This window comes from Perca flavescens, chromosome 23 (genome assembly GCF_004354835.1).
Source record: "Perca flavescens isolate YP-PL-M2 chromosome 23, PFLA_1.0, whole genome shotgun sequence".
NCBI classification, from domain to species: Eukaryota; Metazoa; Chordata; class Actinopteri; order Perciformes; family Percidae; genus Perca; species Perca flavescens.
This window is the reverse complement of record NC_041353.1, coordinates 14,611,118-14,682,373: the sequence shown is the minus strand read 5'-3', so window position 1 is coordinate 14,682,373 and position 71,256 is coordinate 14,611,118. Positions and strand designations below refer to the sequence as shown.

The window sequence follows — 71,256 nt, the reverse complement described above, 5'->3', positions numbered from 1 at the left end:
ATTAATCCAACATATTAACAGCAAAGATAAATTGGCCTATTTGTGAAAAAACATTGAATATAAGCTTAGGCTACTATGGGTAAGCTAGCCACTATGGCAGCCATACAGTTAGGTTTAAGGATTCACTGTTCCACATGTATGTTTAACATAAAAACATGATGTATAAATAATATGTTAATAAAATGTATTTAAATCCACCTGAACCAGTTAAATATGCAACTCAATGTTATACAGTATACGAAGTAGGGGGTCCCTGCTCCGTTTCGCTTTTAGCTAAGGGGTCCTTGGCCTAAAAAACGTTGAAGACCCCTGCACTAAAGTCAATATGGATCATCTTCTGGGAATCATTAATCTGCCAATTTATGCTAATCGGTTGATTAGATATTGAGATATTTTATTTGATAAGTGAGAATTTTCACCTGCAGGTAGCACTAGAGGAAAGATGTGGTGATGACCGAAGTCAGTAGGGATCATCCTCTGAGGACCATGAATATCTGTAGCAAATGACGCATGATCATGAGGAGCCATCCGATACTTTGTGTCTGTGATCACGACAATCATTAATAATAGGACATGTTTGGATGCAGGGTGTATGTAAGTGCATGAGCGACAGGTGTGTCAGATGTTTATATTGTATCATATATTTTTTATATTTTCTGTCGATTTTCTATTGATTGTTTGAAGCACGTGATGCAAGTTAAATTTCCATGTAAATGCACAAGTTCACATGTAGTTCACATGTCACAAGTAGTTTTATCTGATCGTAGTTTATTCATTTTATTTGTATTTGTATAGGGACAAGTACAGTATGTAGCATCAACCAATGCCACACACCACAGCATTTAAAGCCTAACTAATCTGCAATGCCCGTCCCTTGTGCCTTTAAAATACATCAAACTCAACAACAAATACATCTAGACAGTGAAAAACAAAACACTCAGCAATAGGTACGTACATTAAAAACAGAAGACTCAGAACTCGATAAGAAAATACAGAAAAAACAATAGAAGACATGAGATATTTTGGTCTGGACATAAGTGATGGCCCGTCCTACTTAATTTACTCATCAGATCTGCCCTTTCATGTTGTACAACAAACTCTTCATTTCACTGTGTGGACTGTCTGCAGGAATGTGGCTATGTGAATAGACTAAAGTCTCTTCAATTTTGTATTAGCACTGGAAACACGTTTAGCGCTCTCTCTCAACAACAGCGTGAAAAAAACCCTCCAGCTGAGCAGCTTATCCATACCACGCATCATCCTTGCATTTTATGTTTGTTATTTTACAAACAGTTTATCATAAGCAATTTCATAGACTTGAGAAGTGAAAGTTTACTTCCATTAAAACTGCATTTCTGTGTGACCACTCTAACTTAAACCTCCAGTCAAAAGAGGACGCAGCACCCTGTACTCACCCTCCAATGAGAATCCTTTTGACAAGTTGATTATGTTGATGTAGGAGATTAATCCATTTAAAATAAATTGGCTGTGACTGATGTTCTCATGTCTATATTTGAATGTATTGAGCTCCCATTGTGGATAAGTTAAACATGCAGGTGTTGTGCTCCTCCAAAGAACCATATCAGTGAATAAAAAAAGAGGGCATGGCAGCCCATTGAGCCTGTGTATTTACACAAATCATAGCAAGGAGCTGATAACAGAGGGAAAATGGCTGTGGTGTTTTAGTCAGTCATGGCATGATTGTGTATTGTATAGTGTGTATTATGTAGCTATGAGTAGTTAGACTTTATCATTTTGAACATCTAGAAAAAGCATTATTTATGTCTGTTTCTCCCTGTGTGGCCTGAACTGTTTTATCCCAAAACCATCCAAATATCAACCCATCTGTTGTGCCCAGTTTGTGTTTCTACTCCACAGAATTCTGTGTTTTCATGTTCGTTTATGATGAATGATTTTTTCGTTGTCTTTTTTTCTCCTCCTAACTGCACCAAATCCATTTCCTCTGCAGAACAACGGGTTTAAAAGGAACCACACGCACCGATGCATGTCAGGGTTTTCCAGTTGCCCTGAAACAATGGCTGCATTCTAGGCAATATTCCCCTCATACTAAATTTAATTATTGAACTGTTGCATACTCCGTACTTTATGTTCTTGCTTCTCAACCCCTTTTGTTTTTTGTCTTCTCTCCCTCTGCCTCCGCCCTATTCACCAGCAGTTAGTGTCATTTGGGTTTAAAGACCAGCCGAGTGATGCTCAGTTTCTCTGGAGTAAGCAGACGTTTGGCTATAAGACAAAGGCTAATTGTGAATTTGACAGACGTGAGGGCTGCCAATGAAGAAAAGTATGGAGGATTAAATGGAGTTTTATTTAGTTGTGGGGCGAGTCTGGTGGAGCATCTCTGTACTGTGTTACATTATATGTCACATCAAATTCAAAGGTTTGGATGGAGTGCAGCGTCCATTTTACTGACTCTTGAAGAAAAATGCTGATGGCATGTTCACTTTGAATTTATGCAAACCATTCACTCGCATAGAACAGACATCCATCACACTAAATGTATTTGTCATGTACTAATGCACTTGCTAGCATTGACTAGTTGTAAGCAAGCCTGCATCTCCGAACCCGTCTTTATTGTGCATTCAAGTGCTTGAGGAAAGGTTAGATATCTGAGATTTAACATTGTTTCACTTTTAATAAAGATTTATGTTTCTTTTTTTAAGAGCCTGCTTGATAAATGAAAATATTTTATGTAAGTTCTGATACACTCCATCTAGAACTCTTGCTGAAAACAGACTTTGATGTGTAAAGCAGGTGGAGTCCCCTTTCAATTTCATTATCATTTTTCATTAACATAGCAAGTGAATACAAAGATTTGTGGCACCTAAACCTTTTAATCAAAGCTTACTTGGAAGAGCTGCCAACAGCCCCAGCTTGCATCTTGATTACCATGGCTTAAACAAAAAATAAATATGATTTAATGCTTATTGTGATGGATTTCTGATCTCAAGCTAGTTTCGACTTTCTGCTTTTTCTCAAATTAACTTTAAAACAATGGTTGCCTGGAAGGTAGGAAATCAATGTCAAAACCTGGTATGCTTTGGCAGTCATAAATGCTATACATGCCTTGTGGTTTATTGGTTAAATTCATGGTACTTATGGTCAGGTATTAAAATGACCCTTTTCTTAAAAACAATGGAAAAAAACGACAATAGAGTTCTGATGTAATTTTGGGAAACCAAGTTACAAACTATGCCTTGACAAAGGCAACTCTTTCAACTACTTTTGCAGATGATGGCACAATTTTCAATGAAGTGAGAGGGAGTCTCTCAATACAGACTTTTCCCTTATTTCAAGAGCGTACGAGTTTAAATTGTTTGTTAAAGGAAAAGTTGAGCTTAGTTGCTTTATGGTGAAAGTTAACCTTTTTTTTTTAAAGCTATTGTTAAAGGGTTGGTATAAAGCAGAAAGAACTTATTTAAAAAGTAGGCTGAGAAAGAAAGCGAGAGAGGAAAAGCAAAGATCTACAAAGTAGACTGTAGTAAAAAAAGAGGGAGTGGACAAACACAGACCAGATATATGTGCCATAGACCCTGATGTCTGACTGTTTGTATAGACACAGAGAGAGTAAACCAGCATTAACCGAATGCCATATCCAGTTGTGGTTGGCTATAATGTGTGTCCACTTAAATCTCTGATAAATAGTGCTTTTACTTTCCTCAACATATTATCTAATGGTCTAAGCATGGCTGCATGTGCGATACTGTGCAGATTACTTGGTGTATGGAGATATCAGCCGGCCATATGTAAACAATATCTGTCATTCCGTTGTAAAACAAGAGGGAGAGTGAGGGGGCATGGGGCTTCGTAGAGACGATGGTTAAGGACTGAGAAAGTAAAGAGGGGGTAGGGTGGATTGGAGCGGGATATTTAAGAGTATCAGGAAATAACGGTGGTCCCTCAGAGCTCCTAAATAACCTCCACCAGGACAGGAAGCTGCTCCATCAATCACCATAAGGACAGCTCGCTCTTTCTCCTCCTCGGGCACTGAACCCAGCAGACGCACCGGTGCAGCTGCTCCAAAGCAGCCTGCCTCCTATTTTCATTCCTATCGGTCTATGAACACACACACACACACACACACACACACACACAGACATATTTTGCAAATGCACACACACAGCTGGGATTTAGTCAACAAGTAATTACAGGACTACAGTCAGCCTCCAAACCAGCTACACCACTGAGACACTGATTGATGTAAAGGAGAAAGATTGATGCAAACTTCAACTGTGTGCATGGGAGTGTGCATGTGCGTGTGCACGTGTGTGTGTGACCTCTAAAAAATACCTTTTGACATACAAGACAGTGATGTTTTTCCTTAAAGGAGTAGTTTGACATTTTGAGATACACACTTATTTGCTTTCTTGTTGATACCACTTTCATGCCTGTAGTGAATTGGCTGTTTGGGACTAATTCAAACCATGGATGTATAATAATAACTGGATACCAAAACCCAAAATGGCGCCTATTCAATAGAGTTGCTTGCCTGGCGCATACTGTAAAACAGTTTCTAAGCTTCTGGGTTTACATCAGTGTAGTCTCGCTTTGGGAGACCTTTCTCCACAGCGCTGCAAAGGAGGGTCTGGCTAGTCTACACAGCCTTCTGATTTATTGGCATTTCTTTAAACCCATCACAATCGTCATGGGTCATGGTGCACTGCAAAATAGACTCGGGAAGGAATTTGTTTTGGTTGAACATGTGTACGTTCAAAGGTTGTTTTAGTTGTGCAACAGAAAACTCAGATTGGACAGATAGTCTAGCTAGCTGTCTGGATTTACCCTGCAGAGATCTGAGGAGCAGTTAACCATAGTCCTCATAAATCCACCGGAGTTTAAAATTCCAACACAAAGAAAGCAGAAGGTAACGGACATCCGGCCGAAAAGAGTTACATCTGGCGGAATTTCCGGCGGCAACGGAGCAATCCCGGAAGTGGAATGTCATGGATATAGACTAACTTCGGTGATATGCAATAGTTTTTTTCCCGCTCCTGAGTTCTCGCTCGGCCAATAATTTATATTCTGGTGACACCACGGGTTTTTAAATCTCTTTTCTCAGCTCGAGGGAAGTTTTTCAAATATAAAATGTCCATGGATTCCAAAAATCCTATTAGGGCCACAGGGGGATTTTTTGTTGCAATACCGCGAGTGGCCACTGGAAAAATTGACTGTAAGGCCAAGCGCACTTCCTGGGGGACTGATTTACACCAAGGGGGTAAGTGAGCGTCTGGAATGCGTAGCTCCTATGGCGCCATTTTGATGCTAACGAGTGATCACCCGTCGTTAGCATTCCATTGACTGCCATTCATTTTGACGTCACTTTGACAGCGAATAACTTTACATCTGAAGCGTTTAAAGACTCTATTTGTCCATTGTTTATTTCTAAAGAAACACGACAATGTATAAAAGGCTCCATTACCTTGTACCTCACGTTATGGCTCCGTAGCAGATGTTTTTGTAAAAATAGGCTTACGATTGTGTCAAAACCATCCAAATTACTGTCGCATAGTAGAGGAATTACTGTAAAGTACAGCAGAAGCTCGCAGGCAGTTTGGACTTACATGAGCTGTTTAGGTTTAATTACTGATCTTAACTAGCATTTTAGTTAGCAATAATTAGCCTGTGCCTATGTTATCTCCTTACATATACCTACGCTCTCCGTCTCTGTAAGATTGGGAATGATTGAGATTTCTCTTGGCACAGCTACCAGAAGACTTACAACTTTCAGACAGGTTGCTCACGTCACATTTACATTGTCACTCTCAGTTGGAGGCTGCGCAGTAAAGCAAGTGATCGCCGGAAAAGTGCTTCTAATAGCCTTCACTGGTCTCCGTCCAGAGCAATGGGATCTGTTGGTCCACTCTTATATACTGTCTATGATTTACACAGACTGCACAAAGATTCAGCAATTGTCACCATGAAGTTGCTAGGCAACCAGCAAGCTCCAGGAAGTCACTGCTCTTGGCCAAGAAATAGGCTAATTGTAGCACGTACCTGCCCATAAAACCACAACTTGTCATTTTTACATTACTGCTTGTGTACAGATTAAACAAAAAAGAAAAATTTAAATGATAGCCTGACTATGATGCTGATTTTCTCATCTGACTTTAACTCACAAATAAGTGTATTTTCCAAAATGTTAAACTATTCCTTTAACTGCATATTGAAAAAAATTATTGCAGAAGGTCCAAACAATAGAGTTTATTTAGTGTACATAACATGTTCCTGTTTCCATCAAAACTGTTTGTGTAATGTGTTGAATTCATAAAAAAAATTATTGGAAATTAAGATTAATTTCGTCAGTTGAGAAACAATGGCAATGGATAAACATTGCAGGTCCATGTTTTCCGTTTATACATCACAGCATGGGGAACATGCTTGCATGCATTTTGACAAGGTCTCGTCAAGGTGATGCAGTCTGGAGCTAGCAAAGATAGTATTATGGTCTGGTCCCAACAAGTGGAGAGATGCCATTAAAAATAATGAGCTTTCCTTCACCTCCCTGTGCTTTGCAGCCATTCAACAGATTCTTACACTGCACAGAGTGCTCACTGTACCCAGGCAGAGGTTTAACAGTTTTTTTTCCTTCTAACATTTTAAAGTGTGAGAAACACTCCCAGATGTAGCGAGTAACCCAATAATGGCTCATGTGCAGGCAGTTTACCACGATTGGTATTGTGCCTAAGTGTGTTAAAACTTGGGTTGTTCGTTGGGTCACAAACAGGGCAGGAAATTAGGTTTTTCCAGAGTGGACACAGTGAGTGGTCCAATCCAAAAGTCAACAGCCACTTTTTATATTTTAGCAGCCAGATGTTTTATGGCTTTTTTATTTATTTTTTATTTTACTAAAACTGTGCTGAATCTGTGCTTTATTTGCTGACAGCGATAGAATTTGCCAGCATTTGGTTTCTAGTTTTAACATTAATTTTCCACCCTAATTGCAACCTCACTGTGCCACAGTTGCTGTTGGGCATTACCTTGTAAGTCCAAATTTGGGGTATCCTTGAAACATTAATTGGGCTCAAGCACATGGCATGAACCAAATCATTTCCAGGGAAGGCTGACTGAGCATGCATGATGTTTTTCACCAGTGTCAGATTTACACTCATGCAGTTAGACACACTCACACCTGGGGGCTTTCAAGTACAACTGTGGTTTTCTAACGCTGGCATCAGTAATGGTCTATACATCTGCTGTCATTGTTTATACTTCAATCTTTGTTTCTGAATGGGTTGAATTTAAATGACATTGTATCACTGTTGATACACATTGTGGATAGACATCATGGGAATGTCTCATCCAACTTTCACACGCTGTCTTTTTGTCCTATGGATCGAACTACTCTACACGTGCAGAAACCAATGATGCTCCCAAAGCACTGCAGCATTACTTTCCCCATTAATCAATCTCGTTTGACATAGTCATGTTTTTTCCTCTTTCCGCTCATCAATAGCTCAGCTGCAGTTATCAGGTCAGTGTATTTTCCACATGCAGGCCTCTCACATGTGGGACACTGACTGGAGTGCACTAAATGGGTGACAGAGCAGCCTCTGGGCAGCACAGAGGTCCAGTGGTTTTACTGTTGAAAAACACTGTACACTGGTGCACACAGGCCAAGTCTTGCACATCGCTCATGTGTTCAGCAAGCTTTACTTGTGTTCTAATTAGATGCATTTTTCCATGAAAGTAAGGTGCAATATGAGTTGCAATTTGTTACACTACTGGTTTTAAGAAGGCTTACTGTAATGTAGGCTACCTCTGTGTTAGACGTGAATTGCATGTGGTAAAACCATATCCAAATTATTTCAAGGGCTGGTTTTTCTTTCCAACAACTGCACTCTTGTTAGCTTTAATCCTTGCAATCAAAGCACCGGAATCTAATCCAAGAGTCTTTGTGCACCTACTCCAGCTCTAAGTTAAATAAATCACTTAAATAAATGCTTTCAATGTAAGTGTAGGAGGTCTAAAGAAAACACTGGAAATCCTAAATACAGCTTAAAAATCAAGGCACATACTGTAAAAATAAGTTCACAGCGTTGCTTATGCTTCCATCTAACCTCTCCTGACTGTGCTCAGCCACCTTGTGTACACAGGCTGTCACGTCTGGACAATACGCAATATGGTTGACAGGGGCCCAGAAAAAACACACACTCACTCTTTTGCTTTCTCTTTCGCAGGCACAGACAAGATTACAAACACATACACACATGCACATTTTATTTTTATTTTATATATTTATTTTATAAATTCCCATATGCAGAGTCCCGTATCAGCGTCTGCTCTTATGAAAACACGGGAAACCAGTTGCCAATCAACTGACTGGAGGACAGGCCGGTCAAAGGTCGCTGGAATGTTTATGTGTCTGATCATGAACGGGGAACTGTGTGTGTGTCTGTGTGTGTGTGTGTGTGCGTGTGTGTGCGTGTGTGTATGCGTGTGTGCAGGAGGGCAGTCAGGCGTGCGTGCGTGTGTTTGTATGAGTAGGCTGATCAAATTTAGAACATATGGCAGAAATAGTCATATCTAAATCACTCTTTAACTGGTTTACAGTGAGTGACAAGATATATAACTCTCTCCTTTCATTGTTTTATTGTTCCTATATTCTCTATCCTTCTTCCTCTCAGTATGACAGGTGTTTCCAAGACCGCTAGCAGCTAGAAATCCGCTTATATGGCTCCCACACTTTAAGCCACTTGGTTTCAAATCTTTATTTTTTTATTACGTTAAATAGTCATGACTAAATAGGCAGCAATACAAGTTAATGTTTTGGTAAAATCCCCTTAGATGAAAAGATCCTTAGATATTTATTAGCATAGAAAAACTCTAATAGCTTTTATTTGATTAGCTTTGAGTGGGGTTTGATCACCGTAGATTGACAGTGCTCTCAAAATCAGTAAGCAAGATGCCAAAACAAACAACTCATCAGCTTTTGATTCAGATATTGTTATGACTATTCATATTGGTGCACAGAAGTATGTGACATAATTTGTTTTCCAACTATGCCTCACCCACTTTAAACCAGTGAAAAACACACAGAAAAGTAATCTCTCAATTGATACTTTGTATTCATAGGACCTCTTGCTCATAGTAAGAAGCTGATTGAGAAATGTGTTTTCCAAGCCTTTAAAGAGCTGCAAAAAAAAAAACTTGGCTAAAGAAAGCCATACTGCTCTGTGTCTTTCATAACCCTTGGCTTCCTCCTCCTCCATCTCTCTTTGCGAGGAGAAATAGATCTCTGTACGTCCATGGTAAATGTCTTTCATAACCCTTGACTTCCTTCTCATTCTTAAGCCTTTCCTCTGCCTTTCAACTAAGTGAGACGAGTAGTAAAGTTGTCATCTTTGCTGCTGAAGTGGGTCAACATTTATCTATAGCCGGCTGGAACGGGATTCAGCCCGAGGATGCAGAGAAGTCACTTGTCCATTTCTGTCTGCATAGAGGAATCATAGCTGAGCAAGATATAGTCCTGTTCTCTATAATAAGACCAATTATACTTTTTAACTGCAAGTGTACTGGGCCTTACCCTCTTAAGCACAATGTGTTTTTTGTGTGCAGAGTACATAATAATCAAAGTGGGCCAGTAAAGCATACATTAACCTTAATGTTAGCTATGTAATTTACTGTAATGTATAATATGTTTTCAAGATTGTTCTCCATTTGCTTTTTTATTTTTTTTTTATTTAGTTCTGTGTGCAGATATTGTTGTATTTATTTTATTTTATTATGAAGACTAGTTGGTCGTCTAGGTGTCAGCTAATGGGGATCCTTATAATAAATACAAATACAAATTTGGTGACAGATTATTTTCATCTTTTGGAGGCAAGGACTTCTTAATTGAATTCCTCTATTCAAAGAGACTTTGTCCATGTGAGCAAGTCATTTTCTGTCTTAATTTCTTTTTAAGCAAAACAGTCTTGATACTTGGTGGTTGAAAAGTTTCCGACATACTGTAGTTCCACTTGCTTTAGTCATTTTCTAGAAACTACCATCATCAAAGAAAACTCCTCACATGGAAATGATGTGACCAGTTGGCCAAATGTTTTCACATTTCTTGTGGACACACCGACAGTTTTGTTGTCATTACTTAGAATTCCTCATGAAGGCGACAGAAACTACGCACTATAGCTTTAACAGCCAGCAGTTGGTTAGCTTAGCTTAGCATAAAGATGGTAATGGGGTGGGGAACAGCAAGCCTGACTCTGCCAAAATGTAACAAAATGTGCATATCGGTACCTCTAAAGCGATTTCCCAAAATGTTAAACTATTCCTTTAATGGAGGAGCTTTTCCCAAATGCTTTCATATTTAACTTAAAATTATGTTTTTCTGTGATAAAAGTTATGTATTGATACATTCTGGAAATTGCCTGTTTCACTGAAGATATCTGCAGGCAAGGTTACATGAAATGATTCAATGAGACTGTAGAGAGGTCAAGGAGTTTCACACTTAAATATGCAACCCTTATGCCACCTGGAGGGACACCGGGATTCACCCAGCACACAACTCCTATGAATTCTCATTTAATGTCATTATGTAACTCTTTAAAACAAAACAACAATCACCATATTATTATAAGTATAAGAAAAAGTTTAACTCCCATGGCAAGAACCCTTAAAATTTTCGATACGCAGCATAGGATTCAAGTGGTACTGCGAGGATTTCAATTATCCCCTCTCCTTTCTGGTGGATAGAATGTCATTTTGTAACCAAACTCCTGAAACGGTGAAGAAACTCATTACTGCTAATGCGTCTCCTTGGCAGACAGTTTAGCTTACAGCCAGGCACTTTATCAAGCAGCGCTATGGGTTGATGACAGACTGCATGTCAGAACCCACCTCCAACTAAACTGTCCATATAGTCACGTTTCACATTGCTCACAGTAACGAGTGTTATAAACAGCCCGGAGGTATATCCAACGTGAGTTACTCATGAGGGTTTTAAATGCTGCTATCTTTAAACATTCTCATCAAAATTGCATAAATTAGTCACAGGAGGCAACGCTGCAGATCGTATGCTTCCCCTAAGCATCATAATTACACCAGAGTGTAATGCTTCATTATTTTTAAATTGGTTCTGAAATGCATCTCCTGCTACTTTTTTTAAGAGTGGATCTTATGAACTGGCACAATGGATTTATTCCCAGATTAGGAGTGTGATGAACTCATTAACACCATTAACCTTTTTAGTCATGTGGTGCAGGTGCTACTTTCTCGCAGATAAGGAACTCAATATCATGCCAACATGGCTGAAGCTTGTTTGGTGGACACTTAGGAAATTAAAACGGTTACTCACTTTTACAAACACGTTTAAACTATCTTTTTACATTACACTTAGAGGAGGAGTGAAGTTATGTGATTAACTATGATTGTATGTTGTTTCCATCTAGTGGCGATAAGTGGACATTACAATAACCAAACAGTAAAAGTGAGAAGTGTCCGATTCCAAGTCATTTTAATTGTTAGTATGCAGCATGTTCACAATGTAAAGTGACCATGTTAAGTATACTGAAAGCACTCTCTATGCACACTACAGCTTCTGCATTATAGCCTTTATAAAGGTAGGATTTATTGCAGGACTTTTTGACTGCATTAGTTTTAGATAGGTGTATCTAATAAACAACTGAGTGTAAATCCACTGACTTTTTGAGATTGCTGACAGATGGACACTATTGTCCCACAATGCAATGCACAAAAGACATGGTCACAGCTGAAGAAAAGTAAAACAAATTGTGGATGGTAGTGAAAAACACTTTCAGAAAGCTACCAGAAAGCCAAAAACACAGCATTAAATATTTCTTTAAAAACATATTTTTTGCCAGATAACAGAAGAATGTAAGATACTAATTACGATTACTTATTTAGCCAAATGTATTTTGTTATCTAAAAGTTATATTTTGGCAAATTACCACACATATTTAGTTATTCATTCTGAAGATTTATGGGTCTATGTTTTCAGATATGTAAAACTTTTAGTTGTGAGGAATTGTAGATTTATCCAAATGTAGAAGGGGATGCAAATTGTGAGTGTATGAGTGGGAATACTTAAAACCTCAAAATTAAAGTGCAGAGATTTGTTTTAAAAAAAAGTGGGGAAAAAAGAAAAAGAAAAGCATATTTATTTCTAAAGGTTTTATTCATGGCACAAAACACAGACACTGTTTACACGCTTTTACATTTAGATTTGTTCGTTTGTTTTATCAATTGCACATGATGCATATTTGTTCCATTTATAAACACAGTCTTATGCTCATTACTTCAACAAAAAAACCAAAAGGCTACTAATACTGTATCACAATGATGGGTTACAAAAACTAAAAACAAGAAAACTCCTTCTCTTCTGCAAAGTATGTAGAAACACAACAGGACCAACGTCCCTTGCCCTTAAGGGTCACACTTCATGATCTCTCTAAGACAAATAGTAGCGTAGCAGGAGGAGTCCAGGTCCAAGTTTAAGGTGAGAGTGAGCAAGTCCTGCTTCCCTTCTACTGTTGTGCCATTAAGCTGCCTGTCACTATTTCTACTGCAGTTTCCTGTCCCCTCTCCTCCTCCCTCCCCACAGGCTGCTCTCTGCAGCTGGTAGCTGAGGTTGCGTGGTAAAGCCAGCAGGGGGCGGTAGCAGCCAGGCAGATTTAGTTTGAGGTTGCTGACTCTGAAGCGACAGGCGTCCAGTCCGTCCCTGGCCAGTCTCTCCTGGAACCAAGTCCCCATGGCGTTTTCTGGATACTTGACAGTGTTTCCTGGCATCGGTAGTAACACCTGACATGATAGTAACACAGCAGCAACAGTGGTGAGAAAAGTAGAAACAGTAGTTTAAAGTAGACGTATTTCCCTAAATTACATACATGTCCCAGTGTGTACACTTCCTCTTGCTCCTCTTGGTCCGTCACCACATGGATCTGAAAAATCAAAGAAGGAAAGGTCGGTAGCACTGGCATGGTGTTGGCAAAATGTTTCCCTATTGAACAGGACGATTTATGAGCCTTCGGACAATGTCCCCTGGAACTTTTTATATTTAAACTTTGCGGCTTGTGAACTTCAACTCTTTTACAAGACTGTAAAATACAAAATTGGTCATATTGGACTTCTGAAATTCAACCTTTTAGTCTGTTTTATTTGTTTTTATTTTACAATTTTCTCCTTTCGTGATGATGTTACTAAGTACTCATTCACTCTGCTTAATAAACCAGCACACATGCTGATTTAAACCCAGACACTTGAGTTGTTTCCATTTGTGTTTGATATATTTCTAAGGTTTAATTATTATTATATTATATATATTAGAGCCATATTAGCACCTAGTTTAATGTCACAGGTGCGTGTAGTCACATACTTATTCTGGCTCAAAGCAAGACTTTGCTCTAGAGTAGCAAAAAGATACCAGCATTACATCCTACATATTAAATCATCTTTTCTCCTCTACTCTGATCTTTTCTATAGTCTACTATCCTAAAAACAGATCATCCTCTCTTACCTGAGCCGAGCTGGTCTCTCCTGTGCCTTCCTTCACCCACACCAGGTCTCCTTGCCTGGCACTGTGGCCCAGAGTAGTCAGCCTGTGTGCCACTGCCTCGTTCCACACTCTGACAAGCATAAACATATTTGCAGAATTATCACTATTAAATTATTAAAGCAGTGTGAGCTGGATTTTATTCCCCAAACTGATTATTTCTAGAACTCTTAAAGTTTCTTCTAAGCATCTGGATGAAGAACAATTTAAAAACTTCCCAAATTGTGTCTTTATTTTCTAATCCAAACTAAAATGCTACCCGGACATGACATATCTCCTTGCTCAAATTGTGCAATGTCAACCACAATTAAATTTTTTTTTATATCAGTTGTATTTGTGTATGTTGATGTTACTTTACAATATGTTATACGTTCATACAAAAAAGTGCGTGTGCATTTTTGCTTGTGTTTTACAAAAATAGCAAGGACATACTGTATGTCATTTTCCAGCTCCCTGGATACAAAATACAATCTCAACATGTTCAATACTGGAAATGCCTTGAGAACAACAATAGTGTTGTTAAAAGACCTTCTAGGTTTTAAATAGTTTTTTTTTCTGTATATAATAATAATAATGCAAAGAAAGGCACAAACTGGGGCTAGGTCAAATCCTGAAACTGAACGGGGCAGTATAGCTGCGGAATGTAATTTTGCCTTCTTTTTTTTAATAATCTCTGTCAAAGTGCAAATAAGCAATGTCTTTTTCTCCCAGTTGCTGCAATGGAGCTTTGTAAAATAGTTTTGTGTTTGAACTGGGCAGGAATGCCATGAAAAAAATGGTGTTTCAGGGTATTTCCCTTGCAGCTAACCTGCTGCAGTAGGCGTGTGGGTAGAAGACTCTCATACTGTGGGGCAGGCTGAGCCAAGCTTGGGTACAACCATCCGGACCTGTACCGTAGCGGTTCAGGGCCCGAAGCATCAGCCGCTCCCTGGCTTTCGACAATGGCATCAGCGCCAAAGACTCCTTAGCGTTATCTGTGATGAAGAGTGATAAAGAGAGTGACACACTTGCCACGTGTTTAATTCTAAGGTGCAAAAAAAAAAAAAAAAGATCCACATTAAGGTAAATTACAAATTTGCTACATTAGTTGTCACTAGAAAAACATGATTTCTACAGAATCACAGATTTCAGAAGATTCTTTGAAATGAAGAACTGGGTAGTTAGTGTGGTATTACAGCAATATGGCAGCATTGAAAAGTCATTGGGAAGCAACTTTCACATCATCTTTAGTTGTTTTTTTAAGAAAACGGAAACTCAGTGTTGCTTCAGCTCTAACCTGTTTGGAGGAAGTGTCTCTTCGCATGGCTCTGAGGATCATTGCTGTCCTCTGGAGTGAAGAAGAGACGCACAGCACTCACCTGACACACACACACAAACAATCACAACATACACTAACACCACAGTACAGTGCAGTCTGATAGGGCTTAAATGTGAATTATTTTTCTGAGATGACACTATTCTTCCCTCTGGAAGTGTTTCAGGCTTCTGGCCAGGTAACATCTGGCCACGTACGTAATAATTGTCTGCAACACTTACCATGTCTTCTTTGAGTAAAGCTAGTCCTACACAGTCGGACTGAACGCTCTGCACGTTCCCAAACCTCTGTGGTCCATAGTAGTTGACAAAACCTCTGGCCTGCAAAGAGTTTGAAATATCACTAGCATATTTTAAGGACTACTCAACAGCAGGAGTGATACAGAAACAACAGGCGTCCACCATTTAAGCATAAGGCTAGTAATGTTCTATATTTTGCTTATCAACAAAGCTCATAAAGAGACTAACAGCACTAATCTGTGGCTCTTAGCGCCAAGTCCATAGGTTCCTACTCAAGATGTAAATCTTCATAAACGTGTTAAAAAAAATGTTCAATCGTTTCCTAAAACAGCTGGGCACTATAGTTTTCAGGAAATATGACTTAAAACAGGAGGCAATAGTGTATTTGTTGGGGACTATTTTCAGGCGTGGATTATTAAACATTTGGTGCTCTAGTATTTCCAGCAGCAGGATTGTGTATGTGAGTTTGACTCAAAATAAAATTAAAATAAAAAATAAGTCTCATAAATCTTGTATCATTATAAAGCGTAAATGGCGCCTCGTTTTGAATCTAAACTTGTGAAGGCTGCTGTACCAATGGCCTCATTACTCCTTCAATCGAAGAAATGTAAAGGAAGTAAGTAACACATGCTGTAATATCCCTTTAAGTGTAAATCACCATTATAAATGTATTCGATTTTAGAAAATGTGGGTATACATTTGACACAGACACCATGTGGGATCATAAGCATACATTGTGCTAAAAAAAATACATAGATCGACAATGTTTGATGTCACAAACTAAAAGACAAATCAATTAAAATAATTTTAATAAAAAATTGTAAATAATCTTTTTTTTTAATGATACCTTGACATTCTCCACTGCTTCCTTTACCAGCACTGCCAGGCGAGTGTGTTTGTCTGCTCCAGAGGAGTGTGCGTCACTGTGTGGTCTCAGGTCGCGGACCACCAGGTCAAAGTGGTTCCCCTGCAGTCGTCCAAGCCTGAGAGGCTCGCTGACGGAGCGGATCTGAGACAGACGCATTCCTCTCTTCTCAAACTCAGCTGTCTTCTCTTTCAACCTAGTGATATAAAACATCCAATAAACCAATAAGTGGTTGCTTTTTGGCATTGATTTTGAGGCTTCAAAGGGAACTCACACAATAATAAAAGAACCTTAACAGCTTAGAATTGTTGCAGCTGTTTATCTCTGCAATGTGCGGATAGGGAAAAAGTGATTCGGAAACCAAAATCCATGAAAGAAACGCAGAACTACCGTTGAGTTGTGACCTTCTTGACCACCATAGACTGGTAGGTGATGGCTCTCTTATCCTTGATCCCAGCGTAAGTGAAATCTGACGGTAGGACCCCGAGAGCGGCTGCCATGTAGCTGATGGCCTCCAGAGTCTCCAGGTTCTCCTTTCTCAGAGTGAAAGCTGAAAGAGATGACACACACAACACAGCTGTATTATTTTTTTTAAATTGAAGAGTTATGAAAAATCGGATTAGAAAATTATTTATTATTTAATTCAAATCTTTTGACTACACCTTGAAATAGAAAACTACATTATTTCAATTTTTTTATGTCCTTACTTTCCTTCCCCATGATCCCATTTGATAAAAACATTTAAAGATATCAATTGGTGCATGATTGGTGATGAGGTATGCTGATACATCTTGTGAGAGTCAGTTGACTCAGGCCCTACAAATAACAGAAAATGTATTGTCCGATTGTTTACCTGCTTTTTTTTTTTTCAACTTGGCACATTCACAAACATCACAAAACGCAAATTGATATGGTTCAGAATCTGAACAGATAGGCAGGTGTTATTTCTGACATTTTAAGTATTGAGAACATACAGGAGTCAGTGATTAAAAGGTTGCAATTCTACACCTTACCTGTGTAAACTTCTTCTTCTTTACGTTCCTCTGCGGTTCTTTTCTTTGGCCTCCCTTGCTCTCTCAGCCTAACCGAGATGGCTGTTGTCCCCTGGTCTGTGAAGCTTTTAGTCTCCACCAGTTTGCCAAACCTTCGGCTCAGGAAGTGGTGGACCGCCGTCCTGTGCTCCTTATCGTTATCAGGTCCAAACATATAGGACGAGCCTCGCACTTTGGCATCTATGAACCTGAAGAAGTCCTCTGCTTCGTCCTCTGTAACCAGCTGGGAGAGCTCTCTGTAGTCTGGGTCTTCCCTCACCCTGATCTCAGGCTGAATAGTGACAGTCATGAGGAAGGGAAAGCGGTGTCTGACGGCCCGGTGGACGTTAGCTCTGTGGTGTTTGTCAGCAAAGGATCCCAGAGAGAGCTCCTGCTTGGTGGGCTTTTCTTTGAGAGTCAACACAAACTGCTCAAGCTCTTCGCTGACTGGCTGACCTAAAATCACACTTAAATCAAAACTGCCTGGACTGGGTATAGTGACATCTAACCCACAATCAGCTGAAACATCAGTGTCCTGTGAGACTAAGGAATAATTATTCCACTTACATTCTGCACTGCTTTCATTGTTTTTATCTGAGGAGGCCCAGTCTGGTGTCTGTGTGGCGGCTGCTGCTGCTGCTGCTGCTGCTGCTGCTGCTGCTGTGTTAACTCGCTGTCCAGTGATGTCTATCTCAGTCACCACAAAGTCTTTGATAAAGTTTTTTATGCTTCCAAGAAAACCTTCATGGTTTGATATGAAGCACGCAGGGACGTTCACAGCATCACTGTCCTGCTTCATGGTCACTTCATCCAAACACTGCAGAGTTCTCACGTGTTCTTGTTGCTGAAAAGGACAAAGATAAAAATGTAATCACAAAATGTTTAAGCTGACAAAAACAAGTCATAGCCTATGTATTTATATGGCACAATGTATACACTTAATGCAATGTTACAGCGATGTACATGTATTTAAGAGAGAAATAGACTTTAAAAGAGAGAATCCAAAAGAGAATGTAAACATTTATACCAAATCAGATAAATACAAGGCGATAATTTCATTAGACGGCAGCAGAGAATAATAGGGTTTTAAGCCTTTAAAAGCAGTCAGAGTTAGGGCACACCTTAAAAAAAAAAAGACGTCTGGAGGTTAAGAAAGATCATAGGTGTTTTTTATTATGCTTAATTCTAGGTTATACATGCGAAATAACCCGTCTATTACAGTACTATCCGTATCTTACACACAAATCCTACCTCGACTGTGCTGACAGAGAGCTCTACCTGCTACAACAAAGAAAGCAAAGCACATGCCTGTTTTTACACGATAATATACATTTATTGTGAAGAAATAATAATTACTGAACTGTTTGTTTACTCAACGAACCTGCACGCGGTATGTAAACGAGGAGCTGTTGATGTAAACACAACAACGCTGAAACAATTCAATCTAGTTCCGCGTCATGTGACCGTCATGTGACCTTTCTTAAAGGGACCGACCATAAAAAAAACAAGGCTGTGTTAAACTTATAACTGTTCTCCGTAAACAACACTGCTGGTAGGAACTAAAATTACCCTGAGAGGGGTATGAATAACTAACCTTAATGTTAAAATAATATTAATGTTAATTTTAACATCAACAACCATTTTAGATTAATTCAAATAGTGGCGTAAGTGCTCATGAAATCATATTATTGGGATAACACTACCCTAATGAACTCAGCAACAGTCCAAAATATTAAAATGGAATTATGCCTACTAAAATATATAATTTACCACAATGATATACTGTCTCCTTGTTACACAACATACATGAGTAAAATTAACTTAATGTTAAAGGTCCAGTGTGTAATGTGTTATTCATTATCAAAATCTGTGTTGCCCTTTTTCATGAATATTTACCACCACCATCAATTCCAAGTATTCCTTTTGGCTTGAAATTTTACATTTGCATTCGCATGAACTGAGGTAGACGCTCCATATTCATGCGGCATCTTGAAATATGTTAGCTAGTAAGGGACGTACAGGACATACTGCTGTGCCTTTCGCGTTTTCGCTGTCACATGATAAACTCACAGGTGCTGCTAACAGAGATGGGGACTCGACTTCAGATTTGACTTGCGACTCGACCCAAAAGACTCCAGACTTGACTCGAGCTTCGAGACTCATCAACAACCTGTTTTCATGCCATTATTGCTTTTTAAATCTAAATTTGTTCATATTTCTATTTTCTTTTATTGCCGCATATACGTTATTGTACTTTTAACATTTTATAATTATACATCTGTAATAAACAATAGGCCTTATGTCTTATAATACAAATTTACAGTACACAGAAAAGTGTATTGCCTTAACAGTTTATTATATTATTATTATTATTATTATTATTATTATTATTATTATTATTATTATTATTGTTATTATAATCTATCAAATCAATAAAACAAATACGTTGTTTTTTCATACCCTGTGGATATTTAGGCATTGTGTTACTAACTGTTCAGTGGTAACAGTTATGCAAGAGGGAAGGTTTGTCATCCAGTGGGTGTGTTTAATGGAGCTGGGCTGTACACCCCACACCATACACCACCACTCATTCCTGGAAATGATTCATGTTGTACCGCTGATGCCAGAAAACACTACACACACAATTTCTTCTTATTCCTGAATTATTAATATGTATCCTACAAATTGTGTTGTTGGCATTATGTTTGATAGTCATTTAGGGAGTTCTGGATAAAGGGAATAAAAGGAACACTTCACTCTTTTAAAAAAACAAACTTAAATATCTGATTTTGTTATAAAATTTGCCTACTTTGAGTGAGACTTTTGTGATCACAGACTCCCCAAAAAAGTCTGATTAGTACAGTAATCTGTGAATTAGACTTTGCCTTTGCTCAGGACTTCCTAAGAAGGCAAAAGGTCATCTCCCAACATGTACAAAAAATCTTCAGCCAGAGTCCTGAGTGGATTGAAAAAGATTGAGAGCATATTTCTCCGTAGTGAGGGTCTTTTTCCCGACTGTTCTCTAGGCTTCATTAAAAGGTTGTAGGTTATAGATTTGTAACATAACTTCCTGCAAACATTGGACCATTCAATCCAAACAGCACAATGATCATATTCATAGTAATATGTTTCTAATACTAGTGCTGCTTTGGACCAAGGCCCTGAAAATGTTCTGGGAGTCGGGGAGGAACTACATCTGCTGAGAAATGTTTAAAGCAGATGATATTTGTTTCACAAACTTGTGCTGTTTTTGTTGGTATTGTAAGTGTGATTCTGTATAAGACCTTACCTACCAGCACCTCTGAAGCTCACTAATAGTTGTTGGAGCATTACAGTAATCCAACCTTGAATTAATTAAAGGTCCCATGGCATGAAAATGTCACTTTATGAGGTTTTTTAACATTAATATGCGATCCCCCAGCCTGCCCATGGTTCTCCAGTGGCTAGAAATGGAGAGAGGTGTAAACCAAGCCCTGGGTATCCTGCTCTGCCTTTGAGAAAATGAAAGCTCAGATGGGCCGATGTGGAGCCAGGTTACCTCCCCTTTCTCTGATTTGCCCGCCCAGAGAATTTGGCCCACCCATGAGAGAGAGACATCATGGCTTTCAAACAAGCAAATTGGCAGTTGGTCAAGGCTGCAAGGTCCACTGTATCAAAAGCCACTGTTAGGTTCAAAAGAACTAAAGCTGCTGGATTCCCAGCAAGGCAAGAAGTAGTAACTATTAATAGAAACTTTGGGTATAAAGAGAAGTAAAAAACCACGGAAAGTCACTGTGAGACCTTGTGTATGCATATAAGGGTTCATTTTCAGTGATCAATATATTTAGAACTTTAAACACATAATTCACACATGGAAGGATCAACGTTTTAGTTTTTACTCAGTCAAACACACAGTAAAGATTTTTCTAGAAAACAGTGCAGAGAGGTCAGTGTTCACATCTATGATGTTTTGAAGTCAAGAGACGATATCATGAGTGTGCCAAGAAACACAAGTGTTAAACATTACACAATCGCAGATCATTGTTATGTCAGTTGTATGTTATGAGTGTGGATATTACTGTAATTTAAACATTCAATTCTGTAGAAGACATCTCGTAACATAATGTTGCTCCACGAGAATCAAACTATGCAACAAGTATCTCCCGAGAACAGAATTGGTCCAAGCATTTCCAAGAAATAAAGGCATTTTTTGGCCCTCGGCGTCCTTCCGCCCACCAACATCCTTTGCGCCACAGAATGTGCATTCATGTCCTACAGATGTGTGAGTGGGTGCCAATGATTTTGTGTAAGCGCTGATTAAGTTGACTGAAACATTTGTAAGCATGGGACAGCTTTACATATGCGTGGATGTAAATGCCTGCATTAGTGTGTGTGTCTGTTCACCATGCTCTCCAGATGTGTCTGTGCTCCATCAGGAAATGCTCCACTCTGGATCTGCTTTAACAATTGACTTTTTTTCAGTTTGAACTCCAGGGACCATTAATGTTACAGCAATGTGCATCTGAATCTGTGCCTGAGTGAGTTGCAGATAGATAGATAGATAGATAGATAGATAGATAGTGGGACTCTGATGGGAAGTCATGTGATGCAGCCTCTCACTAGTTTCTTTGTTCGTCCAAGACAACAGCAGACAAAAAGAGCTTTATGGGGGATTTTTGACTTTCTCTCAGCTCCATTTGAGAGTTTTCTCTGTCATTGGATCAGTCTTGTTCTCTTTCTGGTCTTTCACTGGTAACATAATCACATTTTTGGTAAACTTCCTGTCATTACTTTCCTTTTCACTGTACCTATAGGTACACTGTCAATCTCTGTCTCTCTGCCCCTGCACCACGGCGCATACAATAAAGTCAGCCATCACAATAAACTAATATTGCTCATCCAAACTGATCTGTTCCTGTTAATTCGGGCGGGAAAAAAACACTTGGGTGTCTGAGGTAAATGGCCCAGAAAGCCGTTATTGTTATTGTCGATACATACTGTTTATTGATAAGTGTTGTAATAGTATGCGTACAGTGTGTCTTTAAAACAAAACTTTACTTAAATACACTGAGCAGTTAATTCTGGGCTACAGACCAATCACAATGTGCCTTCAAAACAAAACAAACCTTTTTTCCCCATTCCTGAACAACCTGTAATACTGTTTCCCCACAAATGATGATGAAATTAATTCCACCACCACCCCCCCCCCACACACACACACACACACACACACACACACACACACACACACACACAGGGCTGGGCCGTTCACCCAATATCATCGGACTTCCTCCCACATACGCCCATGCACAAACACCAAGGGGCTGTGCGCGCAATAAGATGAGAAGTTTCTCTCAGAAATCTCCACAGCATGCGCACTTCTACTTAGGAAACCTTTAAACGGTATTACAAATATTGACGGCGAGTTTAAGCGCAACATCATGGGGAGAGTGAACGTCTGTTTGAAGCGAAGTTACATTATAGTGTCAAGTTTGATCGCGGTAAGTGTTTGTTTTTTTCTTTCTGCTGCTTCTGCAGAAACAGTTCATAGGCTACTCAAATGAAACCGGTACCACTTTGTAAGTGTAGATTATTATTATTATTATTATTATTATTATTATTATTATTATTATTATTATTATTATTATTATTATCCGTCAAACTGTGGCTGTATCAGATGCTTACATCTACAAGTCGATTATTTCAATTCAATTGTTTTCAGAGCAACTTATTAAATCAGTGTGATATCTTATTTGGCCTTATATTGGTGCAGCAGTTGTAGCCTATCAAACGAGAGGAAGTGTAGCTTGTTTTAATAAAATAGCGGGTAGCTATAAGTTAGCAGCAGGTTTGATATTCGCAGGATATTCGTTGTCGACCTACCCCCATTCAGTGTCTTCAATAAAATTCTACTACATTACTAGTGTAGTATGTTGAGGACAGTTTAGCACACTAAATCCCAAAAAAATCACAATGGTATTTTTTGTCGCTACCAATTTACGAGCGAAAACAGCACTTCAATCTACGTTCTGGGTGTGGGCTGAGTTAGGGACCGTCTACAAATTACATTGCTCAGGTTGGTGACATAGACTACTGGGATTTTTCAGGAAAGAAATCACCAAAATTCTATAAAAAGACATTTTCTCATTCTGATTGCTGTAGTAGTTGCCAATGGCAGGTTACTACTTACTACAGGTCATATTTTTCTCATACGTCACATTATAGTGAAACAGTATGCAATTAAAAGATTATAGAAGTCATCTTGAAAACGAAAAAAGTTATTAGAACTATATTAGCCAAGTCTAATATGCAGTCAATACTGGGTTTTGGCTCAGCCCGATTTAAAGAAAGAAAATACTGGACTGCTTCATGCCACCATCTTGTGGAATATTTGTGTACAAACTGTGAACATCAAAAGTAGCTAACAGCAAGTTGTCAGAGGTAACATCAAAGGTTTTCAGTGAATTGATAAAATCAATAGAGTCACGTATATAAGAGGGAAGGGTGACCACTTCTGATTTAATGAAGTATTCAACATAAGCAGATATATTTTCTGTTAGGCTTCCAATCCCACTAACAATAGATCTTCCCTTCAGAGGGATATCTAAACCCTTATGTATTTTAGGGTGTAAATAACAGGGATCACTGGATTTACATTCACTACACAATGGGACCTTCTTAACATGATGTGTGAGCTACTCTTTGTTAATTATTTCAACTGTTGGTTGGATAAGTTGTTTGAAGACGTCCCTTTTGGGCTGTGGAAACAATTTTCTGGCAATTCATTTTGTACTACACAATGAACGATGTTGCTCTGCATTGGACCTATACTGTATGGCCCTGAACGTGATGCTGATGAAGATGATGAGGAAGTGTGTTGCTGCTGTTGCAGGTTGGCAGTGCTTTGCTGTTGGGAGCTGCTCTGTTCAACCACGGATACTACTACCAAAATGAAGAGGTAACACTTAGTTCTCGTACAACTTCTCATAAAAGGGATCATATTATAGTTTTCCATGTTTTAGCCTGCCACAATGTATTTTTTAATAGTATGAAGGGCCATTTTAAAATGTTCTTGTTAATCAGTGTGCCGTATCAGCATTAAGCCAACCCTAACCCAAAAAAAGTCAATCAAGCTACTGTAAATAACCAATAACAGGCTGTGATCCTGCCAATGGATGAGGTCATTTGGCATGTGGATTGAAACATTTAAAAAAAAAAACTCTCTAATTGCTAGTATGCAATTGAGCTAGTGCCTTAAGTTGCTGACCCCACAACATAGTTAATCAGCGTCAACTATTTTGCAAACAATTCTAGGCCTATTTAAAAGGTATGCATTTGTATGCCGTTTCAGCCATCCCTTAGCAGACTATTGACAAAACATGTAAGCAAGTTTTAAGTGTTTTCTACAGAAATGAACTTGCAAATCTAAAGCTCTACAGCCTGCATTTGAAAATTGTAATTAATTGTAAATTATGCATAATTCAAAACTTGAAAAAACACTGGTATGGTCCTTTTTTACTAAATGTGTTGTATGCCTAAAGTTAGCTCCTCAGTTTATTTCTAATTTGTATTGCTGTTTTTTAGCGCTGTATGCATACACAGTAATAGCATACTCAGTGACTGAGTGGTGATCTGTCAAACTTCATTCAAAAAGTCACTCCAGCTGAAATCTTTTTTCCATTGAAAGCTTTATACGTGTATTTTCCTCAAGAACAACACACAACTCAAATATTAGTACTGGAATAACTGTGTAGATATTTGCCTAAACTTACCTTGACATTCATAATGTTTTTACATAGTTGCAATCTGTGTAGAAACTGCCAAGATTGACCTTAGGAACTAAAAGCAACAATTCAGACACTCCAGCAGCATGCATGCATGCTGTTGTCCATGTTCACCAAGCCTGCTGACCTGGTTCTCTGTTGGTTTTCTCCACAGATGGAAGATTCGGCTCTTACAGGCATTCATGCCATGTATATTATTTCCACCATAATTCTGGCCTTGACCATCATTGGTGTGTATGGTGCCTGCAAAGAGAAGAAGTGGGCGCTTATAGCGGTGGGCAAAGAAAAACACTTAGTTAGTAGTAGTAGTAGTAGTAGTAGTAGTAATAATCAAGTATAAATGACGTAAGTGTGTGTGTGTGTGTGTGTGTGTGTGTGTGTGTGTGTGTGTGTGTGTGTGTGTGTGTGTGTGTGTGTCTCTCAGTTTGCAGTTGGAATGATCCTGGGCAGTCTGTTCATGATTTTCATAGAAATTGGTGGACTGGCTGTGCGACCAGAGGTATTACAAAGTTAACTTTGAAATATTAAAATGTGTTGTCCCATGTGACATTTCTTTTAGACCCAGTACAATATGGACTATATACAGACTATTGCTAGCATCAAAAATGTATTCCTGATTAAGTAATACACCAACGGGAAAAGGCTCTAGTTATTTATTTTATAGTGGTCACAACGCCACCCCACTTAGTTATTATTGCTACGCCTGTCCATTTTAGCTTATCATTCTTGCATAGCACATATGCGGTTCACAGTTATAATGGTGGCAGAGTTACCCCTCGAAATTCGTGGTAATATTTGAAACAATGGGTATAAGTTAAGTAAACAAAAGTAGCCCTCTTATTTCTAGCTGACAACGTGAATTTTGTTGGCTAAAATTGCAAATAAAACAGGTTAATGATAAGTCGCTATACACATTGGCAAATCTCAGGCCTAGTAGGAGTGTAGCAAAAGTCACGTGTAATGAGACATATTTTTTTATTTTAAAAAGAAGAAAAAAAAGTGTTTAACATTTTTCACAATTAATGTTCAAAACTTACAGAAGTGTACTTTGACCACTCAAGTCTACAATGTGTCACGTAATAGAAACAAAAATGTAATAGACAAACAGGAACAGCAAACATAAGTCAAAAGAAATTAAATAAAAAATATTTTTTTTATAAACGGACATTTCATATCAAATGACTGCTTCATCAATTCAATTTAAGATAGTCTCATTGTATTACAGTTTTAGCTCACATTACGAGGTTTACATTAGTCAGCATTCAACCTTCCTCTTCATTAGTTAGCTCCATACCTTTCACGAACAAATTAAATGCTCCCCAAATCCTCTCAAATAATTCTTGCTTCCCTTTCTGTACATGTTATTTTTTCCAGAGGAAAGGTTATTAACATTTGCCGAACCCAATATGTAACAGTCCGTCTGCTTGTCTTTTTCCAAAATAATGCAATCGATTTTTTTTTAGCGTGCAAAAGACACAAATCTATCATTATTTGTTCACTTTTTGTGTACTTGTGATCTTTGGGAGAGAGACCTAAAATAAAAAAAAAACTGGGTTCATCAAAACATCTTTTAAGATAATCTTTTCTATCTTTTTTTTTAATTTCCTCCAAAAAGCTTTGACCTTACTGTATTGCCACACACAGTGAAATAGTGTACCCTTTTCCGTCATGCATTTTATACATAGATCTGTAATGTTACCGTTATATTTATTTAATTTAACTGGCGTGATATAGGTTCTCATAGTCCATTTATACTGTAACAGTTTAAACCTTGTGTTGACACTGCCTTTGTGCATATTGATCCCCAGTCCCCTGAAAAGATCTCTTTTCCCATGTCTTTACTCCATAAATTCCTTTAATTAGAGTTTTGTGGTGAATTGGACACTAATAAATCATACAGCTCTGATATAGCACCTTTACTTAAACTGTCATTTGACATCATTTTTTTCTCCAAGTTGGATGTTATAAGTGTGGTTATAAGACTATTTTGACTCCTTCTTATGAAACTTCTGAGTTTGAAGAAATTAAAAAATATATGTTTTATCTATGTCATACTTGCGTTTGATTTCTTCAAATTACATCATATTATCTGACTTGGGCAGGTACAAGTCCTGAACCTTTTCTAATCCGAGACATAGACTTTTTACTTATTTAAAAGGCCGTTAACATTGAGTTTTTTGAGTACATATTTTCAGATTATTTAACACGTATAAATATAATGCACATTTACAGATTAGTTCACCACAATACACTTTCACAACTCTCTACACACATTTGCAAATGATATTGCTACAATAATACCCCTGATATAGGTTACCAGTAGGTAAAATGCTACAGGCCTTGTGCAATTGACTTATGTTAGGGCTGATAAACCCACTGTTTAATCCATTCCTTACGTTTTGCTTTTGTGTTTTTGGTTTTGGAAAAGCAATAAAAAAAGACACTCCCTCCAACTCTGTAGATAACGAGTATTGGTCTACCGGTAGATACCGTTTTGCCAATGGCAGAATCTAGAGCTTGACAGACCTGCCGTGCCTAGTTGTGGTTGAAAAACATACAGTAATATTTTCAAATTGCTAGTTGTCAAATTTTTTTAATTACTTTGTTTTGTTGCAGATGGCTGAAGGACTAAAGAAGCATTACCTACATATGCTGCCCCTGAATAATGCTAGTGAGAGCTTTATAGACAACATGAATGACATACAGATGCATGTAGGTAAACTTGTGTGGGTGTGTGAGTTTCTGTATGTGTTCAAGTTCAAGAATATTTTTGTCTAATCATTATTTTCAATCTCATACAGAAGCATTTCCAATTGCTTTTTAAAGTGATAAACCGATTTAAAACACAGACAGCACACATACACACACTACCACCAACAAAAACATCTTGCAGTTGAACAGAGAAAAGACTACATTTCTAATGCAATCCAGTAATCTTGTCTGTGGATGACAAAGGCATGGACAAGTGTTTCTGAGGGCATTATTTGTCTAAATATGGATGCAAAAATAAATGCATGTGTATCTTCCTTCTCAGTTGCAGTGTTGTGGACTGGATCAGGGCTACCTGGATTGGGGCTACCAAATCCCAGAATCCTGCCTATGTAATGAAGAGTCCACTAATCCATGTGTAAGTATGAAAGATCAATTTCTGAACCTCTTGTGTACGAAGACCCACTGATATCTAGTACGCATTGGTAAAACTCAAAGAATATTGTTTATCATTGTGGATCAATTAACATGGCGAAAAAGTCAGAGCCACTATGAGGTTGACATTTGTGGTTCAGAGTGGAATGTCTCATCTCATCATCATCTTTGGATGAATTGTCATGAAAGCTAGTACACACGTTAATGTTTCCCTCAGGATGAATTGTAATGACTCTGGTGATCCCCGATTCATGTCTGTGTATTCTAGGTGGCAGCTCCTAGAGACAGCGGTCTGTTTGAGCACATGGTCAATGATCAGCCCATCATGATTTATAATGAGGTAATAAAAACATTCAAATTAAAATGTTAATTTCTACAGTTGCAGGTTAATGTGCAAACTGGAGACGGTCCTTCCCCCGATAAACGCCCACATAAGTCATTGCTCAAGCAGCAATTACGACTTATATTTACGTTAAAAATGGCGGTGCCCTCTAAGAAATGTAGTAATTATGACGGGAACAAAGCAGAAGTAAGCTGACGAAGTATAAGAGCGCCAAGGTAGTTTAGGATGCTGGATGGGTCAAACAAACAGAGGACTTTCACCCAGGAGACCAGGGTTTGTGTCCCGTTTGCGAACTTGCATTGGCGAAGGAATGTCCTGCCTACTCTGATTCTGGTTGGCTTACCCTGGTATTCTTACCCTTAACAATCTCATTCCTTATGCCTAAACCTACCCAATCCAACCAACAAGGCAACGAGGGCTAGCCAATCAGAGTCAGAGTAAGGCGGGACATTCCTCCACCATCCTAGAAAATGCTAATTTGAGTCCCGTCTGGAAATAAAAGTAGACAGGGTTTTTTTTTTTTTTTTTTTTTACTTTACAGAACAAACGGAGCTACATCACGTTTAGCGTCGCATGCGTAACCGTAAGTGAAGTAACGTTTGATTTGAACCCATACCACAATCTTTTTCTAAACTTAACCAAGTAGTTTTTGTGCCTAAACTCAACCAAACTGTGACTGTTTAATGTTAGCATGCTTAAAACCGTAACCGTTACGTTCTCTGGTTTAGATTTTAGAACGGAAAAAGGTCTTATGTTAGCCTAGAAATCTAGACTCCCCCTAGTGGCAGCAAATTTATTTGGCAGCCAGGGGGGGTCTAGGCACTCTCCGTTGATTTTCAAGCTGCAAAAACCAAATTTTGGTCAGGCCAATCACATTGTGTATAGAGTCGGTGGGCGGGGCTTATGGCTGCTGCTGCTGGGAACAGCGGTCTTCTGGAAGACTTGGAGTTAAGCTTTTCTTTGATAAAAGAACAAAGAACGGCACTGAAATCATTCTTAAAAAAGGAAGATGTGTTCGGAGTTTTGCCAACCGGATACGGCAAAAGTTTAATCTATCAACTAGCTCCGCTACCTTCTTCGTTGCTCTGCCTGGTTGTAGCGCTATCCTATTACTTGCAGAGGGAATTTGAAAGACAACCGTTTATCCCGCCCCTCGGATCGAGCTCCCAGATTGGTGAGTTCCCAGACCCTACATCTGGATGTGGGTCTGGCTTGTCAGGCTAGTCTTATGTGTCATTTTTCCTGACATCGCTAGGGCCACTAATTAATGAAACGCTGCGGGTCTAGTGAACACTGTTGTGCATTTCTACATGGGGCTGTTTTTACAAAGCCTACTGATGAGAAGGGAAGGTAATATATCCTAATCATTTTCTATAAAATATTCTGTTGTCTAAAACTGTGATTTCCTGCCTTTTTGGCTTCTAACCCCTTAAAATTAAGCAATGTTGATTGATCTGCTCTCCTGTTTCAGCCATGCATTCCATTCTTGATTGCACATGAGATAAAGAACCTACATACTGCATGTGGCATATTTCTGGGAATCACATTATTCTGGGTATGTACTGTCAGTCTATGTTTTTGCCTCTATATTTATCTACTCTACTTTATCTACACAATCCCTTGGTCTTCTTTTACACTTTTACAGCTCTCTCCACACATTAACCATTATTCACAGCTATTGATATCATTTCATCTGGACTGTATCTGGATTATATCGAGGAGTCATGACACTGTAGAATCTACAGTGTAGATGTTCAATTTGCCTTATTTTTCTGAGCACTTCAAAAATTCTCTTCCATTAGGGCTTAAAAGTGGAGGTTCAAAGTTCATTTTTGATCTCAGAAACAGCAACTGACAAAACAATCTCACCTCAAGGTCCATTTAGCAGCTGTTGTGGAGCTTTGGGATATTTTGATTCAGTCCTTTTCCCTTAAGGGAATTGCCAGTATTATTGAGGTGGGAAGTGTGGCTGAACCTTATTCACTTTTAAAAAAAATGCATGGCCCTCCCCAACTTATTCAACATTTTCAATGGACCAACTCCTTGACTTAGAAAAACGCAATATCCTCCCGACTAATATCTTCAAACAATGTAACAGTGGTGAAGATTACAAAGTAAAAACAGGGTTTCCACGGGGTCTCAAAAAGTTTTAAAAAAGTCAAAAATTTCAAAATCAACATTTTAGGCCTTAAAAAGTCTTGTGTTCTAGGTCTTAAATTCTTTTAAACAGGTCTTAATTTCCTTGTGTCACTGTAACGCTACCTCTAATGCTCATTGAAATGTTCCAGCAGCACTTTACAATGTTTCTTTATATTACATGGTGTTGTAGTTCTTTTGTCGCTAGTCCAGATATAATTCGCTGTATTACGACTACAAACGATACCAACATGCAACTTATATTGCAGCCAATCTAGACACCAGTCCTATAATGCCAATAAGCAAATCGGGGAATTGTTTCAGACAATGTTTCCGTACTCTGACTTTGTTTTTGATGTTGTGATATAGGCCTTAAATTGCATTCATAATGGTTTTAAAAAGGTCTTAAAATGTCTTAATTTTGACTTGGTGAAACCTGCAGAAACCCTGAAAAAACTGTGTTTTCTGTCCTTTTAGATTTTGTCAGTGGTGTTGTGCATCTTCATCTTATGTCAGTTGAGTAAGAAGGAAGATATCCCTGTAGTGGTCTACAGTCCAGAGGCTAAAGCAGGCAACTACACCACTCTAACAGACGCTGCAGAGTACACCTGATTGGGATTGGTACAATACATAATGTTTTTATGATGTTTGAATATATCAGAAGTTACCTCCAACAACTGAAGTTGCATATTTTGTTTCTTAAATGTATTTGTTTGGGTAGTATGTATTGGTTTTGGTTTTGCCATTTAAACCATTAAACCTTTATTCATTTTTGTATACCGGAAGAAGCATGTTTTTACAATGGTAAAGTTATGGGCTATGGTCAGAAACAGCACATACTGTACTGTGAATAAGTATTTTCTTTGTTTTAAATAAAGAAGATGAAAACTAAGATACATGCATGGCATATTAAGTCTGAGATCTACACCTTTCTGCTACATAAGATATACAGTAATACTGTAGCGCATCTCTTTCCACTGTTTTTAATGGGCATCAAATGTGTGTGCTAAGCAATAAATACATACACTTTTTAGAGTGGTATTTTCATCCCAAATTAGAATCTATAATTTAACACCTTTAAGCCAAGAAGTAAGCAGGAAACTGAAGCATATTGTAAGAGGCGGAAATAGAGTAAATTAAATTGAGATGGTTAAAGAAATATATATATATATATATATATATATTTTTTTTTTTTTTTTTTTTAATAGCACTGATGAAGATATGACTGCAGAAATATTTAGGTTATGGAAAACTTAAATATTCCAAATGTTCCATCTCTGCAGGGTAAATCCAGACAGCTAGCTAGATTATCTGTCCAATCTGACAGCTGGTGCTGGTGCTTCACCCAGCACCAGCATGAGTTCACCTTTGTTTAGCTTTAGATCCCGGATAAGCCCCCAACATGTTGTGGACGGCGCACAGGCCACAGCAAAAGAGGGAGATGCACAGCAAACTCAATATTAACAAACTGCCATTTAATAAATGAAAGTGCAAACATAAAGACAATGAGGTGTGGAAGTCAGGATCAGTGGTGTGTGGGGGTGTGTGGATGCAGTGAGTCATCACAACAAAAGGTTCCTTCATCATTGCTTAGACCAAGACAGTCAAAATGCAAACATCTTGTCAAATGACAGTTTACTCTGACACTGTGATAGTAGTTACCCACTATGTCATATTATCCAATTGCTAACATTGTATATTTAGGCAGCTGACTAGTATTGATGTAAACCATGGCACACACTATACTTTCAACAAAACTTGCGTGTGCACACCAGCCTGCAAATGTATAAGGAGGATTGTACAGAAAAAAACATCAAACAGCAAAATTATCAGGAACTACTGTACAATATGTGCAAGAAAGTATGCAGCAAATGTATCAACCTTTATGGGTCATCCAATCTCCTCTCCTCTCTGTCTGGCCACAACGTTGCATCGACATCACACCTGATTGCAATCTTTGGGCATGACGCAGCCACCCCCTACAACAATCTGCTGTGATATCATCACCTGTCACCTGTTTGTTTTTGGTTGCTCTATATTGTCAGGAAATTACAGTAAATTATTCCCAATCTAGCCTAAACCTATCTATCTGACAACTTTTACAGTAATACATAACTATTATGTATCTAATGTATGTGTGACAGGTTATTGTGAGTGCTCTATTTTGCACGTAGGGATTTACACAATGAACGTGAGTATAATTGCATTTGAGAGTAATAGGATTTAATAGCAAATAAATGCAAATACATTTTGATCTGCAAGGCTTACTCAGTGCATTTTGTGCCAAAGCAATTAAAAATGACGATAGTCATGTGAACAACTGACCAAATGTTCATATAAATAGTCATAAAGTTTGACAAAGTTTAATAGTCATTCGACAATTGTGCCAAATGATTAAGAAGAACAGAAAGTAGACAGGGAGGACTGGCCAGGTGCTCCCAGTTACGTCATTAGCACCGCAGCCACAGACCTGCATGTTCACAAGCAAACATCATTGCAAGGACACAAGGCAACAGCCAGTATTTCCAGGATCAGATGCTTCAGTTTATGGTAGAAGACGGAAGTACAGATAGCAGGGAAGCAACTAATAAACTGTATTTTACGTTTTGGGTGCCAAAGAAGCAAATCCAAAGTCCTATAAAACACCTCTGTGACACCGCCTGCATTAAAAAAAGGGAAAATGTACTGGAAAGTACAAGCGCTTGTGCCTGTCCCTCCACCTCCCAATGAGATGTCAAGTGTGTAACATTATTGGCATCATGACAAAAAAAATTAACAGCTGCAGTGTTTATATCGTTTTTTGTCAGTTTCCTTGTTTGCATTCGTGGAGACTGATGCAAGTTTGTAATGTCGGACTGTTTTTTTGAAGTACATCAGGAAAAAAAATTTAAATCAGCAATAGGACATGTTGAGTGAAACAATATTCATTGTCTGTTTTAAGAAGAAAGGATGTGTAACTTAAAGTAATGCTGAAATGTCTTTTTTTTGTATATAAACTAAGCAGTGGTGAAAGAAGTAGCAATACTTCAATGTCAAAATAATTCATACTTCATTACGAAAAGTGGAGTGGAGTAAAGTAAGTACAATATTTCCCTCTAAAATGTAGTGGAGTGGAAGTCTAGTGTAGCATAAAATGGAAACACCTAGGTACAAGTACCACTAAATTGTACAGTATGTTACTTGAGTAAATGTAAGTTTTTCAGCTCTAAGAAACAATTTCAAAATAAAACATCAAAGGAACAAGAATCACATATTTTATTCCTGCTATTTACAAAATATTACATCAGTTCATTCCATAAATAAATAAAAACAGTGTATAACAGAAATAACAATACCATACTTGGCAAGAGTATATTGTATATTAGGCATTAATGGTTAAAGTGCACAGGTAGACATTGGATCTGCTGTGTCAGATGAAATTCATATGACAATATATCAGTCAAGGATGACATTTCAACCGCAGGCAGCTCATGCAGCAAGTCATTTTAGGAGTGATGTGGCGTAAAGGCTTCTTCGGTGAGAGTGGCATCAGTCGGGACATTACAGTCTCTGCAAGAATATTGTTGACGCGTTTTCCTACAGGAGCCTCTCACAACCTGTCTGCAGTGGCCTTGCCAAAATGTCTCAAAACCTTGAAATCAAACTTTTGCAGGCGAAATAGTTGAGGATTTACTGCATGTCTACTTAATGTGCAACCAAACAGAATCCCCTCTCCTCCTAGTGGGTATCATTTACCCACTAAATATGCCTTAACAAAAACTTAATGGAGTGATGAAGTTTCAAATATACATTGTGCATAACAAGGCATCAAGACATTCTGTTGTCCCAATGAGAGCTGTGGCTCATTCCGTCGTCCAACCTGATTATTTATCCAAGGAAATACATTGCTCAATAATAAATACATGGTTATATTTCAATCAAAGCACTTTGTAAACACTGTTTATGAAATGTGCTACATACGGGTTATTCATATTATTATTTGTTCAAAGATTATTGGTTGCTCTAATGCTGAAAATTTAATGAGTGAGTTTTAGACAAGTATGAATATTTAAATGTGTGCTTAAAAGAAGTTGGTCCAGTTGACAAGAGTTAAATTAAACCCATTAATTGATAAAGTTGTAGGTACAGTAGATGCAATTAGATTCATATCTGTCTTTCCAAAGACAGGTGATGTATCCAGGTATAAAGGAAATGGACTTAATAATATCTGAATATTATCCAGATAAGACAACACTTACTGTAAATAACAAAATGCTGGGAATCGGGTCTAGCTACTCAAAGAAAACAGATGGCTGGTTAATGCTTGGTAAGATATAATAATTTCGAACATAATTTCAGATATATGACAAAAGCATTTTAAAATGTGCTGATTATTAAACATAGTTAATTTCAATAAATTGCAATGTTTTTACAGCAGTAGGATAAAGGAAATTGATCTATGCATGTATATACTTTTCAATATCAGTTACATGCATTGACAGGAAATTATGATGCCAACATATGTTGCTATAGCACAAAAATAGCCAGGTTATGGTATACAGCATAATGTGCAAATACAAATCAGGTATGCTTGATAATAATTTGAAGTGTCTATCAAAACATATGAGGTGACTAGAAGGCACCAGGAACATATCTGTTTGTTAGGAGAAGAGCCATGAACTCCTGTTTCCTTTTTATCTGGCCCATCAGCTTGATGCTCATGACCAGTAGAACCACCTGGGGAAGGGAAGCACAAGAGTTACAAGCATGATGATTTTCTGCTGATCTGGGATCAAATCTGAACAGAACCCTTGTGTAATATGTCTACTTTATGACAAGAAGTATGTATGTATTGTTATAATGCAAATTATAAAGCATGTAAAGTCCTACCAAACATATTAATGTGTGAAAAGAACACATACCCAAAATACTCCACTTCCAAACTGAACAGCCATCGTCAATGAGAATGCAAGCTTCAGTTCAGAAACATACACATGTAGGCAAGGCTGTGAAAATAAAGTGCAGGTTTATTGTTAAGGTGGTGGCGAAAGCAGTTAACAATGTGAATGTAGAAATAACTTATCTGGCTATACTGCGATTCATTTGGCTTTTCTGTCTTCCACTGTGTCTGATTACACCTACTGAAGTGTACTGTGAAACTGTACTGTTTTTCCCAACATGGGGGTCGGGACCCCGACAAGCAGACACTGCTTCAATGTGAGAGGTCACCACCAGCCGAAAAGTGTCGGGAACCACTGTAGTAATTTCAAATTAATATAGAGAACCATTTTTTTCAAACCAATCTTTAAGATCATTTACCTCTTGATAAACATACTGGTTCTTTGGAGCCCCGAGTGTGGCGCTGCCCCGTAGTCGAATCTGGTGAGGAATACAAAAATACCAGGGGGAAAATTAGCTTCACTCAAAACTGGTGAAAGGTGGGTGCAACATAAATAAAATCAGGGCAAATTAAAATGTAAACAAGAATTCTGTTCTTTTTCCATCCTGAGTCTTTTTTTACATTAGTTTGGATCATCACTCCTATCAGTTATCATAACATGTTACTTCCAAAAATGTGATCTGCAGCCGCACTGTAAACATTTATTTGAATTTGTAGAGCTACTTCAAGGTTCAGCTTTCATTCACTGAATGGGTAGTTTAAATACACATAGACTGGGGAGTTTTTTAAAATGTTGCAACATGCCTGTTGCTACACCTATATTTCTTTGTTTCCATACAGTATTATTGATATGCAGAACAAACACGTCGTCATGCCGCTCAGTTGAAGCCAGATTACATTGCAGTGTTTGTTTTCATGAGGAAAGCTATAGGAAAGCATTTTTTTGTTTTTTAGCAATAGCAGAATATATTTCAGTAGTACCCCAGTCAAACACATACTCAAGAAAATGTTTCCCTCAAATGTCTTACTTGACTGAAAGGCAATGTGAGGCTACAGGACCAGAAATCCTAACAAGTGATCTTCGCTGCTTATATTCTGCTTGTACAGTATAAAGGAAGATACTCACGCATTTTCCTGGATACTGACAGTTACAGGAGGCAGGGATGGAAGCGCCCCAGTCTTTATAGCCTTCAATAAGACCACAGCACTCAAACTGGAAGTGAAAAACACACACACACACACACACACACACACACACACACACACACACAGGCTAAGTAAGAAGTAAATTCAAAACAGATAAACCAGAACAAAATGCATTAAACAATATAACATACAACAAGAACATAGACATGTTTAAGGTAGAAATTATGACCTTTAAATGTATTGGCTGGATTTGTACAGGAAATGATTCCCCCAAGGCAGGGTAGGTAGATACGTACCTCTTAAAGATAAGACACACCTGCTTTCCCGGCCACGCCCCAAAGACTACATATACTGCTGTTGTGGCTTCACTCATGTTTGATTGCCACCTGGGGGCTGTGTGTGATTTGTATGTCTGTGTATGGGGGTTAAAGTTTTTACTAAATTCTACCAAATGTGTGTGTGCCTGTCTTCTTTAGGCAGCCTTTCTAGATTTATTTTTCTTTGAATCTTCTATTTAACATGGAATGTGGGAGCTAGTATCTTTCTGCCTCAGATGGCCAAGAAAATGCCCTATAAACACTCCTAAGCTAGCCGTAGTCCGCGGTGAGCACAAGTTGGCTAACTAGAGGTATTTATAAGCTATGAGGTGTACCTCCCCAGTCCAGGCATTCACTGAATCAAACTGAAGACATTTTATTTAAAATTTAGTGTGACTTGCACTTTCGGAGGATATTATCTCTGATGTCCCTCGCAAATACACAGCCATAATGCTTAGAAATGATAGAAAATACACTCTAGAACTTGCCTAAGAATAATCACATTTTCAAGTTTTCTTATCAAAGCAATCCAGTGATGGTTTTCTGTACCCATGGGTTCACTGCAAAAAGGGACTGCTAATAGCTAAATCTGAATCATTTTAATGGTGCCAATTTCACAAATTGGCACAACATGTGGGACTTAAATCTTAGGCCACAGCTAACTGACTCTATAGCTCAACATACTACTTCCTTTTTACATGCATGCATGGTTACATGCTAAATTTAAGAAAGACAAGAATAATATTAGCAGAAATAATAAAAGACATGGCTTACATATTCTTTGAGATATATACGCTTCTTACAGATGGACAAATGGGACACACCATTTAATTGTGTGGTGGACAAAAATAGCATTAAAAGTTCTATCTATCGGGCTCCTGGATAGTTCAGTTGGTAGAGCAGGTGCCCATATAGAGGTTTACTATTCAATGCAGCGGGCCCTGTTTGACTCTGACCTGCGGCCCTTTGCTGCATGTTGTTCTCTCCCCTTTCATTTCTTCAGCTGTCCTGTTAATAAAGGCCTAAAAATGGCCAAAAAATAATCTATCTATCTTCACTGCACCTTATAAGGAGGAGGAATGTATTATCTGGAATGTATGGGCAATTATAACATCAAGTTATATAAATATAATAAATACATTTATATTTATAAATATAAATGATCTCCTTACTTCTTTTTGAATACTATACAACAGGGTCCTGTTGGCTTTGCTGGTTCCAGTAAGTGGCATCATGGACAGCAACTTAGTCTCCTCACGGACCACACGTTTCTGAGGAGGGAGAAATCACATTGAACACATTTGTTCTTTGTATATCAAGACATACTAGTTGCTTTTTAATTCCTCAGCATTACATTATGTTAAAAATCTGAATTTGCTCAAAAAAGCAGAGCATTCAAGTACTATACCTCATAAACATCTTGGTAACTTAGTGCTGTTCTCACAATTATTGTTTGACTGGCTGCTGCCATCCCAGTTGCATACTGCACACACACATAAAGCAACAATAGTACATGAAAGAGAAACATCATTTGCAGAAAAAACATTTAAACACACACTGTCTTACACTGGCAAAAATAAAATATTACAAGGACACACACACAGTGGTAGTCCAAACACCTGAAGCAGTTTTTTTTTTTACCAGAATCAAACACCATCTCTTTCCTGTACAGGCTCCAACCACACCGATCACTGAGAGCAGCAGGCAGCCGATCTCTACCAAGTACATTATCACTACAGAAACAGTGGACACCAGCTGAGGAGAAAAATAACACTGGCGTTAAAGGGATACATTGATTGGCAAATGCCCTGATCAACAATTATCATTTTATGTATGTTACTTCATATTATATCGTTATCACAGATGTATTTCCAAGATAGCAGGGCTACAAAAGAGGTCAAAGGTCAGGGTCAGCACCTGAAGATAATTCATTGTCTTGCCCAAGGACACTTCAACTAGCAGATGCTTGCCAACATGAAGGCTTAAACTCAGATTGTCCGGAGTAAAGACAATATAAAAAGGTACAGCTGTTGTGTGTTCAGGCAATATCGATGAAAGTAAAGCCATGTCTATATAATCCCCCAATTTTCCTTGGATGACCCAGCAACTGTTTTGCTCCTTTTTATTTATTTATTTATTTTTTTTTAAATCTGATGAGATGGAAGTCATTTTTGCCTCTGATAAATAATATCTGCTTAGGAAATAATTTTCATCTGCTCAGAAGAACATCTGAAGTCAGTCTTACTTTGCCAGTTTGTATGAGGTCTCTATGCCAAGCTACTGTCATCGTCAACATGAAGGAGCACAGAGCCTTTGGAGAAAGGAAACATAAACATATGTTACGATGTTGCAAGTGAAGAAGACATGAAAAATGTAGATGGCCACACAAAAAAAGAAGGAAAAAAATGTTTTAGTTTTACAATGTCAGTGTCTCGAACGTTGTTTCCAATCTGTATATGGTATTTTGTAAGAGTATCCCCTTAAATGTTTTAATGTTTTTTATGGTTTATTTAAGTGCTAATGGATGGCAGTAGCACAGCTATCCAGGTTTAAGATATAACCTTTACAGGACAGTAATATCACAGCCAAATCGAGACGTATACTGCACATGACTCTAAACTCCCAGCTGAGAAACACAAACACATTGTCAACAGTAGCATTATGAGGACATTAAATGCATTCTTTGGGGGCGGGGGGAGGCGTGAGGAGGGATAGAAGAAAATCGTTATGGTATCCTTTTGTAAAAGCAAATTATTACCACCACTGGCGTCTTTTGATTTTTCCTCATCACTTTCTTAGTATATAACCTTAAAACATTTCGCAATGAAATGTGCTGCAGGAATGGCCACAATTGTATCATTTTGATGGAGGGGATTCGCTGCAGCATGTTTGTATGTTAGACAGATATAACGTTAGCACTAGCATAGTCTTTTTTGGGGGCAATCATAGGCATTTATTGGGTCAAAATAACAGCAATCAAATCAGACATTTCATCAGAGAAATATCCTATAAAAGGCAATCAAATAGGCCTCTGGGCTTAATCTGCATTCTAAAACTGTGAAATATAGCCTACCTACCATATGCACAGCGTTTGCAAAAATAAACGGCCTTTTCAGGCTCGTTTTATCCGCCACCACGACCACTGCGCTCCGATGCATGCTGCTGCTTATCTCCCAGGCTTTAAAACTACCTTTTACATAAAGCAAATATAAAGACTATAAACCTATGATTATGACTGTAAGGGCATCTACAGTATCTCTCTGCACAGGACGTCACTGTGATGCACTGGGTGAGGGGTATGTGCTGCTTTCACGTGCAGTCGGAAATGTTGGAAGCGAGGGGATTAGCGCACAGGAGTGATGTTGTTCAGCCATGACCAAAGGGATTCAGGTGCAATGGGTGTGTGCATTATGAGCAGGGCCGTAGAAATACTGAGCTAATAAAACACACCCATTAGCAGCAAAAACACTATTTTATTTATTCAGTTCCACAGACTTGCTAGTTAGTCAAATTGTAAACATGTTGAGTCTAAAAAATACTTGACTCACTAACTTTAGAATGTAAGCTCCACTCAAGTTTGCAAAACTCACACATTTATATAGCCTATAAAAAATACAGAGGACATGACCTCAGTGACCTCATACAGCCCTTAATGTGAAGCTATTGTGTCTTTCTCATTGTATGCATCTCTTTTGGAGGCCCACTACTTTAATCCATTGCTATTATTTTGAACATCAGTTATAGTGGACGAGAAACATAACTCCCCTCATATTTGTCTCTACTGTCTAGTCCACCATGACAGCTGAGAGTGTGCAAAGTAACTCTCCTGAGTGTGACTAGTCATTGTTGAAATTGGCAGAACTTCATTTTGAATCCTAGCGTCAAAATGAGTTTCCACTCCTTAGTTTGACTGTTGCATTTTTACTGGCACAATGACTGCATTTCCCAGGATCCCACAGCCATAATAGGGCTGGGCTACTTCCCTATAACAGGTAGGGCGGGTTTCTATTGTTTCCACAGGTGCTATTAAGAGAGGGAGGGAGAGAGAGAGAGAGAGAGAGAGACGCATGAGGCTATAAATCAGTAAAAACAGGAAAAGTGATAACAGAAGGAGGCAGAGATAAAGGAAGGCAGAGAAGCTGGTGTGGGAAAAAAGAAACGGACACGTGTGTGAAAGAACAGCAGGTGTATTGGAGAGGAGCCTGGATTACAGACAAGGATCTTTTAAATTACATTTTATTTAAAGGAAGTTGCTTTCTTCCTTTCGACAGACGGCTTACCAGAACCTGCGCAGGAGGACAAAAAGGATGGGATGTGCTTTATTTTGCTCTGGGCCACAAAGTGGGTCAACACCTGAGAAGGAGCTGAAAGGAGCAGCAGAAACTGAGGCAGTTTTGTCCTACTGAAAGAGCACAAGAGGGGGGAGAGACAAAATGAGAAACTAGAGAGCATGGAGAGAATTATAAAGAAAACACCTTTTATTTTTTAAGCCACTGAAAACAGACACAGTTAATTCTTCCAAGTTGCTGCTTGTGGGCCGTGTACTTCACAATGTGTTCAATTTCAGACTATTTTAAATTTTATTTGGAAACTATTGGTGAGGTAAATGGACTATCAGGTGCTTTCTAACATTTGAACAGCATAATTTTATATCTTGACAAACAAACTTTCTAAACCCTAAACTGGTTTTACAGGCTACATGTGGCCCATTGTAAGGAAATGTACCGTGCTTCTGGAAATCTAGTCTCGTGACCAACTGTAGCTTTCACTGGGAGGAGAAACAGTGGAGTCATTTATTTTTTTTTTTAAATGAAACTTCTCAACATAAATGCATTTTGGGATCTGTTTTCTTTTCTTTATTTAAGCGTAAAGATAACAAATCATCTCTTGGCCTTAAAGTCCATACATTCCAAGTGATCTACAGTACAACGGGAGGTCATCTCCTTCATTCCTACACATTCACATCCACAGTAAAAGACTCTACTGTACCTCCACCATGCAGACCTCAGGACCTGAGCATGATGACTCTTTTGATTTGCTGTTTAAGATCATCCTGATTGGAGACTCTAACGTAGGAAAGACCTGCTTGGTTCAGAATTTTAAGTCAGGGATTTTCTCAGAGAAACAGCAAAACACCATCGGAGTGGATTTCACTGTACGGACCGTGGATATCGATGGGAAGAAAGTTAAGGTTGGCACTGCATGTGGTGTGTTTGAGTGTGTTGAGGGATGTTGAGGGACATACAGCCTTAATTGTGAAGTATTTAAGGTCATGTGTGTGTTGAGGAGGTGGTGATAAGAATATGAAGAACAAAAAATCTTCCATATGCAGACCTTTCTGCATATGGTCATTTTCAAAATAAGTAAATGTTGTAGTCAGTGAAGCCATACTGTCAAAATTGGGCAAACCAGCATGTGACTGTAGATACAAGGCAAAGTAAGAAGGACTTTTAGATGTGACTAGAGCAAATGATCAGCCTATCTTCAGGTCTTGAAAATCCCTAAAAGCATTGAATTCAGTTTCCTCAAAGTCCTTATACGGTATTTAAAGGTCTCAAATGATAAAGGCAGCAATGTTAAGGTATAAAACACTTACATGTTAATCCATGCATCTGTTTTATGTGGCTTATCTGGGTCAAGGTCCCTATTCAATTATATCATTAGGAATTATTGTTGTCTGCTTCTAGGAAGTATAACATAATGTGATGCAGTCATGCAATAATGCTAACAGCTTAGCTAAGCAATAGCTAGTGAAGACACCACACTAGCTAATGTTACTTTCATACTTTGGCCCCAATCTGAAACAGGTATTAAATGGCAATCCATGTGGGATCAAAATGTCTTAAATTTAACAAGGTCAACCCTGCAGAAACCGTGATATGTGCCAGTAATGCCTGCTAAATGCCTGGATCCTATCAATGCTGTTGTAGAGCCAGCTGGCTCTGACAGTGACAGGCTGCAGAACACGGGTTTTTTGGTAAAATATTATGAATATTAACAAAGTACGGCATAATTTATAAAATGCAACTGCTGTCCGATGTGACTTTGTACAACTTTGTGGACTTGCCTTGGGATAAATTACACTACACAGTGAGAGGTGTCATTGGATTACAGTGTCAGTTAGACTCAGTCCAAAACCAGTCAGACAAGCTGCTCACATGAAAGACCGGTCCTTCAGGTTGCTCTGCTTGAGCTTTTGTGCAGACAAAAATAAACCTGGAATGACTTCCTGTGCCATCATTAAGATAGAAAAGGAACTAAATGATTTAGGTGGACAGTGATAAATGTGAGAAATCACATTGAACAAATGGTACTTTGTATATCAAGACATACTAGTTGCTTTTTAATTCCTTAGCATTAGATTATGTTAAAAATCAGAACTTACCAAGTACATTATCACTACAGAAACTTGAGTTTTTGTAGGGAGTACTAACTAACACTAAAAAACCCATCAATTCATCATTCATGTGCAATTGATAATCTAATTGAAAATCACACACACACACACACACACACACACACACACACACACACACACACACACACACACACACACAAACATACCTACACCAACTGTATTATTCTGTTGACAATCCTAAATAGATAAAAATAAAGAATAAAAAAGCATTGCATGCTATCTCATCTCAACAAACAAGTCATCAACTGAACTTTAAATCAGGAGGAATTATTTACTCTATCTACATCATAAACCTAACTGTGATGACCTCTTTCCGCACTTCTTCCTCTTCCTTTTAATTCCAGAGTATCATTGAGAGTTTTTGCATGTAGAAAGTTAGCATTTGATAGCCTAGAAGCATTTTCCCCCGTTTAAACCGTCTGTTTTTATGAATCCGTGAATCACAATGCTGTATAAGGTCACCATAAGGTTGTAAAAGTAACAAATACATTTTAATTGCTTTGGAATCATAAAGAGTTCAGGGTTCAAATGAGTGCAAGCAATGACACCATGGCTCCTGTTTATGTGTTTATCTTAACCCCCAACTAACCATTCAAGCCTGAGACTATATGTAATGGTGCCACTCGATATTGAGGACAATTCACTTTAGTATTTCTCGGTATCATGGGCACCTACAGCTATAATAAATAATAGCCGTGCTTTTTTTATGTCACATTCTGTATCCTTGAATTCTCTGCCAAGTTCTTGTAACAATTTGTTTTTCTGTTTGGCTTTGGATGCTGTTAGTTAACTGACAACATGAGTCAGGTTACTAAATGCTTTTATTTAATTTTTCCACATAAAGAGGGAGTCATTTAGTCTTTTTTAAAGGCATGTTGCAAACAATAGGCCAGCGTTATTTTTTTTTACAGTTCTATAATAAAAAAATTGAAGTTGTAAGTTTTAATTTAATTAATACAATTAAAACTTACAACTAATACAGTTTTTAAGCTTGTCTAGATGAATAAAAGTTGACAGTAGAAGGTTCACAATCTTCAACATTGGCATAGAAAACAATGGTCTTGTTTGATGAGTTCAGATTGGTTGCCATGACGGCTGTTACCACGTGAACATGGTCTGTCAGATGCCCAGGGAATATTCTGCAGAGGGACACAAGGAATTTCCCATAAGTGTGTGCGGATGCATGTGGTGAACTGTCATATTCTATTGTCATTGTCATTTTGTTATTTATGTGCATATACGCCATACATCCAGCCATGTTTATTGAATCCATACAGCTGTTAAAGCTGATTCCTTGTTCTTGTCTGTGTGGGTAACAGATGCAGGTGTGGGACACGGCAGGTCAGGAGAGGTTCCGTACGATCACCCAGAGCTACTACCGCAGCGCTCACGGCGCCATCATCACCTATGACATCACGCGACGCCCAACCTTTGACTCAGTGGCTCACTGGATCAAAGAGGTGGAGCTCTATGGAGCAACCAGTGTAGTGCTGGTTCTCATAGGTGTGTGGATGTTAACATGTAAACATGTGGGGTGCATGAATACAGTATGACTGCATTTGAAGTGATTTGTATAAGAGGGTGGACAACAGTTTTGAAAAAAAAGTCAAATTAATTTTCCTTCTTAAGGTCAACATGTGTGGAAAATTCAAGTTTTAAATTCACTGGATCATTTCTATTACATTCCACTTTAAAAACTTGTGTTTGCAGTAGCCTACTGTGTGTGTAATGTTGGCCTTAGCATGTAAATTGGGTACAATGATAAAATTATTAACAGGACTTTAGCAACACAGACTCCTATTTTCAGGTATTGTTTGCATCTCTCAGCTCCCTGATTGTTTCCATGTAGGTAACAAATGTGACCTGGAGCAGGAACGTCAGGTTCGGTTTGAGGAAGCCTGCAATCTGGCAAAGGAGAGAGATGCACTAGCTGCTCTAGAAACATCTGCAAAGGTAATGAGTATACTCGCTTGTGTAAAACACAGAGGAGTTGGTAAAAAAAGCTTATCTTAAATCCTCTGTCTCCTCCTCTTGTGTGTCCTTCTCTGTGTCTAGGAGAGTCAGAATGTGGAAGAAGCTTTCACCTTGATGGCCAGAGAGCTGATGTCTCGTAATGGCCTCAATGTCCAGCAGGGGGACTCAGAGAGCCACAGCACACCTCGAGTTCTTCTCCGGGCCAACTCTCGGCCGGTTAACGACATAGCTGCCTACACATCACCAGAGAAGAAGACATGTTGTTGATTTGATTGGATAGGACAGGGAAGAGGGTGAAGGACGCTTCTCTTCATAAATGTTGGAGAAGGGGATGTCACTACCCGATCCGTACCGGAAACCCAATTTGTTCAGGTCCTATGCGCCCTGACCAATTGACTATCTTGACCCAAACCAATCGAGGTCATTGCCTATCTCAACCATCTACGCATGTCCGTATAACAATTCAGGTTTCCGGTACGCATCAGGCTGCCACTGGGAAATGGAAGCAGATCCAAAGATGCATGGATGTGGAATAAGGCTGGAGTATTGAAAAATCAACTCTGTGTACTTTTTGTAGCTTATACCTGACCCGAGAGAATTGTTAAGCTGGTACTACAAGGACAAAGACCAAGCATGTTTAAATGGGGGGGAGAGACAGTGGTGATGGTTGTGATCAGCTTTAGGTAAAGTTAGTAAACCAATCTCATTTATATCAACTAATCCTGGATTGTTTGACTGTTTTTATTTTTTAATATATATTTAAGTAATTTATTTTTAAGTTTTCACTACCAAAAGTAATCAAAATCTGAATGTAAAGACCAAGGCATTGATGCGGTGGTTACTTAGTTATATAAACATTCCAAGCATCCTCAACTCCTGCTGCCCTCAACCACGTTATCCTTAACACAACGTTCTTTGCGTGGTATTTTTTTGTCAAAATAATGTCTTCATGCTTCACTCTGCCGGTAAAACTTTGGAAAATCTGGCAGACTTTGATTCTATTTTAACATATAAGACTCTGAGTATTTCACCCACCTCTTGTGGTTCCACTATGATGAGCTGTGATCCTCTGCTGCTGCTGTTTGACTACACACACAATAAAGGTACAGAGCAGTCAAAAGAAAAGGTACAAATGCTCGTCGCTGGGGCAGTACCCCCAAGGGGAACAACATTGTACCATATTAATGGGTACAAAGAAGTACCCCAACAGTTTGTGCCTTTTATGTACAAATATGTACCCTTGAATATGTTCCTTCAAGGGTACAAATGGCTCATCGCTGGGGTGGTACCCCTGAGGTATACCAATGGTACCCTTACCGTAGGTACAGAGTTGTACCCTTTTATACTGTACAATTTTGTGCCTTAGCAATACATTTGTACCTTAAGCCGCTGATACAAAATGGTACCCCATTAGATGGTACAAACCCTTTTCTTTGGAAAGGTACTTATTTGTACTCAGCTGGAGACATGTTTGTACCTTTGATGGTAAATTTGTGAAATTTGTACCTTAAAGAACTTAATTGTACCCTCACTGTACCTTTTTATTTCTGAGAGTGCATAATAAAGTCTTACATGGTCACAAATGTACATATAAGATGTGAATGTCTTCCTTAAATCATCCTGTGGACTACCCAATTGTGAACACTAGAGGGTACTGTGCTGCTACACATGACCTAAACTGTAGCTGCAGGTTGGTTTCTCATCAAGGTGATTTAAAACATCTGATTGCACCAAGAAACAATTACCCACGTTCACGTGCAACCCGGTAAACAGGAAATCACTTTTCAAATCACCTGTAAGGCTGAAATCCCTGCCAAGACAATAGTCAGACTTAAGTAACTGGGCTGACAATGTTTACATCCAGGATATAAATCTCTTTGTTTCTCATGCCAAGTTGGCAGGCCTAATTTAAACACCAATCTGGAAGTCATGTAGTGAGACCTGTACTGATTGTTATTTTCTTACACTGATACAGTTAATCTGCTTTAAAGTGTATTGGTTTAGTGAGTGGAACAATCCAAGAGTAGCCTTGTCCTTTATCCAACATCTGACAAGCAATACATTATCAATATGACTTTAACAACAAGTTCTGCTAAATTGTAATCTGGTCTGTGTTTGAGTCCTTTAGTGACAGCAGGAAAATGAATAATCCTGGTTTTAAATGGTGTTGGGGCCCAAAACATGACATAACTAGGAATACGTATCTGCATGGTAAGAGTTCAAGATTCAAAAAGAAGGAAGTTGGCTGGTGTGTGTGTGTGCGTGTGTGTGGTGAACACTGCCTGGTGTTAGTGGACGATCAGTGAAGACTGTGTTTTCCACCTTTGGCTTCCAAATTCCTTTCTTGACGGCATGTTAAATCTTTTGAATGATGAAATGTAACCCGTAGGCAGTTACATGAGTAAGTTAATCGATTCAGATGCCAAATGTCACTGTTAAGGTTTGAAATCAGGCCTTTTATCTGGAAATTGCAAGACCTCCTTAAAACAGTGAGTTACTGTATGATGCTTCCATTTCTCGTCATATTTGGTGGTTAATTGGTGGCAGTGTGGGTCAACAAGTTCAGTGTGTCCACCCACATTTTTGCCGTTCATCATGTCTGTCTAAATAAATCTTCAGAGCAAATAAAACCAATTTTATTTCTAGAAAACAGGTAAACAAAGTTGTACATATATTAATACAAAAAAGCCCCAAACTACTTTTTAGAAAAAAAAAAAAAGTATATCCTGAACTCAATATCAAAATGGCTGTAACAGAAAAAAATAAGAGCACCTGCAGTTGATTGTTTGGGAAATTCAACGAGACGTGGGTTGCAAAACAAAGAAACAAAAGCTCAAATGGCATCTCCAAAACATGTCCAAACAATATGAAATTCAAATGAATAATGAAAATGACAGAAAATGTCCCAAAATGAGTTTTTTTTCCTGTTACCCACACAAGATGGAAAATGTTGATTACTAAAAAGACAAACAATTTTTTCCCCCAAAATTGTACTTTTATGCATATCACATTTTTTATTTAAACATGAAATCACTGAGTCTACCTTTATTAATCCATTCTTCAGCCTCTCCACAGACCTGCATACTAAACCACACCAGTCTGATCTGATCCACCTCCGTTCTAACTCAGCCTGATGATCTCAAACCTGTTGGGCTTCTTCTCTTTCAGGGGCCGAGGCAAACGCTCACCCTGCCTATCACCCATATCCGCCAACAACTCCAGTGCCTCATTGTCTGTCCCCCCTTGTCCCCCCTGTCCTGTATCCATCTCTCCAGTTTGTTTATCCATGGGACATTCCCCATTGTAGGTCTTGACATAATCCTCGACGCGCCAGCCCCTGAACTCCTGTGGCTCGGAGCAGATCAGGCCAGTGTAGAAGACGCCGGGGTGGTGCTTGAGCCAGTAGATCAGGTAGTGGATGTTGTAGTCGCAGATCCAGGGGTTGTTCTCCAGCGAGAGCTTCCGTAGGAAGTAGAGGTCCTCGAGTACGCCGTACTGGAAGTAATGGAGGCTGTTGTTGGACAGGTCAAGCTCACGGAGGTACAGCAGGCCTGCGAATGCACCTGGGTGAGGAAGAAAAGTGGATCATAATAAGATGGCATCTCATACTGCTGCCTGAATAATAAAACGTTTATCCTGTCTCCCTGGACACTTCCTGTTTTTAGCAAACAGTTGCATATTTACACATGCTGCAGACACAGAGCAACATTAGTATTCACTTAAAATTGTGTTTTTCTGTCCGCCTGGCAAATGCAAGCCCAATATTCACTCTCCTTTTCACTCTTTATTTGGCCTCCACCAACTCCTGAGGGAAATGAGCTGCTAAATGCTGAGCTGTTCTACTTTCTTCACGAGCTAGTCGCTAACTTTGTCAGTCTGCCGTTTTGTGCTTGTCAGGTAGCGTACAGTGGGTGTTGGCGCACATTTGTTCCTTTGTTTGGTCTGTAATTTACGCGTGGCATCGGTGTAGATGCGTGGTTTTAAACAAACAATTGCCAATGAATAACTTGTCCAAGAGTTCAAACTTAAAGTTGGATATGGCAATCCGTTTATTTTTAGTAAACAGCAAAATAATAAAACAAAATAATAATTCTTCTTTTAATCTTACCACGTTATCATACACGTAACCACGGTCAAAAAAAAAACTGTGACCTTGCTGTGCGCAACACAGCTGAAGCAATTAGGCCATTTTAAATCAACTTTTCCACCCCCAGCGTCACACGCTGCTTGCCAATTAAATGGCTCCAACAGTGGGTTTATCAGAGCATTTCTGGACAGTGTAGTCTTTCATATAAATGGAGAAGATGACAATCACCAACATTGCAGTTTCAGGGTCAGGACAGCAGCAGATCATGGTCATAGCATGTGTTTTTGGGTTTATACTGTATGTCTTTTGTTGTATGAACTATGTTGAAAATCACACACTTATTGAACTTAAAGATTATGGGGCAACTGCATTGGCATATTGTATTACTGTAAATAAAAATGATTCAAGTGGCTTTAACAGGAGAACTCAACTCAAGACCACTTGACCTGAATTATCATCGTTTTGATAATAAGACATGATCATTATTTCTGTCTGTCTGCTTTCTAGCTGTCATGTTGACTGTTGACATCCAGACATTGATAGTCTGTGTAATGGGACAGTGAGGACTGTTTCACGCTGTCCACAAGCCTTGGGCCTAGCTTTGATATTAACAGAGCGGAAGAGAGGAGGGGAGGAAAATGGGAGGAGGAAGAAGAGAAGGAGGAGAGTGTGGAACACATTAAGGTAGAAAAATATGGTGAGGATAAAGACATCACTGAGACAGAGACATGAAAGCTAAAAGAAAAACAGACGCTGGGGACTATGATCCTTCTGAAATCCATTTTCACTGTAACATAAGTTACTGTCACTGCAGTCTCATCATTCAACCATAAAGATGACATAGATAGAGGAAGGAAGAGGGAGGCCCCTGTTATCTCTCAACTCATGAGATTCATGATCTCCCAAAAGGGCTACTCTGCGTTTGCCTTTATAAGCCACTATGGCCACAGGAAGCCCAGTGTGCTCTACTTCCATGGTATTTTCCCAGGCACTGAAATAAACTGAAGCAATATTCTTTGTGAATTATATTCAGTTTGCAGGTTTCATCAGATTATTCAGCACATTATTCTACTCTTGGCATGAGATGATACCTGCTTATATTCTTGCAACTTAAGGTATTTTATCCTCCCTTTAGTTACTCCTCCGGCCGTGAAAAAAAATTCCTTTAATGACCACATCACCATCCTTTAAGACTGCTGTCAACTTTTTGTCATGGAAAGAAAGCAAGCAAAGAGCTTTATATAATATCTCATCATTTTTCCAGCTTTAGTGCAAATGCATTCACATTCTCTGAGATAAAGAAACCGACAGAATGGCATGAAAACACAACCCTTGTCCAATTTTAGCTGAGGTGATAAATTAGGGATTTACCCCCCAGGCTTGCCCAACTCTGGGCTGATCTTGGAAACAAGTCTACATAAAAATGAAATGCAATTTCAAAGTCTCTGGTTACCATAACTACAGATATCCCTGTTGCGTAAGTCACACCATTACATACTTGTCTGCTGCTTCAATTACAGTAACACAAATGAGAGGCAGGCAAGGATGATCTTCTACAGGTACTTGAAGAGCATTAAGAAATATTTTTTTTCTAGAGTTCAGAGTTCCAGATGGTTGTGGCCCCACATTGCGACGATTCCTAAAATGTCAAGTTATTAGTTACAGGAAAGTGCACTAAATTGACCTTTAAATATATTGTACTCTCCTCTGACTGTTTAAATTATGGTTTTGTTAACTTGGGGTATGTGCTACATGGAAAAACCACAGCAATCTGGCACAAACATCTGCCAAAATCAACAACGAAAGACCAATACAAATAATTGTGCATCTATTAGTAATAACCCTAGTGTGCCAGAGCCTTTTGTTAATGCTTTTCATGTGGAGGGTAACCACAGCGAGAGAGAAACATGAACGAAAAGGCAAGACAAAAGGATTCTGAACAAGTTCAAATTTACTCTAAATATGAACATGACAGATAGGAGCAACCATGATTGAGACCATATGTCAGTGGCTATCACAAGTTCTCAGAATTACACAAAAATTATTTTATTCTCCAAATAGCCTTGGACACACTGGGCCAAGCTGCAGTAGATTGTTTACATGTGTTACAGGTTAATGAAGAAAACCACCAGGTTTTTTATAAAGGATTTCCCTTCTGGGCAGGAAGACATGAGCCCAAACATCATTAGCATGGAGAGGGTAATGAGTCTACCCTTTTTTAATGGCGCTATGGCTAATTCTGCTGAGGCAGAATAATTGTTTAGAGTAGATAATCTGCTTCAGTATAATTAATCTTTTGAACACTAAATTATCTTGTGTTTCCCTGATGAATTTTCCTAAACCTTTCCTTGATCTCTATCTAGTAATGAGAGTCGCATATTTGGTTATTTGTGTTGTTAAAGGGGCCATTTTTGTTGTTTGTGCCAGTATTTTCATTATTTATCATTTTCGTCATCCATGTTTAAAGCTTATTTGTAGTTTAACCTAGTGGTTCCCAAGAAGGCTATTTGCAACCCCTCATCACAAGTAGCATATGTCAAAATGTTGTGAACAGTTAAACAAAAGTTTGTTCTATTTGGCCAACTTTTAGAGGCATGACAATGTAAACCTATGGAAAAAAAGCGTGTGTTGATCATCTCAAATCTCAGATTTATCTTGCAACCCCTTGTAGGGGGCCTCGACCCCCAGGTTAGGAACCACTAGTTTAACCCATGGTTAGGTTGCTTTCATCAGTAATTGTTAACTGTAATGTAGCAGACGCAAAAGGACTGTTAAAAGAGTAGTTTAACTTTTGAAACTATGTCTGTTGATGCTGTTATGATTTTAATGAACACCTGCCAGTTAGAGACAAGGATCTACTGTATGTGGCCATGGCATAATGCATTGAAGTGTCTAGGTGTGTGTGTGTGTGTGTGTGTGTGTGTGTGTGTGTGTGTGTGTGTGTGTGTGTGTGTGTGTGTGTGTGTGTGTGTGTGTGTGTGTGTGTGTGGAGGATTAGGGGGGGGTTACCTGTGTCTATATGTTGCAGGCTGTTGCCGCTAAGGTTGAGCATTTTGAGGTCTTTGGACAGCAGAAACTGTTTGGGCCTGAGATGTTTGATGGTGTTCCAGGACAGATCCATCTTTACTATGTCAGATGGCAGGTCAGACGGCATGTCATTCAAATCTGCAAAGAAAGACAGACAGACAAAGAAACATTAGTTCTTTAACTGTGAAAGGGGCCGGAACAACGGAGTTTGTAAAGATTTTAAATGGTGAGAATGATACACTGCAAGAATTTACATGAACTTTAACACAACAAATAAATATCCATTCTTGTATCCCTGCTGATAGGTATGTATACAGCATTGAGGCAGATGTGCACAATAATTGAAATCAGAATACAAAGTGCAATGCTCCAGAATCAGCAGGAGAGCTGGAAATCCAATCTGTCTGCATCTTTATACATTTTCAAGATGTTGTGTGGGCTGTAGTCAACATTTAACCTTTCCAAGATGGAGGCGAGTGTGACGGCATGTATAACATTATTTCACTTTTTTGCCAGAAATGAGTGTTTCCAGTGTTTTCAGCCTCACACAAACATATTCCCCAACCTAGGAAGAGGGTCTTTGAAGACTCTAATGTATGAAACAGTGATAGCCACGTATTCCCAGTTCGATACCAGATCCTCTCTGGAGTTTTAAATCTAAGTCCCACGCTTAGGACATTTCATAAATGCTATATCATCCCACAACGTTGGAATGGTTAGAATCAAGATTGATCACTGTCGACACATTTTATCCCAAAGCTAGAACAGACCTAGAGTCTCATTTATAAAACTGTGCTTAGGATCCTTACTATAAGTGTACGTACTGCGAAAAAAAGTCAGATTTATAAAACCGTGTGCACATCTGTAAGCAATGTTCCCTTTATAATTCAGAGATTACCTACAAGTGTGCGTGCTTGAAAACGCCTCTTATCACGCCCTGTGCACGCCCATTTTTAACCATAAATAGTCAATGCAAAGCACCTCATGAATGCTGATCAGTATATGAATGACACTGGCAGTTGTTACACCGAATGATGATGACTGGCGGAGAAAAAGCAAAAAACTTCTCAGACGTTCAGGAATTGCTGCAAATTGAATTATAATTTCAGCCTGTTCTTGCACAGTGTATGGAACCCTGATCTATAGACTATCTATATTAATAATACGTCCAAAACGGCAGGCATTACGGCACTTGTGGACAGCTTCAATATACCAGACCTATATGATAAGATTTAACAGAACTATATATTATATCCAAACAAGCCTTAGTGATAAAGTTGAAGATTATATATAATATTTATTTTAAAAAAAACGCTTATCTGTCTGACATTTCCCTCTGTATACAGATGGTTTCCCGCAGAAGTGGCGTACGCACATTTTCAGCCCCGTTTTTGCGTACGCCACGTTTATAAATGAGACCCCTGAAGAATCTAGATTCTTTGGAGTTTCTCCACTGACAATAATTGCATCCAGGTTCTTGTCTAGACCCCTGTTATTAAGTTCCACTTTTGGGAGTTGCTTTCCAAGTAAAAGAAATATTTTGAGAGGATAAATTGTTAGTCACATCTGCCTTGCCAATCATGGTGCAGTTCTGTTTAAAACTGAGTAGGTGGCCCTGGCAATCTGTATCATCAAAATGAACATGGGTGATTGTTTTTGGAACAGTTTGCAAAGAGGTTGCAGATGGGAGGAAATAAGTATGCTTAGGCATCGAATACTGACGGAGATATAATCAATCTATGCTTATTTTTATGTGAAATCACTGTTTTATTGTGTATCTAAAAAACAAAAGATTGTGTATGATATGTGTGTGGTTGAGCATTCACGCGTACATGCATTTGGACTAGTTTCCTGCATGTATTTATTTACACGGACAGCATAGTTTGCTCAGAAGTATCCTTTGGACGCTTTTATAGAGCAGATGTCACAGTCTTTATGCACTTTACTGCCACAGATGTTGCAGTTAGTTATCATGGAGGCATGTTGCCATAAATCATCACTGACTCTAAGGAAATAATATATAATCACACACAGGACACGCATATACAGCATGCACAGATGTAGCCAGTGCAGTAAGGAAATGTAATTATTGTTCAATGATGTGATGCAGTGATGGCTGTTAAGTGTGCAGCAGGCAGACACATTTACAGAGAACAGACTTTGGAGACTCTTCCACGTTATTAGTCCTCCACAGTGAGAACTGGAGGTCTAAAGATAATCCCATTCTGCAATGTGTCTGCAACTTTGTCCAAGTTTAGGAAAAAGTTGAAATACATCAGAATCAAATTTCCAGGCTCACTTGTGAGAAACCACACGCCAACCTTTAGAGCCAAAAACAGATCCTCTTTGTTCTAGAGAAATACATCTGTGGTTTTCTGTGTTTTTACAGTGAATGAGGAAAATCTCCTATATTATGTATTCAGTAGTGACAATAGGCTAAGTGGTGCCTGTGATCAGTAGGACCTATTTTCTTAAAGCTGAGCCAAAGATTATCTATTCATTATGTTGATTTGCTGTTTTTTTTTTTTTTTTAGCCCTCGCATTTTTCTATCATTGCTTCCTGGAGCAAAATGTGTGTTCAGGAAGTCAGACATTTTATCCAGAGCCTTCATGGCATCTTGTGATTTTTCAAAGAGCAAATATTTGATATAAAGTGTTCTTTCTTTAAAAGTGTGCTCTTTCCTACTTTAACATCTGTGCCTCCTTAGAGCGCACTTCTGAATGAATAAACACACAAGAAGAAGTCATTATGTCAGTGCACATATGAACATCTGTCCCTCCTGGACATTTCTGTCAAAAAAAGAAGTGCTGTGTGATTTGCTACTACCTGAGAAACACTGTTTTGTCTGATAACACCTCTGCTATAAATTTACTTTGGACCGTTGGCTATTACATTTCTGAGTGATATCATCATTTATTTAACTATAGCACCTGCTTTATGTCAAAATGCCAGGTTTGAATTACTTTTTGCTGCAATTTAGTCAGTCATTTGCCATGTAGGCAGTGCATTAGAATAACAAATGGATTACACATTGCAGTAAATGTACAGCAGTATTTGCATAGTTTGAATAGAGCTAAACTATTTTCACGATTTAGCAGAAGTGCAGAACATTAATATGGACTTATATCTACATATCCTTCTACAGAGGTTGTGGGTTAGCACTGGTGATGAATTATATGTACACGTAGTGTAAAGAAAAAAGCAGGTGGTGGAGCAGGTGGTGCAATATGTTTTGTACTGTTTAGACAGTAGAAAAGGAAGCAGTTCATTTTATACAGTGCTGGTATGATTACTCTGGGGTCAACTGTGCGTAGTGCAGTGAATGTTTGTGGTTTGGACACACGCCTGACGGGAAATGATTTCTTGATGTGTTTTCTTAATAGTTTTAGGCACTAGATGGGCTGCATGGTAGCATTAGCTAGCAGGGAATATTTAATATATAATATTAACTTTTGAACGTTTTTCAAGTGAAGTCACTTGCACCTCAGCTGCTTAACTGTATAGAGCTATAAGGGATTGCAAAGCAAATATATATACTGTAGTACAGTTATTTGTCTAACATGAAGGTGTGTATCGGAAAGCTATAGTGCGTAGTTTCTGCCGCCCCCATGTGTAATTCTAAGTAATGACAACAAAACTGTCGGCGCGTCCACATGATACAAGCCTTACGTGACCCCAAAAGACCTGTAAGCAGACTTGGTTGGCTGTAAAATAAGTTACATCTTTGTTAATAGAGTTACACACAAGTAAAAACTCTAAACTACCCTTTTTTCTGCTAATCATGAACTGAGTACAAATGCCTTTTTGCACATGTCATAATGGCAACAGTTAAATGGGAGTATAAAAATAAAGAAAATAATCAAAACATAATCAACAAATTTGCATCCAAAGTACATAGATCCAAATGTTGAGCATTAAATAGTGGAGGTAACTGCTGACTTGCCTACAATAATATAACAATTGGTTTCAGTGTAATTTTTATCCCATGGTCTGTTCTCACAATGTTTCAGTGACCCTTTTACCTCATTGTGAAAAACGTCTTTGGGAAACTCTGAACTCTAGAAGTCAAACATCAGTTGAGTTTCATAACAGCTGTACAATTCCCAGGGTTGATAGGACCGTCATACTACTGCAGGAAAGCCTCTTGGCGCCAGGCGGTGTTTGCAGCTAAATCCTGCTGTTATTAAAGAGTGATGTTTGATACTGTCCTCTTTCTCATTCATGCGCTCTGACTCTTTGCCTAATTGACATTATGGAAGATTATTGTTTTCTGCTGGCTGACTAACTGCCTGCTTGCTGAGCCAGGAGGTCCAGGGAGAGCTTGACATAATATCATATCAAGCGTGTGGGCGTTTGTGGTAAGGTAAGGTACTTTATTTGTCACATACACGTACATGTAACGAAATTCATTCTCTGCATTTAACCCATCCCTCAAGGGAGCAGTGGGCAGCCAATGACAGCGCCCGGGGACCAACTCCGGAAGTACTGCGTACTCCGGTGTAACTGGGAAGCAGCCAACTAACCATTTACATGAGTCACTTTACTGACGTTCATACGGAGGATTTGTTACTTCTGAAACCAATGATTTCTTGACCTCATGAGCACAGTCGTGAAGAGTATAGAACTAGACCAAAACAATCAACACCACCCTGTAGATGGGTGTTTGAGCAACCTCATGAGATATGTACAGAAAAACCCAAACTGGAATGACTTCAAGGTCAAAGGGAGAACAATATGAAAAGCTGTTTTTTGTACTAATGTAATACACCGGCACCATGTTCTTTTATGCTAACATTACTTTTTGAATGCTAATGTTACTTTGTTTATGGTAACATAACTTTTTATGCTAACGTTACGTTTTGTTATGCTAACATTAGTTTTTGAATGCTAATGTTAACTTTGTTATGCTAATGTAACTTTCTTTAAGCTATAACATTAATTCTGTTTTAATGTAAGTTATCTCCTACGTAAGAGAATGGGTCCCTTTTTGTTTGTGTTGTGCACACGCACAAGATCACTCATTACATGTGTGAGCATGTGGGCAACTGATACATATTCCTGCCGATGGTATCACGCTATTCCAGTAATCGACAGTTAGTGTAGTAATGCGACAACAAAGGCAAAGGCAAAGAAGAAGAAGATGAGCACAAGCTAGTAAAAATGTATGTAATCAATTTAAATTTAAAAAAATGTGTTTGTTAGAACTCAAGCATAAACACAATTCGTTTCGGTAGGATGCACTGAATGCAAACATACATTTTGTTTGTTTACCATAAAACTCCAGTGGGCACTTGTACAAGTAACATTAAACCCTACAGTCTATGATTGCACCACAGGAGCATTGGTTTCACTTGATTTAATAGTAACAGGGTACATATAACCTGAGAGAGACAGCCTTGAGAAATATGAAAATGAGTAAGTTAACTAAAATAATGCAACTTATTTACATTTGGATATCATTAGTTAACCCAAAGTTTTTAAGGCTATATCATACCACAGCATACCAAACTCTGCCACCATCTGTAAGTATTCAGATTGTTGAAGAGACAAAAAAGGGAGGAAAAAACATAATGTGTAATGATATAATCCACCTGTGATTGGATTTCACATTGATTGACAGCCAATATAACCAGTGCAACTAGTGAAACCATTGTGCTGGAATGCAGCGCAGTGAAAACTACAAAATGAAAAGACTGCAAACCTCAACTGGCATCAGCCTACAGTACAACTATATGTGCCTCCTTGCAAATTAAAAGCACAGAAACCACGTATTGAATGTCATGCACAACATCTGTAGTATATTAAGCAACATTCACACATCACATATCGCTTTCATGGTGGGGCATGGTTTAGGAGGCAGGATGTAGAGAGTTATTATCAAGCATTGACAACAGAGGAACCTTATAGTGGTTCAGATAAAGGAGCGATTTAAAATTTTACTGTAGAAAAAAAATTGGGAAAATATGTAAAAAGCTTCCTCGTGCATTCACACAACACAGACGTTGCATTGTGTGGTTTGGGCTTGTCTGTGCTCTGTGAAAGATTTATTTCTGTGAAAGGCTTAAGCTCTCCATTTATAAATGCATTCAATTGCTCATTTAAATCTGGGGGCCCACTTGGTCTGAAACATGGACACAGACAATCTTTAATTTCAGTGTGTTGACAGGGGATGCTATTAGGGCATCAGAGGAAGCAGAAGAAGGCGGAGAGAAAATCGATAAAAGGGAGAATATGAGAGGGCAACTAAGAATAAAGAGCCCACATAAAAGTAACAAAAAGTGATCTGTCTGCACAAATTCAGAAATTGTCATCCCTACCTCCAGTCTGTCTTTGAAAAGCAACACAGACAAATTATTAGTTATAACCTCTATGATGGCAGCCTCATAGTGGCATTTGTATGCACAGAGAGAACCAGATGTGAAAACTGGAAGAGCTGAAAGAAGCCCTCCCTATCCCTTCTGATGCCAGACTATTTCCATATTTTCTGCCACTTTCTAGCTATGCTGACTCAGTGTTAAAACTGAAAACACAAACCGGTTGAGATGCTGGTGGAAATTACTGCCTTCTAAAATGTTTTGGAACACAAATCGGCAGAAAATTAATGAATGCATGATTCAAATTAGAATACAATACGGATACATCTATTTGCAAAAATACTGTGATGAACCACCACAAAAGACCAACCACATAAAAACCCTCCACAATGCAACTCATCAAAAGGCCAAACAATGCAACACAATCACAGCAGGTAGCCAATTGATGTCAAACAAGTAATATTAAAATTCTAAATTATGCTCCATGCATGAAAATGCCTAACCTGACACAGATGGTTTGTTACATAGAATCATTTGAGAAGCCGTGACTGGAAACCGTTTGGAACTTGATGAATTATCGATCATGTCCGCCATTGTTGTTTTGAACGAACAGTCACAGCCTCACACACTTCTAAACCACGCCGGTAGCTGCCAGTAACTCCTCACCATACGCCGACTGGTTTGGTTGGCAGGTAGTTTAGACACAAACACATTACTTGAAGCCTTGCCAGATTTTCTGATCACTCAATAAACGTGATATCCAGCTATGAAACCAGCTGACATGCAAGGTAAGAAAATGCCAGCTGTTAGTTTGAAAGAACATACTACGACCAGCCCACAGCCTTAATAAAACGAACCACATCTCTGCTCACTCAGCCTCGATGTCACCTAAACATTAGACAGCAAACTAATTCTCATGCCCAATTTCACTGGACAAGCAGGCACGACTACACGGAGAGTGCTGAGCAAACCTAACAAATGTACCTTTTATACAAGGTACTCCTCTGCCAGGGTAGTCTAATTGATGTTATTGATGTTTGCCAGGAACATTATTTTTCGTCACACGTAAGTAGAGAAGCTTCAGTTAACCACACGGTGACACTGGTTGATTGCACATGGGTTTGGCTGTAAATAAACGGTTTCTAATGCAGCAAAAATACAGTGATTCTTTGTGTGGGTCATTTCGAGTTGTTTCGAGTCAACCCTTTCTCGTGGACACAGTACACATGTTTTCTCTTTTATATTCAATAATGATTACTTTAGCTGAATTAATTTTATAACTATTATAAACTTGACATCTGACTTCAAGATTACAGAGATACAGAACCTGACAGCCTCACCTTTGTTGCTGCAGTCCAGCAGAGGTTTTGGGAACATGTAGGTGTGGCACATGGACGTGGCCTCTGTCTTTACTTTGATTGGAGGAGGCTGCCCCCCCTCTCTGCCCCCTGGCCTCCCTTCCACCTGTTGGTCTTTCGCACACAATGATTCCACATTCAACTTCCTCAGCTTCTGGCCCCTCAGCGACTGGGGCTCCGCGCACTTGCCGTAGTTGCCCAAGTTGCGGTTGCTAGGCACCTGAAGGGTCCTGACCAGGCTGTCCAATTGGCAGTGGCAGCTCCAGGGGTTGTCATAGAGACGGAGGTAGACGAGGCGGGGCATAGGGAGCAGGACCTCCTCGGTGGCAGTTTTCAGTCCGTTGTGCTGGAGGAGCAGGGTGGTGAGCTGGGAGAGGCCACTGAACGCCCCGTCTTCCACCATGGAGATGTCGTTCTGCTGGAGGTCCAGGCTCTTCAGCTGGGTGAACTGGGAAAACATGTTGTCCCTCAAAACCTAAGAAGGGGGGAGGGGGGGGAGATGGGAACTGTTGGTTTATTAATATATATAACTCAAGCAAATGCCTACTGAGCTTTGACCTTTATGTCAGACAATATACAGTGTAATAGCTTTATAGCTGCTAAATACATTCACCAGCTAGGTGCTAACTTATACCAGTGTTGTAGTCGAGTTACCAACTGTCGAGTCCGAGTCAAGTCTGGAGTCCCCGGTGTACGAGTCCAAGTCCGAGTCACCATTACCTGAGTTTGAGTCCAAGTTAAGTCTCGATTCCAGAGAATAGCGACTCGAGTCCGAGTCGTAGCACTCCATCACTGCCAGTTACACATAAAAGTAGTCAGAAACTTCATCCAACTTCCGAGTCCTATTTTATGAATGCTCGAGTCTGAGTCCAAATTAGCAGCTGCTGCACCTGCTGAGCCTCATGGTAATGAGGTGAAGTGTAAAAACCAAACATGGAGCTCAAATTCACTAAAAAGCTTCACAGACTTGAGGGAGTCGAGCAATATTTCTCTGTGCATTAGTCACTACAAGCAACATCTTTCACATTACACATAGTCATTTAATAGTCATTGTTAATATAAACGTAGAGATATATTCCAACTTTAAGTACACATTGTAGGATATAGCTTTTATACTTAAATTGCAGTTTTTATTAATACATTTTAATGTTTCATAATTCTAAGTCCTATCAGATGCGGGACCCTGGGACAAAATCTTATGAAATGGGCATCGATGGTCTAATTTGTGTCAGTTTAGGGGTTCTTGGCGGGAAAAGGTTTGGGAACCACTGTCTAAGACCACCTGCTACATTCCATTTACATATCTTGCCTCTTTTTATATTTGCAAAGTGCAAGTGTACATTATGTGTACCTGAATCTTATTTCTTGCCAACAGCAGGTGGTGAATATCTTTAGGCCAGTCTTGCATCACGGTGGTCAGCTGCCTGTCCTGGCAGTCCAGGTACTTCTCTCCTGCCTCCATGTATTCCTTACACTCCTGAGTTTGACGTCTCATCACTCCGGCCCTGCCTCTGCCCCGTACACGGCCCCCAGCGCCCCTCTCCACAGTCCCCGACCGAGGGCCTCTCCGGGGCTCAGCTGACCGGAGGAGCAGCAAGAGGAGAATGGGGGTGAGGAGATGCATGATGGGAGGGGAGAGGAAGGGAGGCCTCTCAGTAATCAGGTCAACCTTGGAAGACTGTTGTAGGAAGATTGGTGTGACGGGACACGGGAGGCCAGTCACAGCTGTGTGTATGAAGAGTAAAAGAGGTGAATTTTCAAAGGTTTTCAATGGCAAGGTAACGCAAAATGACTCACAGTTTATCCAAGTTTTGTAGGACATTGCAACTAAGGATGTCACAAAAATTGTGCCGTTGGAGGTTCATTATTTGCATCTCATTTGATGCCTTGAAAGTTGATAAGACAGAGGTATAAGGGTCCATAAAGGTGCATTAATTTGTCTACAAAGTCCATCGACCATGAATTCAAACTGTTGCTGACATATGCTAATGTATATGTCCTGTTGCCCAATTCTAAAAATGATTTACTGAAAACAGTGTGACACAAAGCAAAAGTTTGTTTATTTTTCTATGGGGTTCAAGTCATCACCACCCAAGGACCTTTGGGATAGCAGGCAATGCTGTTGGAAGTTGAAAATGTTTAACTTGGGTAAGTGTCTGGAAGCTCTGTAGTGATTTGCCAAAAAAGTAAATAAATAAATAAATAAAGTAAAGATGATGCAGTAGTAGCTGAAGTTATAGTTTAAATGCCTCTTTTGAATGTCCCTTGCTTCCAAGATTACAGATACAAACAAAAGAGAAGTGCAGGCACAAAGTCATGTACATTTTGTCAAATAGTTACTTATTTACACAATGTTTGCTCACAGCCAAGCTACTAGCTAGCTTGCAAGGATTGATACAGAGGCGAAGTCGCACAAAGCATATGATCAGACAAGTGTAGCACAGGGGTATAAAGCCACAGTGCACATGTAACAAAATGTCACAATGTTCAGAATTTTAGAAGTGTGTGTGTGTAATTATAATTGTGGGACAAAAAGTATGAACATTTCTAAGTTTTGACACAACATGCACACATATTGTAAAAGCAAACGTAAAGGTCAAACAAATAAGCAGATTGGTTAATCGGTGGAAAAGAAAAAGCTGGACAGAGACAATGGGTGTTATATATTCTGAGGGAGAGATTTTTAAAAGTGCGTAAAGAGAAGCAAAATTGTATTCACAAATACAGTAAATTGGATTTGTCTAAGTGGCATGACCAAACATGCTGACATTAAAAATGGTAACACTGCACATGTTGAAAGAATTAGTGAAGAGTTAAAGCGAGAGGAAACTTTTGTTTTGTTTTGTTACGCATTAACTTGTAATAGGTGCAATAAAATGCAGTCATAGTTAAAAGGTGTTGAATGAATGTGTTCTACCTTTAGCTAGACAGTCTCTCTCCATCACTTTTTTTCCTGCCATTTATTTTTTTAAACATGCCCTTTCGCGCTACCTTTTGTGTATCATGTCCCACCACTGATTCCATCTCTCTATCTCTGGTTTCATTTTGGTGTCTTCGTATAAATGACTTCCATCCACTTGCAGGATGTTTATCCCTTGCGAAAAACAACAGTACATCTGTTGCATTTAACATAGGCTATACTTTCGTGGGAAGTCAAACCCAACCTTCTTTCTTAAAGGTTTTACACTACTTCCATTTTTGCTACTGAGAGAGGACAGTGACTATTTGCATGATCACAAAAGGTTGTTTGTCTATAAACTTATTGGTAAAAAGGAATAGTTGGAAAATCACATCTACAACCAAGACCTGGTTACTTAGCTTAGCATAAAGAATAAACAGAGTGAAACAACTAGCCTGAAAAGAATAACTTCCTGGAGCCTTCGCTTGTTGCCTGGCAACTTGTTTCAGACAAAAAGTAATATGGCACATACTCTCCGGATTAACCAAAACAAATATAATGTGTTAATTAGAGGTGCTGGTAGACGGATTTTCTTACTGTTTGCGACAGAGCCAGGCCAGCTGTCCCAGTTCCCAGTCTTTATGATAAGCTAAGTCAACCAGCTGCTGGCAGTAGCTTCATATTTAACAGACGGATATAAGAGTGCTATCAATCTTTTTTCTCCACCAGAAAGCAAAAAAACGCATTTCCCAAAATGTTAAAACTATTCCTATACAGTAAAACCACTATCTGACTGATCTTCGACTTACTGCCCTGTGTATTTTTCTCTCTCTTCCTTGCAGCCTTGCTGTCTTACCATCTATACTGCCAAACTGTGAAATTGTCCTCAGCCACAATATGTGAAAACTCCAAGACTGGAGATATTAATATGTTTGGCTTAATAGTGATGGTGGTTGTACTTCTTATGCCACATAGCAACTAATTTTGGACTCCCTGCCTGCTGACTATGTGAATAATGTGTGTGTGTGTGTGTGTGTGTGTGTGTGTGTGTGTGTGTGTGTGTGTGTGTGTGTGTGTGTGCGCGCACATTTTATGGTTAAAAAAAAAGTGAGTCACGGGTCCCTTGTGTAATTAGAGGCCAAAAGGCAAAGTCCACACCGTACACACACACACACACACACACACACACACACACACACACACACACACACACCAACTGTAGCAAACCGCAGCCCCCTTACAATCTTCTAGTCTTTCACACAGTGGAACAAGCCCGTCAGTGCAGATGGTGTCGTTCCATTGTGAATAACAGACTGGGCATGTTAGCTAGCTACAGACACAAACAGCTGAGAATGTACCAGGGGAGGCACTTTCCAGGCCATTGAGCCCTCTTCAACTTGCCAACTATCAATCACCTCAAATGAAGAAAACATGAAAGTTCGATTTCCTTTACTGCACCCGTCGCATGCAATAATACACTTCTAGTGAGCTGTTACTCCAAACCCAACAGGAATTGAATGAATTGGTTCTTCTTACCCGCCAGCTATATAATTGTGTTTCTCTTTCTTCTTTCTCTGTATTTATATACAAGCGTGCCTTTATATATTTGTATGTATATGTCTGTGTGTACATTAACTGCAAGCACATGTTCTTATGTCTGTGTTGTGTGATTGTGCAGCTGATGAGAGACATGTTTGAACACAAGGCGAGACTTATGCCAGTCCAAACATTAGACTAGACTAGACTGACGTGGAAAGCATGGAAAGGTGTCTTGAGTGGACACAGACACATCGCCCCCCCCTCTCTCTCTCTCTCTCTCTCTCTCTGTATAACTGCATTCTGGTTAAGTCATTTGGTCTGGTACAGTTTGTTTATGTACAGCATTGTGATGCAAGTGGTCCTGTGCAGCTCAGTAGGTAAAAAACATGGCACGAACACTGCAAGAATTATAGGTTCTGCTCAGAGCAAACACACACTTCAGTACAGTGTAGTGATTTAAAACAAGCTGATATAAGAATAATTTTAACATTTTCTCTCGACTTCCCTTTAGTAGTAAGTAATATATACAATACAGTAATACATTCTAAATAGTGCAAATGTAAGTCAAAATCAAACAGTACAGAAAACTAAAGATGAAGATATTTGAAATGTGCAATATAAAGGAAGAGTTCCTGAGTGTCTTCTTTTATATAAAGTGGCCAGTGCAGATCCTGATGGGGGGGGGTTTACCAGCTGTTTACCCAGAAAAATCCAGCCCTTCTTAGGAAATTAAAGCCACGGTCAGCCTATTATATCCAAGACACATTCCAGCCAAGACCATAAAAAGCCCACTCAGGCCAAACCCATATCCCTGCAGTTCACCTTGTGCCTATACCAGCTCGAATTGGCCCTTCCACTCTAGCATTATTTCCCACCCAAGCTCCTTCTGGTCAGCCTGTGCCAAACCAAAAAAAAACTGTCTCTGTAAACATCGAGCAGAAAGCCCTCAGAGTTTCAGCTACGTCCTCAGTGGTATTACTCTAAATACTATGCAGACTGTTTTTACTGCCATTGCCATCTGTACTGAACCAGAATAAAGTTTGGTCTGGACATGAAATGTGGTAGCAATATGTCTCTTATTTTGGACCATGGAAATATAAGCGTGTAAGAAGAATCTGAGGCCCTTTTGAAAAAAAGAAAAGATAGCTGCTTTGTTTGCCCTGTATGTGCATGTGTGGACATTAGCATTTAGCTAAAAGCACTGCTGTACAGTAGCTCACAGAGCTGCCAAATTTGTGTTCTTTTCAATGCGGTAATCTACATTCAAATAACTTCCAATACTATCTGACATGTTCACTAATCTAGTTTCATCATTTAAAAGTCTTTAGGGAATGCTAAGGTAGGCCCATTTCTCAAGCTTTATGTGAGAAGGTGCACTTGACAAATGTTTTTTCAATGTCTGAAATCCAAATGAAACAGACCAACCAGACTGAAAAAGTGGGTTACTTCTGTATGTCAAATAGATTATCTCATCAATCATATTCTAGCCTTCAGCACTTTATGTAGTGCCACATTTGGCTGACAGTTTTATCTGTCTGGTCCTGCATAAGAGTGAAAAGCCTCACGGGTCACTCCGTTAACAGTGTGTTGTTTTGGTTTTTATACTGGGTGCTAATTATTAGACATTTAATGTTTTGTTTGTGTTTTGTCGTGAATGTGAAAATGAACTGCTACCTCCTGTCAGCTCTAGCCACTGAAAATAAATAAGCGGAGAAATCAGGCCAATTACAAAAGCTGGTCAGTCTGACATCATGTTGCCTGAGCTCATTACTATTCATGAGCTCGCTCAGTTGCGCTGGGTAAAGGATGCTGATAGCCAGGCTCTCATTGGCTAGTTGTTAGCCAATCAGAGTCAACCCTATTAATGAGAACTGGCACAAATTGAGCTTTCTATACCACCCTAGAATGGCTTGAAACAAGGTAACCAAGGCATTTTTACCACAAAAAAATGTTACAGAGTCCATGATAGAACTTCAGACATTACCACAAAGTAATGAAATACGTGTGGCAGGGCACCTTTAATATTGTTGGCTCAATTTTCAATATTTTCACATTCTAACCACATTAGGTGGATTTCACAGGGAGAACACAATCACACAGCACTGTCAGTAAACTTGTGAGATAAATACACAATGTGAGGATGATTATGTCATCAGTTGTGATAGAGATTCAGTTACTAGCGGGCACATGAACAGACACTGTATCATTCCGTCTGAAGCTGCTAAGCAAATGGAATAATCATTATTTGGCAATTTGTGTTAAATCTTTCTAATGGCTTTTCAAACCTAAACAATTTAGTCAGTGAGTCAGTCTTTTAGACAAGTAAGGGACAGCAAATACTCAGCAGAAGTGTGATTTTAATCAAAACAAACCACTGAAGAAATGTTTAAGTCTAGGGTTTCTCTTTGTGGAATTTGTTTTGGGAACAGTGTGCAGGGAGTGTAGACTAACAATATAACTCATCTCCAGCTGAATATCATGTGTCTCCATGCTGTGCCAGCTTTAGTGCACCTTTATCTGGAACTTAAACCAACTCCTCTTTCATTTTGATTCTCGCACTCTTTACTCAATTTTGTCATTTGATGAGGGCAGCTACTCTTAATGCGTGAAGCTTAAGATACAAATGTCAGTGATTAAGTTACAGTAGCACACCGCATACCTGACATACACATAATACAGGGTAGTGTTGCATAATAAAATGGAAAGTATCATTTCAAAAGGTTTAGCAGGACTTCAGTGGTGAGAGGAAGTTACAGCGCTCTGCCAAAGAACCAAAAGTCAAAGTGCAAATGAGTGAATGATGTTGGGGGGAAACCTATACATCACACACACACACACACACACACACACACACACACACACACACACACACACACCACATGAACACATATAACTGTATATTATAACAGTACATTCATGCAGATGTACACAAAGAAAGGCATTAACACACAAAAGAGACACATGTTGACACATGCTTTGTCTGTGTATGTCTGCATGCTCAAATGGGTCATTTGGCCTCAGCAGACCGGAGGAAACACGGACAGGGTGGCCTCTAACACCATCACAACCCACCTACATCAGGAAGAGGGGGTGAGAGAAGAGACACTATCTAACCTTAAGAGAAATATAGATAGAGGAAGCACACATATTTAAAAACACAGTGTTTCAGACTGAAAAGAACCTCCCAAGGGAGAAAGACCTAAAGATGAGATTGATGTCAGAAGCTCAGCATATGGGAAACTCCACCTGGCAAAGGGAGAGGGATTTGTTTGATTTCAGGTTTCAGTTTTTATTTTTTTAAATGTTATCCAACTGTGGCAAGCACATATTAGCAATACAGTAGACCTTAGATTACTTTTGTGGGACAAAATACAGAATCCTTTTTAGATTTGTCTAGATTCCTGTCTAGTCTTTACCTTTATTTATCTAGCTTTGTTGCCTTTTTTCTTAGCTGTTGTGTCAATTTCTGTGTAAGTACATAGAGTCAAATTCCAGTCCAGGTTTCAGGCTACAGAATAAGCAAGTTATAAAACTACAAAAAAAAAATAATCTTACTGCACCCTTGAAAACACAATGTCACAGCCTCTCACCCACAAAGCCTTAAGGCTGCACAGTCTCTACCTGCACTGGCTGCCTGTAGAGGCTCTCCATGCTCCAATAACACTGGACTGGCCACTGGGGATGGAAAGAGTTCAGACCTCCAGAGGAAACAGTTCATAAACACAAGGGGCCACTGTGTTAAAGAGAGAAAGCGAGAACAAGCAGGGGAGGCTCCAAAAACAAGAACGAGCCTTTTGTCCTTCGCTACCCATAGAAAAATGTCAAAAATTCAGCTGAAAAAGCAGGAACAAGCAGAAAGTCAGTCAGTCGGTCAGCCAGGCAGTTCATTTCGTAAAGAAACAGTGACACAGAGATGGAGGGCAACAAGGAGCAAGCTTAAAGGTGACAGGGTTTTCCTCTGAGAACCAACCTCCCAGCAAGCTGACCTTACTTTGTTTCCTTTGGGCTCTATTTCCTTTATGTGTGGATTGCATATGTGCCAAAAGGTCTGTGGCTTGTTACCATGTAACAGACCCGCCATCCAGCTTTGACAAAGAGACACAAGGAAATAATTACAGTACAGACTATGGGAATCTAAAGAGAAGAGGAATAAAAAAAAAGTCTAACCACAAGACCTGAATCATAAACGAGAGGACGAGACAGTGACACAGACCGACATATACTTTGTATGTAAAGAGAGCAAGCGACTGAGAGAAACCCTCACACATCCCTGAGAGCCTAATTGAAACCAGACACGTTCATTTCTGCAGAAAAGGAGAAGAGGCAAGAGAGGGGGAGGTTTACAGACTAAAAATGGCACTATTTCAGACAGGGTCAGAAGTGGTGAACTCCCGAAAACAAACATCAGAAGGATAACCTTTCTGGTTAATCAGCCAAATGTGTGCCTTTGTGTGTATTACTTATACCCATGAGAAATCCTTTTTCTCCTATTCTCTAAAGCACGAAAACAGCAACTACAACCTCGAAAAAGGTCACCGCCCCACGCATGTGCGTCTCTGAAGCCATGCAGCATGTGTGTGCATGTGTGTGTGTGTGTGTGTGTGTGTGTGTGTGTGTGTGTGTGTGTGACAACTGGCCCACATTCAGCTGACATTATGCAGGCATCAGTGTGGTCTCCCCCCTGTTGCTTGGCTGCTTCTAATCATGTTCTGAAACTGCTAATGTATAAATTCTGGGACAGATAAACTACATTTATTTTTTTGTTATGTAATATTTCACTGTAATGTTTTTATTGTTCTATACTTTTCTGTCTTGCAAACTGCTTCATCAGAATGAGGAAGTTAAAAAACTGTCATGGAAAGTTCAACAGAGCTCTCACACACACACACACACACACACACACACACACACACACACACACACACACACAGACAATGTCTCCCCTCCCAGCAAGCTATGTTCATTGCTTTGTATTGGCGCCAGGCACATCTGCACCTTACACACATGCAGCAGGCATAACACACACTCACACTTCAAGCATAACTCTCCCACTTACTCTCTCTCTCTCCTTTTACTACAAAGGGTTCCACTTACACTTAACTGTGGCAAGCTGAAACAGCAGAAATTTAAGTAAAAGGGACTCACACTTTGTAATCAGAGTAAACTTGCAAGTCAAGCTTTTTCTCTTCCCCTTTTTGTGTTGCAGGACTCCAGAGGGAAACCACACATTGCTGGGCTGCTCGCTGCATGAGGCTAGAATTTTACTGAAACTCACACAGAGGCATGTAAATCCATGTGCAGATGTACACATAGCTGCACTCAAATGCATATAGACCCCAAAAAAACCTGAAAGCATAAACGCAATCTGTGCAGGAAGCTCTGCTGCACTAATCTAACCCTCAAATTGTAAAATCTGCGCAAAAAGAACTGACAAATCTCCTTAATCACAGCTAACAGAAAAGTCTCATTTCTTAACAGGATAAAGAGTTGGCTATGTATTCAATAAACATGAGTCATTAGGTGGGCATGACTATTGACAGTTTCTTACAGTACAAAGAGGGTCCAAGTGAGTAAATTAACCCCTCACTCTGGCATACGTGGTGCTAAGCTCTGTATGTTGAGCTTCACAGGGAACTGATTGCCAAATCACAGCAGTGTGAGTGCTTTTGATTTATGGCTGGTGCATAAGATCACCAGCCAGTTACATAACAAAAGCAGCAAGCATCTAACATTAGTAATTGAATGTTATCTTTGCTGCAGACTTGCGTCAGGATACATTGGCCCTCCATGAACTTGGCACAAGTTTGACAACTTCAAATTAGAGCTTTGTAGTACAAAAAGAGAGCTTACTTCAGTAAATCCTCAAATACTCAGCTGGAACAAGGTGCAACCTATATGTAATTAATACAATAATTCATTGCTTGTTTGGAGGTTTTGTCCATTTATATCTGCACACGTTCGCAATTTCATCATTTCTGCATATAAGCTGCAGATCATTTAATCAATGTCTGACATGTTCTAATGTAGAGTTGCTGCATTTGCTGCAACATATCTCAAATTACATATAATTAAACACTAAGTAATTAATAAGCTCTCAACATGACCAAGTCGTATTACTTCTTTGTCTGTGCATACAGTATCAGTGCGTGCCTATCATGTCTAAGGAAAAGAAAACGGGAGAAGTCACACTTCTTGGAAAACCTTCAATAAAGAGACAGAAATAATCCTTTGGTGGATCCTCTGAAACCTAATAACTATTGCACAAGATTAGAAAAAGTAGAAAAAGTATGTGGTCTTTAAGCCTTCAGTGAATCAGATGTAGTCACCAAGAACTACTTGGTGCCAAACAATACTTGCCAAAAGAAATCCTCTTGTATATTCAATTTTATATCAGGGAGGGAATTGAGGGTTTGCTGCTGCTTTCAGCTGAATAATCTTTTGTAGATAAACACTTTGGTACAATATGAAGGCTCAGTCCTACCTGTGCAGGAAGAGAATCTGGCCCGGGCTCGTCCAATAGGACCTGCAGATCTCTGGTTGGTCCCGCGTCCCCGGCTCCTAATCCTGTCATGAGCGCTGCGTCTAAGCCAAGAAAATCTGCCTGGCTGCCTATAAATTTAGAGCCTGGAGTGAGAGACGAGTGACTGGCTGCTTCTGCAACCTCTCTCTCTCTCTCTTTCTCTCTCTCTCTCACTCTCTCTCTCTCTATGCTCTCTCTCCCCCTATCCCCCCCTCCACCCCGGCTGCCTGTGCTGAGTGATTGACTACTGCCAGCTCCCTCCCTCCCTCTCTCTCTCTCTCTCTCTCTCTCTCTCTCTCTCTCTATCCTTGCTTTTCACCCACTCAGCTGGATCACACTCTGTGAGGAGAGAGAGAGAGAGAGAGAGAGTGAGACTGTGAGCAAAGTAAAGCTAGCTCTCAAAGGAGCCACAAGGCTGT

General features: G+C 39.1%; 5 protein-coding genes across 8 annotated transcripts; 2 read left to right on the top strand and 3 right to left on the bottom strand.

Annotated features, from left to right (window-relative positions):
• Nucleotides 1-12,129: 12,129 nt before the first annotated feature.
• Nucleotides 12,130-18,442, bottom strand: LOC114550069 (pseudouridylate synthase 7 homolog-like protein). 4 transcript variants are annotated; one of them, XM_028570539.1, is made up of 11 exons: nt 18,354-18,432; nt 18,224-18,253; nt 16,955-17,816; nt 16,332-16,491; nt 15,924-16,137; nt 15,059-15,157; nt 14,799-14,880; nt 14,331-14,496; nt 13,487-13,595; nt 12,858-12,911; nt 12,130-12,771 (listed from the first exon to the last, which is right to left on the bottom strand). In XM_028570539.1, the coding sequence occupies exons 3-11, from the start codon at nt 17,769-17,771 to the stop codon at nt 12,397-12,399; spliced, it is 2,076 nt and encodes a 691-aa protein (XP_028426340.1). In that variant the 5' UTR covers nt 17,772-17,816; nt 18,224-18,253; nt 18,354-18,432; the 3' UTR covers nt 12,130-12,396. The 4 variants fall into 4 exon arrangements, with proteins under 4 accessions (XP_028426340.1, XP_028426342.1, XP_028426341.1 ...); XM_028570541.1 differs by having other exon boundaries at nt 18,224-18,250; nt 18,354-18,423; XM_028570540.1 differs by lacking the exon at nt 18,224-18,253 and having other exon boundaries at nt 18,354-18,442.
• A 3,785-nt stretch (nt 18,443-22,227) lies between these two features.
• LOC114549812 (tetraspanin-8) lies at nt 22,228-31,252 on the top strand. Its single transcript, XM_028570062.1, has 9 exons — nt 22,228-22,452; nt 23,844-23,909; nt 24,890-25,009; nt 25,160-25,234; nt 27,352-27,447; nt 27,770-27,862; nt 28,148-28,219; nt 29,694-29,777; nt 30,836-31,252. Exons 1-9 carry the CDS (start codon nt 22,393-22,395, stop codon nt 30,968-30,970), a joined length of 801 nt encoding a protein of 266 aa, XP_028425863.1. The 5' UTR covers nt 22,228-22,392; the 3' UTR covers nt 30,971-31,252.
• Nucleotides 31,253-33,661: 2,409 nt separating this feature from the next.
• Nucleotides 33,662-39,974, bottom strand: LOC114550349 (tetraspanin-8). The gene is made up of 9 exons (XM_028571057.1): nt 39,778-39,974; nt 38,946-39,011; nt 38,342-38,455; nt 38,109-38,183; nt 37,873-37,971; nt 36,364-36,450; nt 35,657-35,716; nt 35,260-35,343; nt 33,662-35,074 (listed from the first exon to the last, which is right to left on the bottom strand). Exons 1-9 carry the CDS (start codon nt 39,856-39,858, stop codon nt 34,970-34,972), a joined length of 771 nt encoding a protein of 256 aa, XP_028426858.1. The 5' UTR covers nt 39,859-39,974; the 3' UTR covers nt 33,662-34,969.
• Nucleotides 39,975-41,696: 1,722 nt separating this feature from the next.
• Nucleotides 41,697-45,359, top strand: LOC114550506 (ras-related protein Rab-19). Its single transcript, XM_028571304.1, has 4 exons — nt 41,697-41,891; nt 44,438-44,621; nt 44,968-45,071; nt 45,174-45,359. The coding sequence occupies exons 1-4, from the start codon at nt 41,697-41,699 to the stop codon at nt 45,357-45,359; spliced, it is 669 nt and encodes a 222-aa protein (XP_028427105.1).
• Nucleotides 45,360-47,714: 2,355 nt separating this feature from the next.
• lrrc17 (leucine rich repeat containing 17) lies at nt 47,715-71,018 on the bottom strand. The gene is made up of 5 exons (XM_028570837.1): nt 70,799-71,018; nt 61,231-61,604; nt 59,862-60,354; nt 52,189-52,344; nt 47,715-48,655 (listed from the first exon to the last, which is right to left on the bottom strand). The coding sequence occupies exons 2-5, from the start codon at nt 61,501-61,503 to the stop codon at nt 48,213-48,215; spliced, it is 1,365 nt and encodes a 454-aa protein (XP_028426638.1). The 5' UTR covers nt 61,504-61,604; nt 70,799-71,018; the 3' UTR covers nt 47,715-48,212.
• Nucleotides 71,019-71,256: the final 238 nt, after the last annotated feature.

Coding starts and splice junctions, on each gene's coding strand:
- lrrc17 (XM_028570837.1), bottom strand. CDS start 61,503: ATGCATCTCCTCACCCCCATTCTCCTCTTGCTGCTCCTCCGGTCAGCT. Junction 52,345..59,861: donor GCTGGACTGCAGCAACAAAG/GTGAGGCTGTCA, acceptor CTTTCTTTGCAG/ATTTGAATGACATGCCGTCT. Junction 48,656..52,188: donor CCTGCAACATATAGACACAG/GTAACCCCCCCC, acceptor TTCCTCACCCAG/GTGCATTCGCAGGCCTGCTG.
- LOC114550069 (XM_028570540.1), bottom strand. CDS start 17,771: ATGAAGCAGGACAGTGATGCTGTGAACGTCCCTGCGTGCTTCATATCA. Junction 16,492..16,954: donor AGAAGAAGAAGTTTACACAG/GTAAGGTGTAGA, acceptor CATCTCTTTCAG/CTTTCACTCTGAGAAAGGAG. Junction 14,497..14,798: donor GAGACACTTCCTCCAAACAG/GTTAGAGCTGAA, acceptor TCTTCATCACAG/ATAACGCTAAGGAGTCTTTG.
- LOC114550349 (XM_028571057.1), bottom strand. CDS start 39,858: ATGCATCGGAGCGCAGTGGTCGTGGTGGCGGATAAAACGAGCCTGAAA. Junction 38,456..38,945: donor ACCTCATACAAACTGGCAAA/GTAAGACTGACT, acceptor TTTTCTCCTCAG/CTGGTGTCCACTGTTTCTGT. Junction 36,451..37,872: donor TGTATAGTATTCAAAAAGAA/GTAAGGAGATCA, acceptor TTTCACTTCCAG/TTTGAGTGCTGTGGTCTTAT.
- LOC114550506 (XM_028571304.1), top strand. CDS start 41,697: ATGCAGACCTCAGGACCTGAGCATGATGACTCTTTTGATTTGCTGTTT. Junction 44,622..44,967: donor TGTAGTGCTGGTTCTCATAG/GTGTGTGGATGT, acceptor GTTTCCATGTAG/GTAACAAATGTGACCTGGAG. Junction 45,072..45,173: donor CTCTAGAAACATCTGCAAAG/GTAATGAGTATA, acceptor CTCTGTGTCTAG/GAGAGTCAGAATGTGGAAGA.
- LOC114549812 (XM_028570062.1), top strand. CDS start 22,393: ATGGGGAGAGTGAACGTCTGTTTGAAGCGAAGTTACATTATAGTGTCA. Junction 22,453..23,843: donor TAGTGTCAAGTTTGATCGCG/GTAAGTGTTTGT, acceptor CTGCTGTTGCAG/GTTGGCAGTGCTTTGCTGTT. Junction 23,910..24,889: donor ACTACTACCAAAATGAAGAG/GTAACACTTAGT, acceptor TTTTCTCCACAG/ATGGAAGATTCGGCTCTTAC.